Raw genomic sequence first — 72,089 nt, 5'->3', positions numbered from 1 at the left:
CAGTGTGATCTTGAACTCTAGCGAAACATCAATCTGTAGCAAAACTGGCACTTTAGGTAATACAAAATTAAGTGAATAACCCCACAATACACATTCTGCTGTCTGTGAAGGAGACTTAATGCACCCAAAACACATCTCTATAAAATACATCTCTATTTGTCTTTAGCCTGCACAGAATAAAAGGAACATAGAAATGATATATTGTCAAATTATATGCTGCTAAATTTCATAACTATAATGTTGTGTACTGTGTGCAATCTTTCACTCCTATACATTTAGCATCATACAAAGTTATTTATTTCTTTATTATTTCACTGGTGATAATCCTTAGGGTAAGCTATGTCTAACTAATGACATGTACAATGCAGTCTTAAAAGGAGGTGAGAATATGTTGGTATTCTTGAACCATGGTGGGATATATCCTGTGATCAGACTCTTAGGAATATGGTAAGGGAGTTGACCCAATTTAAGAGTCTGTTCAGACTTTGCTATACAATCTTCATTTATTTGCTCAAGCTAGTCTTCCAGTGTACGCTTAAAAGCGCATTATATCTTCTGTTTTTAAATAATTCTCTTGTTGCTTTATAAACATTCTAGTTCTTCATATTTCTGTTTTTCATAGATCGGAATCTAGATTGAATTGTTTTTGAAGTAAGCAAAACTTTCAGAGAAGTTAACATCTTTTGAGGCGCATAATATACTACGGAGAATATGCAAGCCTCTGTTTTGAGGTTTTAGTTTTAGGAGTGGTGGTGCTGGTGAAGAGTTGGTTTACTTTGAACGCTTGCATGTAGGTTTTTGACCACTGCTATAAGTCAAATGTGGTTCTTGCTTGCAAATACTATAAGCCAAAGAGAAGTCAGAAAAGTTCATATGAACTAATAATAAAAGAGTATGTAGGAAACTTCGATTATCTGAGACCTCTGAGAAAATTAAAAAATATCAATGGAAAGCCTACTATTGATTCCATTAGCTATTTATTATTTGGAATAAATAGTTTTTACAAGCATGTTATTTGCTAAACACCTGCTGTTGCAGTTATTTGTATGTCATAATATAATTCTAGGATATTGTGCTAATAATCAATATGCAGTAATTATGTCCTTGGCTTTTGTTTAACACTCGTGATAATTTATATTGTTATTTATTCTCATATTTTTATAGGTTGCTAGCTCCCCTTCAGTAAAACACGCTGTTATGCATTCTGTCTAAATGTTTAGCCAAACAGATGCACATAACAGTGAGAACAAGGAGCTGCATTTTGGGTTTTTCTGACCTTTTGGTTCTATCAAATATAAGCTTGTGTTGATTTTAAATATACGAGGACACTTTATTCATTATAGACCCAGTTTATCCAATGTGTAGGATACATAAATACCTGCACACTGCAATATATTACCTGAAACTTGATGTTGCAGTATACTGTCTATGTATCGTCTTGAAAATATGCCCAAACCTATATGCTATGATTATCATTTACTGATAATATTGCAAGTTTATCTATTTCATTTCAGCTGTAGTTGTAGAAACATCACAAATAATGAGGTAGGGAAATAATTAGTGGGAAAATAAGTATTTTGGACAGAATATGTGAAACTCCATAATGATTTTTGGGCCTAGGGGAGAGATGAGGAGTCCAGGAAAGTACATCAGTGTAAAACGAAAAACTGTTAGGGCATGAAAAGCAATTAGGAACTTGGATACAAATGTTGAAGCCTGGGGAAGAACATTTGTCTTTCATAGTGGATTAAAATGGCTTCAGCCATTCACATACTTCCATGTTGTTTTTGTGAATGTGGGAAATGATTGCATGACACAAACAAAATATACTGTGCTGTTGAACCTAAATACTTAGAGTTGTTAGAAATAATGATGATACAATACAATATAATATAAATGTGATGTTTCTTACAGTTGTTTTTGAGTGCCTTCTAATTTTTTTTTTCTCCTGTATCTAAATTGCATGAGTATACTCTCCTTTGCTACATTTAATCTGTGGGTAAAACAAAACTTTCTTTTATGTTAGAGATTATCGCTAATCAAAATTAAATGTGTATTGTCAGCTTGCTTGGTGGAGTTTTTGAAGGTGATCTTCTGGTCGTTTTTGGTGGTTTTTTTGGGGTTTTTTTTGTGACTATTTGTGAAGCGCTCTATAAATATCAGCATGTGTATTGTGGGCATCTGTGCCTGCCAGTTGGCATGTTTTGTAGAGTTTATTCAACTTCTTAAAACAACTAAAAATTCATTTTTATATGAATTAAATCTGCTTAAAGCTGTATCCTACAGTTAAAAAGAAGGCATAGAATATTAAGAAATAAATATCATTAAGTTTTAATTCCATGCTTTAAGCTTCATTCTTAAATACATCATTTTGCTCTGAGAGGTTGTCTGAACGAACAAAACAGATTTCAAAAGACACTTCCTGATTCACTGGTCAGAGCCCATAACAGTACAGTGGAAAGGATTCAGATAAGGGTTTTACTGTATTTCTCATGACCAAGAGCCTAGAAAAATTTTCAACCAATAAAATATTATAGAATTCTAAACTAATTCGCCGTGCAGTGCTACTAGTCCGCTTCCTGAAAATTTGGTCTGTGTTATTTCAGCTTGAAACACCAAAATCAATAATCAGTTTTAGAAACCAGGATCATGCCTAAAATTAAGAAAAATCCCAGCAGACTTCAAGGTTAACTATACTGTTTGGGTGTAGGCAATTTTTAGTGACTTGTATCTTGATTAATTTTAGTAATGCTTCTGAAAATTGGAATGAGATGTATATTCTAAACCAAAATAGATAAAATGTGCAAAAGTCTATATAAATTCTTAATTTATTACAGTATTTTGAGTGCAGCTGTGTCTAAATGCAGCTGAAGTTATTTACTAGCAATACTACTAGCTGGAAGTTATTTTTAAAAAAAGAATTATTTAATATTTTAGGACCCTAATCAAACTAAAAGTTGAAAGCAGTAACGTGATGGCTTCTCCTTATATTTTGTTGTGTTGTTATAGTTTCTTTCATTAAAGCATGCTAATATATGCTAAATTGAGAAGACTGCGTTTGGTATTTGGTGATCCTTAGCTAAGACACTGAGACTTTTGCTCCAATATTTTGCAATGATTTTATGATCTCAAGTAAAGAAATTGTTATAAATTAGGAAACATTAGCAGTACTGTAGACTGGTAGAGCTGTTGCCAGCACTCCAAGGTCTCCCCAGGTTCTGCACCATCCTGCCCACATGCCCTGAGGTCCAGGGTAAACTGTGTCCAGCCCCAGCATGGGTACAGCTGCCCAGGAGCTGGCATAGCTGGCACAGGACAGCTGGGCACTGGGGAACAGCTGTGCTGTAAGACACAACTGTGAGCTCACACCATGGTCCTTTCCTAAGATGTGTTGTAGGACTCTACCTTGGCCTTTACTTTGCTTTCCAGATCCTAGCATCACCTCACTGACCTGATGTTAGATGTGCCTCATCACTGTGGACTAGTCTAATGATCACAGGGATATGTTTTTTACCCTGACTACTTCCAATTTAGGTTCATGATATACAAATATCTGTTTGATAAATATTTTCTAATTTACAATTCTGTACCTCATTAATGGAAAAGGTTTCTATTAAAATTTAATTTGGCCTTGTGTCTTTACTGTAGAGTGTGATGATGGCCCACTATAACACTTCTTTTTTTTTTTTTTTTAATTTTGTGATGTTAAAAGATTTATGCTGGTGTGGTGGTTTGTGTAAGAAGAAAACAAACCAACGACAACAGCACACACAGAACCCCTGCAAAGCCTGGATGTGCAACATACAAGATCTTTCAGCTTGTTAGTATTTGTCAGGTTCTTAAAGGGGAAAAAAAAATTGTAAAATGCTTTCTGGGTCTTAAGCACTGACATACACTTTCTTTCTGTAGCCATGGACAGTTAGCAACTGCAGATCCTCAATATCCCTTTTCCCTTCAGTGCAGCTGGTCTCTCTCACCCTGCAGGATAAAGGATGGATGTCTTGTGTGGTTATCTTCCCTTATGAGGGCGCTGTATAGCAGGGTGCTTTCTTTTCTCTCTATTGTATATTTAGCTAAGGAAGGAGGAGGCCTGCTCCTGTTAATTAGAGAGAACAGACAATACTTTCTATATACGGTAACTTGAGAACACAGAGTCCATTTCATGTGGATGCCTTTTTTTTTCTTCCTTTTTTTTTTTTTTTTTTTTTGTTAAAGTGTTTCAGCTACTTTCAGCTATGTCAGGGTCTCTGCCAAAGTTGCTATAGAGGAACAAGGCTTTGAAATGCTTTAAGAATTCTGGTACTGCTTTTAATAAATGAAAATAGCTATCAGTAATGCATTAGTGCATTATAGGACTTTCAAATCACTGCACCCAGACTGTGATGAATCACAGTATGAAGTGAGAATAAATGTGCTGAAAAACACAGTGAGAGTCTGTTTGCTCTTGCCATGCTAACTTCAACTGAAAATAGTGTTTTAGAAGCATGGAAGCTCTTACCTTAATTTTCAAGATATGCTATTGAAAAGGGATTGTAAGTCACCTAATCTAAAGCTTCATTGTAATGAGCAACCTGTCCTCTGATACTGTTCATAGATTGATCAAATTTCCTTTATAGCTTTAATCCTGAAACCTTTGTACTATGTACACATGTCTAAAGTATCTTTCCAACTATAGACTGTATGTACTTTGTACCTTTGTGGCCACAAGATAGCAAGGAGAGTACTAGGAGTTAATTCCTTTATGTTGCAATAGGACTACAGAAGAGGATATTTCCTTGTTCATGCTGGTATCCTATTATCTTTCAAGTTCATAGCAAAATCCTTAGAAACAGAACTGTGATATAGTTTCTCCTTCATTGTCAATTGTTCATCAGAAGGAATTTGACAGATGCTGATTTGCACATTCCGAAACAAGTTCTCATATGGACAGGACACTTAATTTTGGACACTCATGGAAACAACTTGCCCGCAGAACACACTGCGTGTTAACCTTTAGACAGAGCTGATTTTTTCTGATATCAGAAAAATCTGGTTGAGTACTTAAAGTAGTGATTTAGTGCCATGATTGATAAATGATCAGTAGCACTGCATAATCTGTTAATAGTGCATACTACAGTACAGAAACATATTCATATTGATTTCACTACATCATGTTAGTGACCAGAACCTAAAAAATATTAATTGTAATATCCACAATAACTAAGTAAAATTTAAAAATCATAGTAGAATGTATTTCCTACATCCTCAAGTATAAACGGTTGTCTTCCTGAACCCCTCATTATTTAACAGAGGAAAACCACTTGCTGAATTTGCCGAAGCAATATATTAAAAGCAGCCAAAATGCCTTTTAGTAGGAATACTGTTTCAATAATAATATGGACAGATCTTACCAGCATCATAACCATGAAACAAAATACTCCATATTAAGTATATACAAATGACTTAGTCTTGTAGCTTAACTTGGACAATTTTTCATTTGGGGACTGATTCTTTCTAAACAAGGAAAATTAATATAATGCAATATTTTCTGGATGACATTAAAAGTGGTTCTGTTGTACTTGGCTTAATCATTATTGGTTGTACAAAAAAAGCCAATGACAAAAAAAAAAATCACCATAGAAATTACTGACCAATCATAAATCAAAAAAAAGGCAGCTGGAATGCAATTAAGTATATGAAACCATTGTAAGGATTATGAAGGTTATAGATTACTCTGGGTTATACCACTCCATAAAACTGATTTTTATCTCTGTATCTGTAAACATTTCAGGGGGAAAAAAAAAACAAAGCCCTTCTGTAAAATCTCCTGAGTAGTTTCTATGTTTTGAAGAATATAAAAGTCCCTCACTGGGTAGTATTGTTTCTCCCAAAACCATACATTCATTGCTTTCCCATCAAAAAAAAGTTAGACAACTGGTGTGCATAATGTTCTTTCCTACTTAACCCCTGCCAACAGCAGTACATACTGTAGAAACTACTTAATGATGTCAAAGGAAAAGCACTCTGATGTAAAGAACATGCTATTTATGATCTCCTTTTTCATTTCGCAAAATCTCCTGCCAACTCTGAAACAAATTTTCCCCCTTTCAATAAGATGTGGTAATACTAAAAGTATGAAATCTCATAGTAACTCATTTTCTGTGTTAATGCAAATCGCATCTCAGGATATTTATGGTGCCTTCTTAGCTCAGCATTGGTCTAACCAAAAGTATGTGGTCTATTTTAGGTGCTGAAAGAGGAACTGAGGGGAGAGAGATTGATTGCAGGTTCAAAGGTAGAAGCCCAGGAAATTACTTCAGAATAGATGAAATACCTATTAAATACAGCCAGTACTCTTGCTTCAAACATCAATTAGAGATTTGAGGTTTTCCCTAGAGACTGAAGTAGTTTTATTTTGGGTGTATTGATCTACGGCAACTATATACAATTAACTAATATGGACGAGTAAACATCAATACAGGTAAAATGTATAATTTCTATCTTCAGCAAGCAAATAGGAAACACAAGTAAACATGACCTGTTAATTTAATGTTTAGATTAGTAAATGTAATATCATCATTAACACAGGGTGCTATTTATGTTTGAATGCTTAATATTTATTTCCATTATTTCAATATTTCCATTATTTTATGATTCAGTCGAGGAGAAATAAATATGCTGGAGCAAAATTAAGTACACCGAAAATGTGGAAGAAGTCATTAAATGGCTTTTGAAAAACTACAGTAAATTTTCCTCATGTTGTAATTTTAAATATTAGAATTGCCATACAATGTTAAGCTTCATTACACAGAACTGTAATTTTTACTGTGTGTGGGTTTTTTGTTTTTCAGCATAGAAATAGAATTCATGCAGATGTCATTGAGCACTTTGAAATCACTAGAAGAATATCTGTCAGCCAGCTGTATCTCTGTGGCCACTTATGACTGCAACTAAGAATTTTCTGTGGCTTAGAATCTGAGATTTGAAGTTGCATTCTTTCACTAAAGTGCTTTGTCACTATTAATTCTGTGTTTTTAATAAATTTCTTTTATATTTAATATAAGTGAAGTTCTCTAATAAAATGCACGTATCAAACGTGTACTCTCTTTTTAACAATTTTTATTTTTTTTTAATATGGAGAAAATTACTGACTTTTTAATTCGGCTTGTTTGTTGCTTGTTGCTAAGAAAAGAACCACTGGCACATATCAATATGTTCAGGTAATTTATCTCAGCTGATATATATTTATATAGAGCTACTGACCATAAACAGGAAATTTTTGTATATAGTTGAGAAAAAATAAGATACAAGAAACATGCCTCACATTTCTGCTAAGTATTTGTGTTTCTTAAATAAATATTAAATAAGAATTTACTTTTATGAAGCACAGACTTTAAAAATACAATGGAAGAATACTATAATTTCATTGAAGTTTATTTTCATTTTAAGGAGTTTCAGGCTGAAAATTGTATCATGCTATGATTATACAGTTTTCTATACAATCATAATCGTCTGTGGATTAATTTACTGTACAAATTTTGATAATCATGCTCTATATTGACAAGAATACTTAGACTTTACTTTTCATGTGGAGTAGTTGATCTATGAAGCTTTTTTCCACTGATCTTCTCAACAATCTATTGGATTTTCACTTACAAGTGAAAGTGGTTTTCTTACACCAATATTTTGAATATTCCTGTTCTGCAGAAATTAATGTGAGTAATGTATTGCTGTCAAAAGGAAGATGAGAATTCAGGGCACTCTACTGTTAAAGAAAATAGTTTATAATAACACTATTTGCCTTGGTACACAAAATGCTTAAAGAACCTTAAAGCAGCTTTCAAAGAAATCTGCTTTATATTTCCTCCAGTGCTCAGCTTTTTAGTATTACCCACCATGGTAGGTTTAGATTGGATTTTAGGTAAACTTTTTTTACTGAAAGGGTGACCAAATATTGAATAGGCTGCCCAGGGAAGTGGTTGAGTTGCCATTCCTGAAGGTATTTAAAAGATGGGTAGATGTGGTGCTTCAGGACATGGCTTAGCAGTGGACCTGGCTAAATATTAGCTTGACAGTTGGACTTGATGATCTATAGGGCCTTTTCAAGCCTAAATGGATCTGTGATTTAACTCCTACGTGAAGTAGAAGATCCCTCATTGTGAGGAAATGACTGTTGAAATCATAGAGCAAATAGACCAATACTGGTGGAAATATTCGCACAATCAAAGAGTAAGCTGAGTTGGAAGGAACCCACAAGGATCATCAAGTCAAACTCCTGGCCCTGCAAACAGCAGCCCCAACAATCACACCATGTGCCCAAGAGTGTTGGCAAACACTTCTGGAACTCTCTCAGGCTTGGTGATGTGACCGTGGAGCTGTAGACTGCAGTGAGGTCTCCCTTCAGTCTCCTCCAGGTTGAAGAGCCACTCCTCATACAACTTTCTCTCAAGGGCCTTCACCATCCTTGTTGCCCTCCTTTGGACACTCTCTAGTAGCTTAATATCTTCCTTATAGTGTGGTGCCCAAAACGGCACACAGGACTAGAGGTGAGGTGAGACCACCTCAGTGGAGAGCAGAGCGGGACAATTCCCTCCCTTGCCTGGCTGGCCGTGCTGTGCCTGATGCACCCTGGGACAGGGTTGGCCCTCCTGGCTGTCAGGACACTGCTGACTCCATCAGCTAGGACCCCCAGGCACCTTTCTGTGGCACTGCCTTCCAGTATCTCATTCTCTAGTCTGCCCATATTTCCAGGGCTGCCCCATCCCAAGTGCAGAATCCACCACTTTTCTTAAACTTCATATGATTGGTGATTACTGAGTCCTCTGATTTATCAAGGTCTCTCTACAGGGCCTCTCTGCCTTTGATGGAGTCAACAGCTCCTCCCAGTTTTGTATCATCTGTGGACTTGCTTAGTATCCTTTCTGGTCCTGCGTCCAAGTCACTTAGGAAGATGCTGAAGAGCACAGGGCAGAGGATGGAATCCTGTGGAGTCCCACTAGTGACAGGTCACCAGTCTGATGTCAGCCCATACGCTGTAACTGTTTACATCTGACCCATGAGCTAAAGCACACTATATATAATATGCATTATACATTAATGTGCTGAGCCTTGGTTCTTGGAGATGTTCTGTGAGATAAGAGATTGAAAGATAAAGTGTGTTCCTTAGCTATTGTACTTGCGCATTTCAGTGAAACATGGAAGTGTGTGTTTGGACAAGAGAAGCCTGCATAGTACCAGGATTTATTTTTTTAAACATTATTTTGCCTTTAGAAGACTATATTTAGCAGAGAGAAATTGTAATTTGACAACCTGAAGTATTAATAAAATTTAATGGTTTTTGAGAAGTAGTAGAAGTAATATTCCAAGAGAGTACTCTGAACTGCTTGGAATCCTGCTTTCTGGGGCATTCATTAAGTGACTATTAGCAGATGGAAATAGGAAATGCACATTTATTAAGGTTTTTTTTTAAGTATAAAGTTCTCATCTTTTTTCAAATCTAAATTTAAATTTTAATGTATATTTATGTAGCTGTTGTGTATGTGTGTTGAAAATATTTTTTTTTTGTGACCCAAATATCAGGAATGGCATCAGAGATGTTTGAGACAATGAATGCAGAGTATCATAGGCTATTCCCTATCCTCCCCTACTCTGTTTTAGGTGATCAAGTGCCAGGCTCCTAAGTACACTTACTTGGCAGAGAAAATACAGCATTACTTCTAGTATTTCAAAACCCCGTTGTAGTAAGACAAAACTCCAATATATTGACTGAAAAAAATCATATGAATAGAAACTCTGAAAGCTATTTCAGGTTCCCAAGCAAAAAAAAAATAAATTTTAGTGGATCACATATATGTGCTGGTAAAACATAGATGGCCTTGCTTATGTTTATGCAGATTAATAGGATGGTTAGACATACTTAAAATTATTAATCTAAAATTTACAGATTTATTTTTTCCTATCATTTACACTATCAAAGAGTATGAAAAGGAAGAACTGAATCTATTTTTGCTGCTTAATAACATGCCTAGAGTGATGTTTGCTTGTGACTAGTGTTAATTGAGAGTTACACCGTACACATTATTTGGATATCTTCTGGGTATTTTTGCTGTATAGTTACCTCAAATCTATCTTTTTTGTGTCAAAACTGGTTATCAGAGCTTCATGTTTGTCTCTTTCAGACTTTTGAGACTGAATCTTTTTATTATCCATGCTAATGTCAAATTCTGTTGTTGAATATTCTTTGCCTCAAGACTACCTGCAAATTCTACAGACTGAATAATTGCGCTTCTAATTTCTCCTCTCTTGACTGTGGTATTTTAGCTGAGGTGATCGATATTGTGTAGCCAGTTCCAGAGAGGATTGTATCCATGATCTCTGAGTGTGCCATGGTGACATTTTCTGAGTAATTTTTCAAGTCATTCTTCATGCATTCTAATATGCTCGTTGCTTTCTTAATCTTACCCAAACACAGGAAAATTAACAAAAAAATCTATATTGCTTCTCAGCTTTCTAGTCAGTTAATTTAGATGCCTTTGAAGTGTGTTAGTAATCTAAACTTTTCCTCTATTAATTTTCAATTGGCAATTATCATGGCCTATGATTTTGACACAAAATATGCTGAACTAACATGATCAATTTTGGGGAAATTTTGAAATACAGCATGTTGGGTTCTCTGACCCTTATGTGCTGTGAAGCTGTCTATCAAATATTTTAAATATTTTTTAAGGAAAACAATATCCCACAAAAAATAAAGGCAAATGGTGAAGAATTTTCTTTTTTTAAAAGAAGTACTCCACGAGTGCTGCCAAATACATGCTTGTTATTCATATGCTATGAGGAAATCCATTTAAATTTTAAACTTTTAGAGTAAATAATAACCATGTTTTAAAAGATTTCCTGTTTTTTGAATGACGAACCTGTTTTGAGATCACTGTTGGCAAAATAAAACTAAATCCTCAGTGTTGCTTTTTATGTAAATTACGTACCTAAAACATAGAGAACTGTTTTGAAATAGTCACAACTATCCAAATTCTTTGGGCCAATATATGAAATGTTTCAAGATGTTAATTCTAGGACATGTGGGATCTATGTTTATAAATAAAATTTTCTACATTTGTAAGTGCTGGAATATTTATTTTTCCTCTGACTTGAAGGTTCCGGTTTTTGGTAACAAGTTTTTTTACCTCCTTAGTACTGAAAGTTACTAGATGGGAATAGTTTTGGCAAACAGTTTCTGCTTAAACATTTCCACAATTGTATGGTTGCAGACTTCTTTTATACAAGCTAATTTATTCTCCGATGTAAAATTAATTGAACCTGGATGCATCTACTTCTTAGGCAGTGAAAACCTAAAAAGGAAAAAAAAGGAATAGAACTCTTGGTTATTTCAGAATTTAATTTGTAGATTAATTCAGTTTTTTGTATTTCTGTTTTCTTTGCAGTATTTATGTACATGTTATTCTTCATCAGATTAATGTGAAGTTGACATATAAATACCATAGGTGTGATCATATGACTTAACAAATGATGAGATTTTAGGCAAGAATGTAATACCTCGAGCAAAGATAAGGAATTTCTCATGGTTTAAACATTAATTGAAAAAATACTTTTAATTTTAGAATGGTTGTGCTTGCTCAATTTTTTTTTTTTTTTTTTTTTTTTTGGTAGCTATTTATAGCCCAGTGTTCATATGTTCCCTGCAGAATCCTGATTAGGCAAGTATATTTTAAGAGCAAAACCTGCCTGTCCTTAAAGAAGACTGTACCTGTCATTGAGACAACCAATTTTGCAGCTAATGTAAAAACTTCATAGGGATAGATTATAAAAGAACAAAGATTCTTGTGATGACAGAGCATTCCACTAATATATCAAATCTGAAACTAATGATTAACTCCATTCTTTATTGGATAATTTTAATGACTTTTAGTATAGCTTCAAGACATAACACATAGAGTCATTTTCAGATTTCTCATTTTTATAGCCATCAGCAGACTATATCTTAATGACATTCTGAAAAAAGAATGATAAAGGAGTTAGAAAGGTGGCTAAAATGTATTTCTTTACCCACAAACTGTGGTATATGTATTTTTTTACCCACAAACTGTGGTATATGTGACTCTGCAGTCTAAGAAGGTAAAAAGCACAAACAAGAGTAAAAGTCAAATGTCCATGATTTAGAAATGCCCTATGTAATGTAAGAACTTGTACAGTAAGATGGAGTGTTACACAGATACATCACCTCAGTTGTATAATGTAATTTACTCTCAAAAGGTCTTATTAGCTTAAACAGATTATTTTGAATACTAAATCATGAGTAAATTTAAACACAAGTATTTTTTCTTCTAGTTGTGAAATTAACAGGTGTGTTCAAACCATTTTCAGATGATACCCACATTCCACTGACTAGCCTTTCTTTAGTTTTCCTCTTCTCACCATAACATCTCCTAATCAAAATAATTTAGATTTTAATCTAGATTTTAGATCTGACCTTTCCTCTTTTCACAATTTCAACTCCCAGCACAATGAATCTGTGGTGGTTGAGGTGTTTAATGTTTGGTTTGGGGCTTTTGGGGGAGGGTTTCTTGTGGGAGGGCTTAATTATTTTGCTCTATTTTATTTTGTTTTGTGTTTCAAACATGTTCAAATACCCTGAGATATTAAGATAAGTGCCTAGAACGAGCAGAAATCTAACCCACTGGTCTGTTTCTCCAAAATTACCTCTGTCACTAATTCATAAGAAAGATTAAACTTGTACTATGTGTATTTGGACTATGTTATTTCTCACTTAGGAACATCAGATATATTCTGTCTCTGCTTCATTCTCCAGATTCAGTTTATAGAAGGGAGATCAAGAAGGTTATGTCAATACTAACACAGCAGTCTATTGGCTGTATTTTAATAAAGCCTTCCTTTTTAATGCCAGTAAAAAGAAGGGATATCAATGGAGAAACATAGCAGGAATTAGAAGAAAATATGTTAGATTATTATTGGTGTATTCTTTGGAGGAGAATGGTCAAATCAGTACCAAACAGTTCACCTAAGTTCATATTGAGAATGATAAGGTGTGATTGAATGAATCAATGCTGTATTTTAAATAGAGTTGGGATAAAGGATTTTATATTCAGGAAGCTAGACCTACCTATTTATATGTTATTCAAGTGGTGGAAAGCTGCTAACTCAATTGCTTCCTGTCTTCCCCTCTAATCTTACTACCCCTTTTAAATTTAAAGAAAATACCTGGATTTCATTCTCCAAAAGCAGAACTTCTCTTCAGCTGTTCTACCTTGTTAGAATGTACTCATCCATAAAATGTCACATATTTGAATTAAGCTCTGTAAAAAATCAGCTGACTTTGACTTGATTTGATTACTTTTAAGTTGTACAATGGGTAGGAAAATCCCCCTTAGCTGTGTGGCTTAAATCCATCCAGGGAATATCTCTCATCAGGTCCTTACAGTCACTCTTAAGGATGGAAAGAAGAGGAGCAGATCTGTCCTTGTACTCCTATTAAAAATGTATGAATTTAAATCTGGTAGGAACTGGAAACTGAACATGGAATCTCTGTTCTCTTTCCAGGTTGAGTTCTACAACAGGTGCAGGGATATGTTAAGAGTTCTACAGAAAGAGGTTATTCTTTTATCCTGTTTTATCCTCTTATCCTGTTCTTGTTCTTAAAAACCCCCAAAACAACAGAATGTTTTCATGAGTTAGATCTAGAAAAGAACCATTGCTGCCAGAAAGACGTTGAGAATAGGCATTTTGCAAGCCTTCCTGAGACTACCTTCTTCAAAAAAAAATGTATAGTTTTCTTCTGAATTCCCAACTTTGTCTGTAGTGCAGAAATGAAATTGCATAAAGGTTTAGGAGAATCTAGAAGAAAACAATAGATATTCTGAATTAGCATGTAATCAATATAATGCACATTGCATTTATTAAAACTAAAAGTAAGTGTAGAAATTGTCATTTACTTGGTAATAAGCTTTAGTTGATACAGAAAGACTGAAAAAGTAATTGCAGAAAGATCAGTAGAGAGATGCTGGAGATAGAGGAGGCAAGTGACCAAGACCTGTGTTGCGTAAAATAGTTTGGGAGAACCTGAATACAGACAGAAACTCTGTGGAAACTTCAAGTTTTTAATGAAAGATTGTTACCTGACAATATTGCAAAATTTGCTTTAGCTTTTCCTGTATGTACATTTGCTCTGCTATGTGATATTTGCTCTTTCATTTGGATTTTTTCCAAATGCAATGTATGAATCCCAATAGTTTTCTCAGAATTAATATTTTGGTTATTTTTGTTCTGAGAAATGGTCTCCAATTTATTGTTTGCCTCTCTTTCTGCTTCCTTAACTAACACAGATCTAGTATCTATTAAAATCCACAAAATAAAAAAATATGTTTTTTTAAATCTTATTAGTATAACTTCTAGGGGATTTTTTAAACTACCTACATATTTTTCTAAACTCATTAGTAGTTCAGCTCTTAAATTGTATTTGTTTTTGTGGAAGGCTTATCCTGTTTTTAAATAGTTTGATCAGAATATGCCAGTAAATGAACAGCAGATGGAAATGTACATTCAGATCTAGGCACACTGTCCAAACTTCAGGCACCTATGTTAAGAGTCTTAGACTTAAATGTCTTTTAAAGGCACTCTCTTTCCATTCCATGATATAGGGAATTCAGATGCTCAATTTACACTCCCTCATTTATTACCAGTGGTGTTAATACATACTATATAATACAAATAATTTCTGCTTCATCTCTGTTTAACCACTTGTTGAGAAGTTTTAGACCTAAATTCAGTTTTTTATGTGCTCCATTTTTGTGGCAGATAAGATTTTTTTTCTTATTTTCTGACTACAGTTATTTCCACTTTGTATGGATGCAGTTCATCAATGAAAAAATTAACCCCATGTTTTTTGCCAACAGTTAGTTTTTGTACTTCCTGGATTTCACTTCTTGTGGCAGCAGTTGCCATTGTTAGACCCTAAACCCTGATTTTGTTTGTAGATGTGTGTATATGTGCATGTGTGTGTGCATACATAGTTTTATCCCCCTGCAAAGGTCACACTCCTGCCATATATGACAAAGTGTTCATTGAAAAAAGGACATGATTTTAAGATATAATCTCTACAAATGCCTTAATTGCCTGTGCATGCCATAACTGCACCCACACTAAAATGCTATTGCTTAGCTTACAATAGCGCTTTCCTAAAAAATATAATTTTTACATAGTTTAAATTTTGGCTAGCCAGACTTCCTAGTTGCAATTAAATCAGTATTATTCTTTTCTAAAGCCCACATGCGTCCTAGTCTTATCACTCAGTTTTACCCGGGGATATGCTTTCACCCATGGTGAGATATCTATGAGGAATAGCTGAGCTGAGTTCAGAGGGAGAGGAGAAACTCCTCCTGTATGTCTTTTCTGATGAACCACTGAGAGCAAGCAGATGTAGAGCTTAAGTTCTTGATAGGGAAGATGTGTGGTAACATCTTTACCAACAGTTCCATGGGTGAAGGAATGAGTGTTAGCATCTTTGAAATGGGTCCTCATGTCTGTGCTAAGGAAAAGAAGCAGGTTTTTTAGAGCCCAGACATCTTGTGCTGAAATGGACAAGTGTGTCTGCACAAGCCTGAACTTCTGAGCTTTGGGGTACAGTTACAGGTTCAAGGGGACACATGTGGTAGGTGGTGTGGGTAGGCTGGACCTTCCCAGTGCCTCAGCCAGGGGGGACAGAGAGAGGGCACCATGAGGCCGAGAGTTTAGGATGAAAGGAGGCTGCGCCCTCTGAAACGTGGAGAGAGGAAACCCCATGGGTGTGTGCCCAGTGGACTGTCTCCCTTCATTGGAATAGAGTTGCAGGACTCCTCTGTCTCCTCTATGGAGTCTGGCTTTTCATAATGTGATTCTCCGTACATTCTTCTCCAAGACTTTTTTGCTTTCAATAGAAAACAATGATTTTTGAAATGTTGGGGGATATTCAGATTAATAAAAGGCTAAATATCTGGTTGTGAAAATGACCCTATTTATAAGGGATTGGTTCCCTTGAGCTCTTAGAGTTTTGCTTCCTTTGAGCAGTGTATCGCCATCATTTGCACTGTTGCGTTCACATATCTGTTCTGTTCACTGAAGGGCAGGTGTTGAGGACTCCACTGGTGCAGGTATTTCGGGCTGCAGGCTGTCTCGGCTGGTGAGAGCAGAGGCCGTGAACCACTGGCCCCTGGCATCCCAAGGCCTGGGGAGCTGTGGCAGTGCCAGCTGGGCACCAGCAGACACGGCAGGCGACAGCCAGACCTTCGAGCCCTTGCGCTGGGAAAGTTTAAAAGCCCAGGGTATCCTCTGTTCAGGGTCCCTCCTCAGAGACACCAGCTCGGGCTGTTCCTGTGCTGCTGCACCATGAGCAAATGGTTTTATAGAATGAGACACCTGAGCCTCTGCCATGGGAAGCCCGGGATGGATCCAGTGAGAAATTGGGTGTGACTGTGAGTGTGGGGTATGTGGGGAGGCGAGCGGGAACCCCTCGGGTCACTGGAGCTACTGCAGAAGTGTCTGGTGTTGGGAATGTAACTGGGAGAGTCTTGTGAGAAACTGGGAAGTTTCCTCAACAGTGAGCAGCATGACTTTCATCCTTGCTGCAAGCTTTACACTTCTTATATTAATGATAGAAACCTTTTTACAGTTTCTGGTATTGTGTTGCATGATAGTTTTAATTGTAAAAATGAAATAAAATACATACATTTAGGCAAAAAGTCTAGTTCTGATAATTTAGATAAAGCAGAGAATCTGTTATACATATCTGATATAGAATCTTTGTGAGTTCTATTTAAACTAAGGTGTTTATATTAAGATTTGAACATTAAGGAAAGTATTAAATCATAGAATTATAGACTGTCACAAGTTGAAAGGGACACGTAAGGATCATTGAGTCCAATTCCCCATCTTGAGCTAACTAATGATCTAAAAATTGTCAATACTGGGTAATCTGCCAGGTAGCAACTGCTACTGTCTCCATCACTGTTCTCATCTCTTCTTGTCTTGGATGCCATCCTCCCCATATTATATGAGGAGTTTATCTGGTCCATGTAATTTTTTTTGTAGTCCCTATTTTTGGTTAGTTATTTATTCTTCAATCTCTTCAACATAATTCTGAATATTTAGAAGCCGAAGCTGGGTCTAACTTGAAAAAAAATTCATACAGCAAACAACAACACACCCTGACATTTTGATTGTTTCTGTTGTCCGATGGGAGACTGTCTGTGGATCTTGTTTGGTAACTTCAAAATGGGTGTATTCATCTGATGGAAAAATGTAATTACTGTCCTTAAGATAATTTATCACCAAACTACATTTGTGACATCAGCCATTATGAGGCCTAATGCATGTAATTGGCAAATGTGTTTGCATCGCATACTTTATTCTAATTGACATCTACCATATTGCTGCTGACAGCCTTTCAGCCCAGATGAATGCTTTTTGCCAAGAGCTAATACTACTTTAGTCATACACGGACACATTGTAGAGAAGATACAGAGTAAAATTCACTATGGTTTTTTACTGCTCAAGTGTCTAGTCACCAGTTCTGAATAGTGAGGCTTTGACATGCATCAAGTAGATTCGTGACAGTTTGACAATGTCACTTCTGAGGGTTTGTAGAATACACCAGAAGAAGACCCTTGAAATAATGAAAGGTTACTGTGTGCTCTGAAGCACTGAATGTAATTCATGCAAGGCAAAACTTTATGCATTAAATCACTGAAGAAAAATATTTTACTTAAGAAACTATTAGATATTTTCTCTCATGTTATAAGATTACGCTTTGTCATCAGCACTCATGCAAGAGGACAAGGAAAGTTAATTTTATGAGTTAGTGAAGGCCATAAGAGACTTTCTAAAGCCATTAAATAGTCAAGATACCTACTACAGTGACATCATGTCAAACCATAAAGAGTAGCCTGTCAGTCTTGGTGAATTAAATCATGATGTACTGTTGCATGTAGGCAAAGGTCTTCAGTAATAAAGATAAAATAACTAGCTGTAGTGAGACCAGGATGTTTATATTTGGTGTCTTGGCTATAATTAATTTACCCTAAAATCTTTAGAGGAAAAGAAAAGTTAGTGAAACACAATATTATTGTGTGTTGAAGTGGTTGTTCAGTTCAGATAAAAGAAGTATGTTGAAAATGTAAATTACATTAAATTGATGGAAAACATTAATATTAAAACATGAAAGCTAAACATTAAACCAGTTTTAATAGAGACTTGGACCTAAAAAAATAAGTCTTCTGTTACCATAATTTCCAGTACTCCTTTTTTCATATATATGAAGGCATATTTTCTCCTTCTTCCTTTTCTGTTCCTTGAAAAAATTCTTGCTCTACATGATAAAAACCGGTCTAAATTATACATTTAGATTAAAGCCAAGTCTTACTTCATAATTTGAAGCTGCTGTTAGTTTCAAGCATATTTTAAATTGCTTTTCACCATGTCCTTCTTTGCAATTTGCAATAATCAGGAACTTAACTTTGAAAAAAACTAAAACTTTGTTTCCTTTTAATACACCTTATAGATTCAGTAGCTAAAAGCCAGCTACTTGAAATATGTTGTCTGTGGTAGATGGGGTATTCTGGATTCATTCAGTCATACCTGGATTTTATTAAAAATTGACAAAATAAAGAAAGGGCTATAAACTTTCCTCCTCTGTTTTTATAAAAAGTTTAATTTAGAGAAAAAAATATTTAGTTTTAATAAGCTCCAAGAGTCTACAAGTAAGGATTGTTAATACTTTTTTTTTCCTGGGTGTTGGGTAGCAAGACTTTTTCACAAGTTCTCTTGTCATACTTACAATAAGGTATTGATTAAATTGCTACTGCTTTAACTCTCTTCCTAGGCAGCATTAACTGCATCACAAAATCATAGAATCATTAAGGCTGGAAAAGAGCTCTAAGGTTATGAACTCTTTTATGGAGTCATTTCAACATACATGTACATGTCCCTTACAACATACATAGTGTTTAAAAGCCCTTCTGTATATTTTTATAGTATCCATATGTGAGGTATATGGACTTCCCGAGATCACATATACCATATGAAGAATTCAGAAAGTGTGATGTTTAGCTGTGCAGCAGTAAAGATGTATGATTAAATTTTTCATAAATAGAACATTTGATATTTTCAAGCATTTAAGGTGAATTTATTTTCACCTTAAGATGACAGTTTTTTCAGGTATATTCTTCCTCACAGCATTTTCTCATCTTTTTGTAAGTGAGCTTCATACTTTTACCATAGTCATTGGCCATAATTTTTCTAGAGATACTATGTCTTTTATAACATACACTGTACAAATAAGCTGTTAGAAAATGGAATAATATCTTTCATATTTTAAAAGGGAAAAATTATAACAACAACGAATAAAATTTTATAAAACTCTGAAAATATGTTACTTTGCAAATGATAAATCTGTAACCAAATGAAATGTGTCTGAAGGTTTTCTTAATTATCTTCATGGAAAACAATTTAAAACATTTTAATAAATCATCAAAGGTATTTCTAATAAATCTAAGCAAATTTAATTTTTTTTGCATTTTGCTAGAAAAAAGCTACTCTTTTCAAATGACGCAGGTTCTCAAATTTGACATCCGCCTATTAAACATAATAACTTGTGTGCTTCCATTTCAGATAGCAATAACAGTTTGCAAAGGAATTTAGCTTTCCATCTGTTTTAAATATATAATAACCATATTACATAGTTTATAGGGCACTGGGGTTGGTCTGGCATGATCTGCTCAGGCAAGAAGAAATGGCTTCTATAAATACCTAGTTATAACTTTTCTGGGGACACAGTTAAGGCTGGCGAGCCTGTAGTTCCTTGGATCTTGCTTTTTACTTGTAAAGAGGAGCATGACAGCAACTGTCTTCAAGTCATCAGAAGCATTTGAAAAGGGACAGGCAGTCTCACAGAGACTCCTGCCAGCTCCATGAACACCTCTGGGATCCCCTGCACCAGGGCCATGAACTTACAGAAGGCTAAGTGTGTTAAGTAGGTGATCCACTCCTCTTTCATCTCCTGCAGGTGCCGCTTTGTGTCTGGAGAACATCTTCAGAAGCTTAGGGACCCTGGAGGCTTGGGGAGAAGCCTTACCAGTGAAGAAAAATCTGTGGAATACCCCTGCTCTTTGCACGTGGCTTGTCTCTAGACCTGCTGTCCCACAGCGCAGTGGCAGTCACCTCCTGGTGCTGCCTCCCTGTCCCTGGTGTGCAGCTGCTCCCACCACTGCTCCCTGTGGCCTCACCCTCCTGTGCCCTCCAAGGGTTCTCGACTGCTCCTGGCAAAACCAGAGCCAGTGCACCTTGTCCTGCCCTGCCCTGCCCTGCCCCGTACCACCCTACCTCCCTGCACCTCCCCTTCTCACTGCAAGGCTTTTAGAAGATTGTAAACTTTTCTAGCCAGGTTGCATTTTGTCATGGAAAAGGAAATAATAGATTTTAAGAGACTCCAGACTTGGAAAAAGTGTGTGTGAGGGTGTATATGGTGCTGGTATTTTTTTAAACCTTTTTTTAGGTTTTATTTATTTATGTGATTTATTTATCTATGAGCTTTGTGAATGATGTTGAGTAGAAGCCAAGGCATGTGCTGCTGGAAGATAAGAAAAATAAGGCAAAAAAGGAGACTGGAATGAACAGATAAAGTTCTGACACATTTGATAGATATTCCTTATCTGGGATGCTATTATCATGGAAGTAGTAGAATTACAGGGCTGAACTGCTTTTCTTAGGGTCATTTTATGTGTTAAGGGTGGGATATTACAGAGCAGAGAAGCCAGAGAAAGTCTTATGAAAAAAATTAATCTAGTACTTAAAATGAGATACAGATGTTAACATAGTCTTCTCACCAGGGATAGCTGATATTTCTCATTGCTTTCATATGCCAAAGGGACAACTATCCCAAGGCTTTGTTTAAGCAGCACATTTGTTTTAGACTTATTGTCCTATTTTAAACTTTTCTTAGATAGTGGACTATATTTTTGTTGATAATCCTCTAAAAGTATAAAATGCCCACTATGACTCGTGGAAAGTTGTAATCCCTAATTTCCATCCTATTATTAAAGAAAGCAGATTAAGCTTATAGATCAAGTATAGGATGAAATGTTGAGAAGAAGGGCGCAACTGAGCTGGAGTAGCAGAGAAGCTAAAAAATATGGGCAACACATGCATATAAAATCATTTGTTGCAGTGAGCATATAATTCATTAATTCATTCTAGAAGAACAGCATCCTCCACCAGTTTCTGTGACAGGGTAAACAACTTGCTATTAAGTTCAGCTTGTTAGGAAAATCAGGTGAGGAATAGGCTATGCCTTCTAGGCCTTCATGTACACATGTACACAAGTGAGATGTACATGTACAACTGAGACCTCCCTGTATTATCTTTCCTGTGAGCTGGCACAGGTGAACCTGGGCAAATGAGACACTTGTTTAGAATGGTCTTAGATTTATCTGGTTTTGTCTTCTGTGTTCTTTCCTCTAATTAAAATATTTCCTGTAATCTAAATGTATATACTTCTCTATTTAAAGAGCTTCACCCAGCAATCTAATATAGATGTCCCAAAGCAGAAATATCCATTTTGAAAATCAATTGTATTTATAAACATAACAGACTGCATTTTCATTTTTAAACGTACTCAGAAATTTGGAAAATCCCTTCTGTGCATGAAAATTAGTTCAAGCTAAACAGCTAAAGATGCTTTGAAAGGAAATCATCTCTGAAGGATCAAAGGAGTTGGTGGGACAAATCAACATGCAATTATATAAAACCTTAAAAATTAGGCATAAACAGTTAATTAACTATCTTGCATTCTGTTATTGTCTTTGTGTGAGGTAAGAAGTGTCTTCTCCAACTTAGATGATTCTGTATAGAAATCAGAAGAAGATGAAGAGGTCAGTATTGGAATATCAGATGGGAGATGTTAAAATCCAGTGCTTTTAGTAAATGTAACAAATCAGTTACACAAAAAGCTATTAATTTCTCATAAAAATAAATACAAAATATCTAACTGTGAGGTTAAGGTCAACTAAAAACAATGAACTGTCTTGTATTTGGGTCCTAGGTGCAAAGATTATTTGATTTATTAAGCCATAAGATATGCATGAAGGAATAAACAAATATTTACGTGATGTGTAGTAACATCATATTTGAGAACTTAAGGATGGTGACATTTCAGAAGCTCAGAAAAGGGCGGACAGTAAGACCTGAAGAAATATCCAAATAATTATGCATAATTTCTTACCTGAATTTCCCTGAGGGACCTGAAATTATCAAACCGTTCTTTCTATGCATCTGCAAGAGATACTGAGATTGAACAGTGTAGATTTCTAGGGAATAAATCAGTCCAATTTTGTCCCTTCAAAAACTGCAGCTAGCCTTAAGGATAAGGAGATATGACTTTAATTTAGTAAACAGCAATTTTGAGAATTACACATGACATTCTTTTAAGCAAGCAGGGGAACTGTGATCTAGATAAGATTAGACTAAAAGTATTGTTCAAGTTTTTTGGATTAAAAAGATGTAATATTTATTTGCAGTCATGCTTTTCCACAGTAACTTGGGGGTGGGGGGATGGGGAAAGAGTGTAATTCTGTAAAATTCTGTAAAATTCTGTACTGGATATGATATTATTCTATGGCATTGATGGTAGTTTTGGAAATAGAGCAGATGCTAATTTTGCTGCTGTCCAAGTCTTAAAATAATCCTGATAAATTGTAGAAATACTAGAAAATAGTAGACATTCAATTTGGTAAGGGTGAGCAGAAGCACTAAGCAGGAATATTTAACAGCACAAATGCAAGATGGGGAATTCCCTCTAATGTTTCAGGGAAGAATATGGGGACAGCATATTTACCATGCCATACTACTGCATGTGTGGCCAGTTCCAGATTTTTTGCGTTCTTACACAAGTGTTTTCCTTCCTTTCAGTAGTAGCAGAGCTCAAGACGTGCTAAAATGCCTGGCAGACATCTTCTGACAAATCTGAAAACACTTCATGCTTCTATCACCCTTTATGAATTTGAGGCATGACAAACATTTCCATATACTGGATTGATAGTCTGTGGCAAAGATTCAAGTGATAGAAACTGCTGAAACAAGATCCACTTGTTCTCTACAGATCTTTAGAAGCATAATGTGTAAGGACCCAGTAAAACAACTTTGAGGCTCCAGCTAAGTTTCTGAAAGGATAAACAAAATTACTTGGTTTCTGATCATTCATTAAATTAAGTAAAATATTAAAGGCATCAAAAGACTGAACCAAGTTTATTCAACCTAAAAAATGGGAAGAATGAGGGTAGGAATATAAAAATATATATATATATATATATATAATTGTTTAGAAAAGAGATCAACATAAACTGATTTAGATATGACAAGTGATTAATTTGTAGCAAAGCCTAGATGTAAAAGATAAAGATAATGGTTATCTCCAGGGGTAGATTTTTTTTTTTTTTTTGGATGGTTCAGATTTGACTTCAGCTACTTAAAGGGAGTAGTACCAAGCCTTGTCCTTGTCAGTAGTGATTTTCATGTGAAGATACATCTGAACCCAGCACCCTTGAAAAAATACCAGAACAGGCCATCTTAATGCCTTATTCCTGGCTTTTTTGCTTTCTGTAGAATTCTGCCAAGTATGTAAATAAGAATCAGAAGGAAGAGAAGCTGCTTCTTCTGTTTCTACTGAAGGACAAAAATTATGAATTAACTCTACTGTTAAATAAACATCACTACTTCATATATTCTATATACTCCAGTTGTTCTACATTCTGAATGGAAACACGACTGTGCTGTTTTGCATGGCTGGACCAGTTCCCTCTGCAGTCATTATGTTTCTCCTCTCAGGCTACCAGATGGCTGTTTAGGTGTAATGATAACATCTGTTTGATTCTACTTGGCAGTCTTGAGATTGAAGAACTCTGGAATCACTTGGGAACTGCAGAATTAAATTAAGACAAAATTTAAACTTTTCTCTTCTAAAATTCCATACTGATGAATAACTGTGTGGACTTTGCCATAAATTATTGTTCAACGTATTCTCATTTTTTAATTTCTGATCATTTGGCTTATGTTATTTTCTGTATTTAGTTGTACTGACATTGTACTGGTTCTTTCCTAGGTGTAGCTACAGAAAGATAGAAAATTCATCACAGGAACAGAACACACTCTGGATTTTCTTCTGAAGTGCAGACTACATTGATTGAAGTATTGAATCCTTTTGCAACACCACCTTCCTGTAAGTAGGTTCAATCAGTGGGAAACATATTATAAAATTTTGTTGTGTTTCTGTGTAATTCAGTACTCTACAAGGAAAATGGCTGATTTAGTATTCTACCAAAGAAACAATTGCAAATATATGCACACATAAGAAAGAACAATGTGAAGGCTTAAAGCTTGTTCTGATATTCCTTCACTGCCTTTTCTGAAATTCAGATTGAGGAAGGAAAATCATGAGTCACAGGAATTATTAGTCAGCTTTTGGGAATGGTAACTCTGTGTACTGTAAGAGATTAAATAATGAATTTGTAAGGCAAGAAAAGCAAGAAATAGAATTGTAACATGAAGGGATTATAGGGGTATCTGTATTTCTTCTTATCAACTTCTCTCTGTGTCACTAAGATAGCAAGTAGTCATAGTATCTTCCAGCTAGAGATACACAATATGAACATTAACAGACAGCATAAACATTGTCCATGGCTGCCCTTGGCTCTGTGCCTCATAGTTATTGTCAAGGGATGCAGAAATAAAGTTCTGAGATGGTCAGAATGACAGTGTAAGGATATGCTGTGATTAGTAAATATTGAATATTTCTTTAATTGGATTTTATCGCTACTACAAGCTGAGATATAAATCTCTATTGCTATGGGAAGGAATGAATATTCTGAGATATTTTGAATTCATTAACTATTCAGGATTATAAATTAAGGCCTTCTAGTGGCAACATGTGTTTGGATTGAAGTACTAGTTTTCTGGATTCAGAGTTATAAGTTCTGCATGCAAAGCAGCAGTTTTTTGGAATCATTGTGATTTATTAATGCAAAGAAAATTTCTAAAAAATGGTATCAGTTTATTTGATGGGCTGCCATTTAATATTGTTGAAATGTGTAGATATGTGTATTTTTCTACATATGATAAAAGCACATGGTCCTGATTATGGAATGATATACCTGTATTCCTATGATATACCAAACTTCTTTAGAAGTTTGACTCTTTGGAATTCAGATGTTGATGTTGACTGGAATATTCAGTGAAAAGGAACTAAAATAGGGGTCCAAAATGATGAAATATAAATTTTTACTGTATTGAGCATTTATCTTGTCCTTGTCAAACATATCAATGTCATTTGTGCACTTTATTTTCTGTCATATTGTAACATATTTGCATCTACTGAAACAGCTCTTGAATATTCAGTAGTACTGTATTGTTCTCTTCCATTTTTCACTTAAAGTTGACTTTTTTGCAGGGATCTAGGGAATGTAGCTTCCATCTGTTGCTTAAATCTCTGTACATCTCTGCTGCGTTGAATGGATAGCCTTTGTAGCCTGGTTTCGTGATTTGGCAATAGGAAGGGATGCTTTGAGATAAGGCAGTGTAAGGTTACTTTAGTGAGCATTTGTATATCTGTGCTCATTACATTTGAGCCCTCTGTGACGAGTGGCATTTGAAAAGAGGGAAAGGTCTCACTGTGGTGTTTCTAAAACTTCTATGCAAAAGAAAGGCTGAGCAGAGGGGAGGAAGTTCAAGCTGACTGACTGTATATAGGGTAAGCTTAAACTGTAGTAGATGAGGGAGTAAAAAATTGCAGTTATCTCTGTTATGGGAGAAACTTCAGTTAGAGCTCAACACTTTCTCACATGCTGAAAACATTCAGCTGTAATTGCAGATATGTTAGAAATAAGGGATCATAAGGTTTCTCATACTTTGTGGAAATTCTTGCTTCTGATGGCGACCACGAGCCGTTTGTAAACCTTCCCAGGTTGGGTATTCAAAACCAGAGGAATGCTGATATATCCATAAACACAGGGAGATGCAGTTGGGAAACTGAAATGCCTGGGTAAAGTCAAATGAACCAAGTGTTTTCCACTTATTCTCAGCTTTCTGTTTGGTGTTTTAAGTATGTTTGTATTACTTCAGTGTGCTTTTAATGGTAGAGTTGTTTTTCAGTGCTAAGTGTTTGTGTATAAAATAATTGAAGTTCATACAATAAACCATAGTTCAATTTACTTGAACATGTAAATTGGCTCATTTATGAGTCACTCTTGCATGACTAGTGCAGCAGTATTCCACATGATAATTAAGGAAGTATACAGTAATTGGCATGTAATAATATTGAAACAGATTGCCCAATACATTTATTTCTTGGACAAAAACTGATCAATTTTAATTCGTCGAGTTCTATACTGCATTCTTATGGAAGTGAAAGTATATTTATTTAAACAGCAATGACTTTGAAGCCTAGTGTGGTAAAATTTGATAATTTATTTTATCAAAGGAGTAAATCATGAGATCAGCTTGAGAGTAATTGTTAAATTTGAAGTGCAAGGTAGCGGGAACACAAGAAAAGCTTTATGATGAGTTTTTGTCAATCTGTATAATTTTTCAGTTAAGCAGTCATAAATCAAGGAATATTGTATTTTTTGAGGCTCATTAAAGAGAAATTATACATTAGAATAGTGAGGCAGTCAGCATAATGAAATGATGAATGCTTATAACTATCTGTATGTAAATGATGTGAGACAGATTTGCTGGTGCTACAGAGGAGAATAGCAATCTATTTGACAGTTCCCTGTAGGTGCTACTTCTGGATACAACTGACAGATGTTAAATGTAAACCTCTTCAACAGCAAGCACTTATTAGCACTCAGTGGGGAAAAAATGGCAATATAGAATAAGACAAATAGCAGATAATGCCATTTAAATAATTTTGTTCTTACAAAGCTTTATTGCCAATATGTTATAGTCTGGTGGGTTGGGTTTTTGTTGTTTTTTATTGACAAAGCCTAGGTAGGCAAGCGAACATTTTGGAATTTAGAAAATTGTAATTTGAAACACTTAAGAAAATTCATTCAGTATTATATCTTGAAGGAAGATATATGTATGTTCCCTTTCATCAACACACTTATTTTGAAATATTTTTTGGTAAATATCTGTTGAATCATTATGTGATAAATGTCCATACTGTATGTGTTTGCTGACTTTATGAAATTAGTTTTTATTGTTGTTTCTTTTCTTTTTCTCCTCCCATGATAAAATAGAAAACTGTAGTCTTTCAGATTTGTCATTTTAATGGAAAAAGACCAGAAGTAGTTAATGAAACCTGGTTAGCAATAGCAAATACTCTTAGGACACCCTATGATTTCATTTCCAGGCTATTTGTCTCAGTCCTAGCCTGAAATGTTACTCCTAGAGCTATAAAATATTAATCTGCATGAGATTCACAATAATACAACTCTTCAACAGAGATCAGCATTAAAGTAGTTCAGGAAACTATCAAAACCACTTGATTTATTTCTAATCCTACTTTGTAATAGATTAGGTTAGGGATTTATATTTCTTTAAAGTATGAATCTAGGCACATGAATTGATTTTTCAAATTGTCAAAGCTTACTCTAAAGCTTTTTATTTTTTGAGATGGCCTGTCCTTAATGAATTTTTTTCTAGCTGCCAGCCAAGCTGCTTCTTGAAAGGCTAGAGATTAAGCCAACACTAAGAGTGATGCAATGTCTACGTGTTTAGATTGCCTTATGTCTTTTAGCATTATGAAATCTCTGACACTGTGTGTGTTTTTTCCTTGTTATCTTTTGTCAACTGTTTAACGCTACCTTGTGTTGCTTGCACTAAATCTTTTGGAATTTAGTGTTTCACTGCACCACTGCAGATTTGTAATCCCCTTTCATGGTTTTAAATTATCAGCCACATATGTACTGTGTCTAACTTAGTGGACATATTTATTGTTCCCAGGCTCCTGTGCTTGCTAATTTGTTTCTTTGTTGCTTTGCCCTGAATTAGGGAATAATCTCCCTCTCTTTCCTGAGTTCTTAAAGGAATAGGTAAAGTTTATTCCCTTGTACTTTTTTTGTTCTTAGTTCTCACTGTTGCAAATTAAATCTAGATTATTTTCTTCATGTAGATAGATACTGGTGTATGTTCATGTAGAGCAGCTCAGTTTCAAGAATGTCAAATGTGAATATCATCTCCGTGGGGAAAGCAGAGTAAATACATTTTATGAGAGAATTGAAGCAATGATCCATGACTGCAACAGACTTCTCATATAGCCAGAATTTGGAAGTAAGGAGGAGTTAATAAGTCTAGGAAATGTATTATGATCCTATTAACCTCTGTTCATTAAATGATGAAGGGCTTAAAACTATTGGTGAATTTTATCTCCTTGTCTTTGCAACCCAGTAGGGTTGCAAACATTCATATTAGAAAGAAGAGCTTTCTATGCATTTCCTGGCTTAAGATTTGCTCCCTTTTCTTTGCTTCTGTTCTCAGCTGTGTAACAATCCCTCATGTCAGATGCCACAAGCATTTTCAAAACTGTCTTGACTTGCTCATTGAGCCAATTTCTGAAATATTTTGAAAAAGGTGAAACCACCTAACATGTACCTTTACATGACAGAAAACAAAATTGGGCTGTCTGCTATATCTTAAAAAAAAAAGAAAACAACAAAAAAAACCCAAAACAAAACAAAACAAAAAAGCAGAAAGACAGCAACATGTTTTCTATAGAAATCTCCTAAAAGTATATCTGTTTGAACATTTTATACCTGAAAATATAAGAACAAAACCAGTCTTTTTTCTTTGACCATTTAGAGCTTCCATGTTGCCAAATAAAGTAACTGAGATCAGAGATTACTGCATCTGAAATTAAATTCTGTCCCTCTGAGGTTAGTTCTATATGGTCCACTATGTTTCTATATGATAGATATAACTCACTAGAAATGAGTCTTTTATAGTGTTTCTGATAATTGCACTTATTTGATGAGAAAAGACTTACAAGTTATTCACTAGTTTTAAGAATAGCCTTAATAGGCATATATGATTGTAGACTTTATATAAATATAGTGCCTAAATATATGCAAAGTATACACAGCATATTTAGTCTTGTAAATATAGATAAAATATGCGACATCTGTAAATTAATTTTTGATACATTTTTACTTTTAAGAAAAAAAACTACATGTTAATAATGTGCTGTATGATGTAATTGTTTCCAGTAGTTGGAAAAAATTGCTTTGCAATGTCTCACCAAACATTTTTAACTACTAGCAAAGCTTACTGAAATGTGTTTCATGGTCTCATTACTTCTGTTTGGACTAAAATAAATAATAAATAATAAATTTAGTACGATGACATCTATGTAAACTACTGAAGAATGATGCATTTTTCATTAAATCTTATGTCATATCACTAAGAAAAATCCATATCACTGAAAACTAATTTGAAAATACATGTATTTGTTATGCTGAGAGTTTTATTGCACTGTCATTGCATTTTAAAATCAATTTGCTTCTCTACTACTTCTACTTCTCTACTTCTATTTCAGTTTTCTTCTAGTACTTCTACGGGAGTACTTCAATAATTTTTGACTAAGTGTAATATGAGATATCATCAGCATTATTTATTCATATATCAGTTAAATCTGAGTGGTAATCTACAAATAGAAGTATAATTTTAAATCTAATTTTTTTCAGTTTTATTTCTCTAAATTTATGACTTTACCAATTGCAAAAGGATTGAAATCGCTTGGATGTTGTTTCTCTTTTACTCAAAGAAGTCTCTTTGCAGAATTTAATGAAGAAGTACTGTGATGCTTGTCCAACTATCTTAGCTATTTCTTTTTTAGAACTGAATAATATGTTTAAATTATATTGAATAACAGTTGTATGAGCTGAGTTTTGCCATATAAGTGTGCTAGGGGAGTACAAAATTAAAATATAAACCCGTGATATAATTATCTTTAATTAATATCTATTTCAAATAACCAAACAATTAGACTTGTGATTAATTCCAGTGGCAGTATTTTAAAACAAATAATATTTTTGGTTAACTGAAGTTCTGTGAACAAGATGCTTGTGTATTTGTGAAACAAAAGTAAAAACAGTCTTATGAGCCCATTACTTGAGGCTTGGTCTCTCCAGCTTTTACAAAATCACTTGGAATTTCACTTGTAAGGGAACATTCTGACTGGACCAAAAAGTCATTCTTCACCACTGGAGTCAAAATAAAGAATGTTACTGCTCATCTGGGAAAAGAAAAAAAAAAAACAGAAAATAGAAGTATGTGTATGGATAAGCTCACACATATTGTCTTTTTTGGGAGCTTAAAATCTAGGCGTTTGGGTTAAACTGAAAAAAAAAAACCACAAATAAAAATTCAGCAGAAGATCCCAGTCATGCCATGCTATCCAGTTGAAGGGAGACCTAAAATTTACACGTGAGAACCACAGAATATTCTGAGTTGGGTGCGTCCCAAAAGGATCATCTAGTCCAACTTTAAGTGAATGGCCCATAGAGGTATCAAACCCACAACCTTGGCGTTATCAGCACATGCTGTAGTTTTCCTTGAATATAAAAAATGAAAACTGTTCTTCAGTCCTTCCAACATAAAAGCATAGTTTCATGGTAACCATGGAAGGAGACTGATAATGATTGGTTGATTCATTGATGCTTTTAAAATTTGATAGCCCAGCAGCAGGAGCCACTGTATGTTATCATTGGCTCACATTTGTCAGTCTGTACTTTGTCTTTTTAACAGCAAGGACAGAGTTTTAGAACTTCATTGCCAAAAGGTGACTGTTAAGGCAAGACTATGGAGAATATGCATATGGAAATGAGTGACAGTTTTGTCTTAAGACTTTTCAATATTTCAGAAATAGAGTGTATCTATAAGCAGTTTCAAAGGAGTCTGTGTTTTTCTGTTTTGCGATGTGGAAGAATTTTTAGCATAAAAATTAAGTAGAAAGACATAAAGATTTATGACTCGTACTGAAAATGGTGTGGACTTAGCAACTGGATTGCTCATATTCTAGGTTTCTTCTTTAGCCATTATAAAATGTTGATATTCATAACTGAGACTGAAGGTGAAGAATTGTGGGGAAGAAAAGAACTGAAATTGTTACTAAATACAAGAAAACAGTAGAAAATAATAAACAATAGGGAGAGTGTGACTTTGGACACCAGAGAAGAGGATAAGATGAAAGGTTGCACAAAACAGAGAAAGATAATGAGAACTTTCTTTCCCATCTTAATTTTAGACACTGCCATAACCTGAGGCAAACTGTTTGACATTGCAAAGCAGAAGCAATTATCTGTTTAACTGAAGTGATTTTCACCTGAAAGGAATGGAAATTAGGAAATAAAAAAATGAAAAAAACTGGAGTAGAAATGCTGTACTAGCAAGTATGTCTTTAATATTTAGTAAATCCAGATAAGATGCATCATTCGGCAGTAGCAAAGCAAATGTAAATACTAGTTGCCGAAAAATTTCTTCAAATATAATTAAGTATATAGATGTATCTATTTTGCATCCTTTCATGGTTTTGTATGCACACATCATTAGTTACTGAGTTTTCTTAGTTACCTTCATTTTCTGGTGAACTTTAATCAAGTTTTTTACTTCACAATTGCATTTTCTCATTATATTTGAGTGATGAGTTTCCCTCAGTCTTCCTCCATTGCAATGGAAGTGCTTACAAATAGCCCAGAATACATTGCATTTTCCCCCTCTTGTCAGCTGCACTAGTCCAAGCTATGTTTAATAAATACATAGTGGTTTAGTTTTTTTGAAATTAATTTGAGAGGTAGACAAGGACAGAAAAGATATCTCAGGTTAAAATAAAAAATGTTACATTTTAATTTCTGAAAGGAATAAATTAGTGTTTTACTTGTTGCAACATGAAAGAGATTGCGTAACCTTTCTAAGGAAAAGCAGTTTTAGATTGACAAGAGTCTGGAGTGGGTGTTTTACCTGAGTTTACTAATAGCCATTTCATTCTTAGTAGATATATTTCTATAGTACCTGACTGAAGAGATCAGGCTCCCCTCTCATTGTGAGAGGATTTGAGTCTGTATTTAATAAAGAGCACCTTTTCCTGCTTTTCCTATTAAGATGTCTTTATCTCCACCCAGCTTTTCTGGCTTTTATCCTCTGATTCCCTCCCCAGTCCTGCTGCTGGGGATGAGTGAGGCTGTATGGCACTTGGTTGCTGGATGGGGTTAAACCACAACAGGAGAGAAAGGCAACTAAAAGGACTAACATCTTCAGAACTGATCTTAAGAGTGAACTTTTCTTGTGGCTGATTGGAAACATTTATTGAGTAAAAGATGCAAGACCATAATAAGGAATAACTTGAAGTTTAAAGAGTTAGCAAACATACAAAAGCTGTTATGACAATGGAATTTTACATATGTTAAAGTGGATAAGGCATTTTCTTTCACACTGTATATAGGCATGTTTGTGTGTCTATATAGCTTTAAAATTAACTTGTCTGCGTTGAGATTTGTTTTGTGAATAGTAAATAACACAATCATACAAGAAAATACTGAGGTAGGGAGTTGCATTACTGTTATCATAACAAATAACCCCAAGAATAGTCAAGCCACACAAGCATCTGTATTTGTTTTGTTTTCCAGAAGATAAAATCAAAAAATTTGAAAGTTAGTTATTCAAATATCTCCCATTAAATAAAAACATATTGGTTGTTTTTTTTTTTTCTGCATAAATGCCTGTCATCTTCATTAAACTTAGCTTCAGTCCCACAAACACATAGAGATGTGAAAACTATGAATATTTTTGATTTTGTTTCAGATCATAGCTGTTTTTTATAAGCTACTTTGATAACCCTGACACTTTCAGTCTTTTCAAGCAAAGTTTTTCAGTTTATAGCAGCAAGATGGAAGCTATCATCTTATGTTAATGCTAAGATTTTTGAATACAGGACCTAAGCAATTGCTTGGCATAGTCCTGTATGTGTCTCTAGAAGGATAATGATCATATTCATGTGACTTTCTGGTGACCTCAGTAAGGATGAACACGTGCACACACATGTATGTATACACACACTGAGATATGATAGTTTGGATTTGAAGACGTGTGCATGTAGACACCATTTCAGTTATGTTTTTAATCGAGAAGGGAAACAACACACAAATGCAAAATTAATATTACATCTCCAGCTGATAATGATATTACTGGTGGAATAATGTTTTTCTTGTATTTTTTTTTTGGTTCTGTTTTATTTTTATTTTCCTGCATTTTTTTTGCCAAATCTAATTAAAATGTAATTCCAATTTCATTAGGACCTGTTCACTTGAAAATGCAATTGCTTTATATATACCCGATTACATAACATTTTCTTAGAATTCAGTAGGACTGTTCTCTTGAACAGCAATCAAATAACAGAGCTATACAACATATATCACACATTAGCTCATTAAGGGAGATACTAATACAACTACTTGCTCCATTTGCCTTAGCACATTCGTAAAACTTTTATAAGTTTTGTTACTCTACAATACTGTGTTTAAAGATTCCAATCTATGTCACTTTCATTGTTTTCCCTTGAGTATAACTGATCTTGAAGTGCCTGCCAAAATTTGCCATTTGTAGAGAATGGTTTCTTAGTTCTTTTTTACTGTGCTCATTGTCCTGCACTTTAAATTTTCGATATTTTCCATCGTTTCTAAGGATTTATTGTTAAAAATTGTTAAAATAAATTGTTAAAATACCTCCAAATGCTACATATTTTAAATTGTAACAGAAAATGTCAAGCAAATGCACAATTTTTCAACAGTTCTCATATTTATTTAAATATAAAAAATTCATTGCAGTTGTACTTCAAAATTCTTTGGCTAGTGATGCCCTAACAGAATGTAGCTTTCTTTTCTGCTTGATGGTTGTCTGGGCAGGAGAATGGACCAAATTAATTACTAGGATTCCCTCTAGGTCTGTTTTTTATGGTTCATTTTTCATGTTCTTTTCAGGCAATAATAAAACCGTTAAGTTTTAGATTTTTGCAACTAAGTGGTACTTTCTGATTATAAAAATGGTTGAATTTAATACAGATGGATCAAGAATTTGCATTTTATTAGGGAATAAATGCTGTTGCAATGAAACTTACTTTATATGATATATATTATTATACAGGAAATATGAATTAATAAAAAATAGCAGGTATTTCAAGGTCCTATTGGACCTCTTAGAAACAGGAGTTTTTGTCTTAATGGTCTGCAAATGTTCTAACCTGGAGAGTATGTTAGTTTTGAATCTCGGTGGTGATGGTTAACCACCACCTGCACGCAAAGCTGTTCACAGCATTACTATTTATAGACTTGCCTATAACTGATGCTTTATTTCTGATGATGTGGTACTTAAAGGTCAGATTCTGTAGCTGTCCGTGATGATTCTCAATACAGCCAATAAGGGAAAACAAAACATTGTGCACTATACTCCCTGAGAAATTCAACAGACCTCCTTAAACCCTGCCCATCCTCTAAAGGGAGCTTCTGTTACCTGATTACTCAGACTCCATTTTTGAGTTGAAATATATCACGTGTCTCCTTGTGTGAATAAGATTAGGTAACTCTCTCTTTAGGGAACTTCTTCCAGCACAATGGAGTCTTGTGATCTTCTCAGTGTGCCTGAGGAGGAAATGAAGGTTTAATGACATACAATTCCATCTTCAGGCTGTTCTTTATTATCTGTCACTTTCTTGTCACTTCGTATTAAATGATGACAGTTTAGGTTCAGTGCTGTTACTCTATTTTTGAACGAGTTTCTTGGAGAGCGTGTTTGATATTTGAATAATCAAAGAAAAATTCTCCAGCACCTTTTTTTCTAAGAGTTTGTGTGACTTTCATGTGAAGTGACCCAGTCTTCGATACTATGTTCGATCAAAAAACATCGTTCTTTTGAACTTCTGAGATGAAAAAAAAGAGATTTTTTTTCTTATTTTGTATTTATCTAATATCTTAAGTAAACATTGGTTATGCTTGTTTGCAGGCTGATAGGCAGAGTAGAGAAATAAAATGTGAGATGTTCATAACTTTTTGTCTATAGTGTTTGGGGTTAATCAAATGAGAGGCAAAAGAGCAGAATTTTAGTACATTAAAATTGGTCTTTTTTTTTTTTCCTGCGTATGCCATTTTAATCAGGCAAAGCACATTATAATTACATATGATTTGTAGGTGCATAGGCAGTTTGTATAATTGGATGTCTGCCTGTTTCCACAGGCAGGATGAGAAATAAGATTTTAAAGTCTAGACACTGCTGCTTGAAAAGCAGAACCACAGTTGACCTCACTGGGTGTAAGTAATTAGGAGATTAGCTACTAAAAGATCTTTCAGATATGCTGGCTGGCCTACATGAATCTTCACTTTACCTCACTTGCTTCATCAGGGGAGTTGAACTCAATCTGGTCTCTGAAGAAATTCTGTTTCTTCTTTTTTGTAAACGGTAAGCTTTAGTATAAATACAGTTTTTCATGTGTATTTTACTGGGACAAGGTGTTTTGTATTTTCTACTGCTATGCATTTGTAATCTTAAAACAAAATATAACTAAGTATAAGTACAGTGTAACCTAATACTGCATCATCCAGCCATTCAGTATTTAATACACCTGGCTCAGGCAGCAACAAGATGTTACTCCACTAGGAATGCACTTGGAATAATAATTCTTGTAATGTGGAGCGTTAAGGAGTGCACAGTAACTTTCCTGTGGTTGACAATCAGAACTCCAGTTCATCTTTTGTAGGGAAAGGGAAGTTTGCTGACAGTTTTCACATTCTGGTTATGCACCTGTCACCAACACTCGTTGTCTCTCGGAACGTGGCAGTTTCCAGTGTTGGCTGTAGAATGACCAAGAGTTACGAGGGCTTAGTAGTAACCACTCCCACTGACCATGGAGCTGGAGATCTTGCCTGCTCGTTCTCAGGAAGAATTTACACTCTCCCTGACGTTTATATGCAGAGTAGGATTTTATATTTCATGGTTTGGCACGTAGAAGTTACTCTTGGAAGTTACCTGAAAGATTCAGACTGCAACTCAGTCCCTTTTTATTAGACAAAGAATGTTTTTCTAATGTACCATTAGTTAGCCCAGGCAGCTATATCCAGAAAATAGCTGGTTTAATTTCAAGAAATTAAATTCAAAAAAGTTTAAAGGTAGCTGAGATATCTCAATACTTCTTTAGGAGTGTATTTATATATATAAATGGTTTTAGGTACCCAAAATAATTATAAAATAGAGGAGTTAAAAATGCCTTTTTATTGTAGTGCTGTGAAAGTTGTTCAGAGATAATACTCTGCAAAATTTAATAAATGCTGTTTGGGACAGAAAACAGTATGGATACACTAAATGTGTGTATAATGTTCTTGGATAGAATAACAATACTTCATGGTGAATATTGTAGGATATTAAACTGATGGTTAGTTGCTTACATATGTGCTTATATATGCATATATATACTCATAAATATATATAATTAGTATTTTGTATTTAGTATTTCCAATAAAAATGAGTTTACTGGTGCACTGAAATGTCTAAATGGTAATCCAAGGAATGTCAAATGCAATCCAAGCATCAAAGGAACAATCATAAATGCCCCCCCAAAAACATGATACATGAAAATGAAGGTCCTGAGTCAGTTAACAGATTAATGAATCTATAATTATCTATGTATACTGCATTATAAAGATGCTGTACTGTTGCAAATAAAGATTATATTATAAAACAACCTACATGATTGCATGCAAATATCCAAAATTTCTGCAATCATCAAGATTTTTACCTTTAATAATTACAATTCAACAATTCAGTAAAGAATTTATTTTGATTTTTTTTCTTTTTTCTTTTTTACCAGAACTACATTTTATTTTGGAATGAATAATGAAGTTCTGGTTTAAGAGTAATTTTTTAAGATAGAAAATTCCTGTACCTTCAAGGATAAACAGCAAATAATTATAATGAGGTAATCCAAATCTTAGCCAGCTAATGACCTGCTGCCATAAATTTGTAAAGTAAGTATCTGTCATCCTCAAGTATTAATGTGAGCTAATCTATTCTAAATATCAGTGGATATTTATATTTGGTCTTCATTTCCTGAAGTTTGGTGTTAACTCACAGTATTTTAATAGTGCTCTAGTGTATTTTTCGTTAGACTGAGTAAAATAAGTAAATCACTATATCTCCTTATGTAATTTTTTGTTTTTCTAGTTCTAGCCAAATACTTGCTGTAGTCACTAAGAAGTATGTTACCTTTAGGTACCATCTTTCTCAGTTTTAGATGCTTGCTGAGGATGGGTTAAGGTTGGAAGGGACTTTTTGAGGTCTCCTGATCCACCACCCCTGTTCAAGCAGAGGCCCCCAGAGCTGGTTGCCCAGGGCTGTGGCCAGATGACTTCTGAGTATCTCCAAGGATGGGGACTGTGGGCAGCCTGTGTCTGTGCTTGATCACCCTCCGAGTGCAGAAATGTTTGCTCTTGTTCCCAGGGATTCCCCTGTGTTTCAGTTTGTGCCCTTTTTCTTTTCTCCTGTCACTGAGCACCACTGAGGAGGGACTGTCCTCTTTGCACCCTCCCTTCAGGCGTTTATATATATTGACTCTTCTGACCTTTCTTTTGCATTATCCAGTGCTGTGTATTCTAGAATATACTATTTTCTGCTCACAAAGAGCATGGGAAAGCTGTGTCTGTCCTTAATGTTGAACTGTTCTCAGCATTGTTAAAGTGCTTTCCTGGCTTAACACGTTTCAGATGATTTCACTTGTGATATTAAAATTGTGGGGTTTGTGCTCAAATAATCAATGACAAGTATTAATTTTCTAAGTATAATTTGTCATATCAGACTTCTAAATCACTCCTATAATGTTCAAAGTCTTACTGTGTCTCACTTGTTTTTAAAAACTTGCTCAAATATATAGGAAACACATTTGAATTTGGAAAAGCCTTGGCTAAAAATTCATTCCCAAATTTAAATTTAAACTGTCTAGGCATTTAAATTTTCTCTTAAAAATACATTTAAATTTAGTACATGAATCAGGTTTCTTTTGTGGTTCTGTTATTTTGGCTTTTCATTATCTCTTTATCACAGTGGCTCAAGAATTTAGATGCTTCAGAGACTACTTAAAATTCTAATCTTGCTGCAGTCCTTTCAGACATTTGTCAAGGTCAAAATTCCACCCAAGCCAAGGTGATTGGTCAGGCCTGCATGCTTAATAAACACCATATGACAATGAAGTAACTGGCATCATAAGGAGTTGTGCTTGATTACCTGGTGCTGATGACCATCCTCAGTTTACAGCTGAGTAGGAAAGCAGCCATCAACAGGAGAGAGGAGATGAGCCTGAGCTCATCAGTTTTGAGTTATAACAAAAAGGTCAAATGGATCTGTTTTTATAACCCTTCAAAAAATATGTAACCCCAGAAATTTTAGCCTAATTTTTAAGGAAGCAGGGTTTAACAAATGTTTTTCCCATTCCATCTAATAATTTTTTAGCCTATTCAAAAATATGTCATAATGAAATAGATGTCTTAAAATTTTTCTAGTCCTGAAGGTTTCAGAAAGTTAATAGCTGAATAGAAGGATGGACCAGACATCTGACCACCTACAGTCCAGTTTTACTTCAGACCAGCTTGGGCTGAATACCTGGTAGCATTTGGAATGTCTTTAGTGCTTTCCTCCAGCACACTTTATCCAGCACAATTTCATCCTAAAAGATTATTTGAATGGACCAAGACTTTTCTGTCAAGGTAAACGAAGTGTAAGAATTAACTATGATAAGGAGACAGACTTAAAAATCCACTGCCAATCAAAACTAAAATGCCAATGTAGATGCATGTTGACTGTTTTAGATTATTGTGCAGCAATTTTATTTGTGTGCATGAGATACTGAAGGTCTGGGGTATAGTGAGATGTGACTCATAAGCAGTAAAAACAGCTTCAGGGGTAGCAAAAAGATACGAAGGACCTTTGAGTACTTTGTGCACCATCTGAAGACAAGGACAGAGTGACAAGGAAAGGATGCTTGGAACACAGGAATTCATAGAGTAAGCTGTACATAGGGCAGTCTCCCAGACCATTTGTGCTGTCTTTGGCCATGTCAGTCTTGCTTACTTCCTGCTATCCCGAGTGGCCATGGGGTTACTTTTTATGTGTGTTCATTCTGTCTGTCAGTGTTTCATCTGTTATGGTCAGAGAGATGCACCAGTCTCCTTGCTACCACAAAGAAGATTACACTTGAATACAGCCTTTCTTTCTAGTTATTGTGAACAGTCCGTGGCAGCTGCACAGTATGGAAGCAGTAATTGCAGAAGTTCTTTCTGGTCTTGACTATAGACAGTGCTTGAAAAACTTGCGCATTTTATTTTGGAAAGTGCTGGTGGAATTGCTTTAGGTATTGTATTGACTCTGCCTGTAACATGCAGTAAATTTAAGTTGTCCTACTTAACATTCTGTAAGAAAGAAAGGAAAAATATGCTTTTAAAAATTAATAGATTTTTTATGATGTTCATTACTTGTGTATGTTCAAATTCCACTAATATTTATATGAAATGTACATTCTTTCAGGCATTCCAAGGCAATGTCAAGCAGCATTAGGAAAGTAGCAAATTCATTCTATTTTCCTATAAATCTGAAAATTGTCATAATGTTATCAAATTATTTCTAAACCTTTTGACCTGTCTGTCCTGCTTTTATTGACTCTAAATGTGCAAATGTGTGGTGGCCTATTTATGCAATTCCCAGCTATGTTCGTTTTTAAATTGAGATACAAATGAGTACATATATTGCCAGCTTTTGTGTAAGAAATAGTTTCTAATATACCCTTTAAGTTTGTCAGATAAAGCCTTTGACTTTTCAAACCTGTAAATTTCTTGTCACTGTGGATTTATTGATTACTGAAGGCATAGCTTTTCTGATTTGTTGGTGGCAGTGACTATTGCTACCAAGTTAAAGAACAGGTTTTAGGATACATGAATAGTAGGCTTTGGTTTTGACCCAATATTGAATTATTGTCAAGAACCTATAATACAGTCATGATCTTTTGCAGCTGTGGTGACTTGTAGATCTCATTCTATCATGTCATATCACTAGGTGGTTTTTTTTTTTTTAAACTGATGTGATTCTTTTTCTTTTTTTCTTTCCCAAAAGAGTTGTGAGTAGTTTTGGAAACACAACACAGATTTTCCTGTTCTTTTATTCATGCAAGTATGTTTCCATGGAGACAATTCTGATTTCTGCTGCAGTTCTAGACAGTCATTTATCTGTAGATCAGCAAGACAAATCAACTTTTCTGCATGTTGTGACAGTCCAAAGGAGATTAGTTCTCAGGCTATATCAAAAGTTTTCTTTCCATGCTTGCATTTTCACATACAGACGTGGTATGCTTCTCCTTGAAGAAAAGCACAAAATCCCATCTTATGGATTTAGACATGATTTAGGTGCAGTTACACTTAGATAACTGTGAAGGGATGTTGGAGTACATCTGGTGAATATTGTCACAGAGACCCGAGGGTGTACCGTTTTCTTTCCCTTTCTTGATCTTTCCCTGACATCACAGCAAAAACAAACCTGCTGCGCTCCCAGCAGGTGCCATGCTTTGGACCAAAGTGGTGACGTTTGCTGCAGACAGAACTTGGCCTGTGGCTCTAAGCACATTGCTTAAGATTTTCATCAGTGACTTAAGATTTTCAGGTGACTCCTGGCCCTCAGGCGAAGTGGGGAAAAAGTGAGCCCTGCTGCTCAATATTTTCAAGAGCATATTGAGCACATCCCATTGCAGTATCGTGCGTTATAGAGTGCTGCTAAAAACATGTATTACTTGATGTAAGTAATACAAATGCACCCTTGTGGAGGGTGTTTGAGGATATAAAGTTTGCAGAAGTAGTAGTGGAGTATGCAGAAAGTAACAAAAGGGGAGCTACTGATCTCTTCAGAAAAATTAGTTGAGAGACACCCTTATATAGCTCAGATTAAGATCATAAGATGATTGTGTGTTCAGTAAAGTTCTATTAATACTACAGAGGGATTTGTATTCCCTGTTTTATCAGTACATGAGAATACAGCTCCAATATTTTGACTAAGTAATTTAATACCTATTTTTATTGACAGTAAAGTACATATAAATTAATAAACTGTGGCTGTAGCTTTAATTGAAATAGAAAAATAAGAGATATCTTAGTAAAATTAAATCTAGACATCAAAAGACTAAATACAGAACTGTAAAGTTTAAAGGAACTTAATCTCTTTGCACTTTCTGTCTTCATTTTTTTTTGAAATTTAATAGAAAGTAAAAAGGGATGTATAGCAAAAGCCAGGGAGATAGCCAGAGCAATCTTACTCTCAAAGTATACTTCTAAGAAGTATCAAGTCAAAAGAAAGACAAAATATTTTTGCTAGACCTAGTTACAAATATTTTGCAAAATGAAGATATTTTTAAAAAACAAATGTAATGGAAATGATGCATCACAAAAAAAAAAGGAATAAAACAATGCTGGATGTGCAGTAATTTCTTACCCATGTATTGTGTTTATCTGCATGCAAGTTTGTGTTCTAGAACAACTCTCTGATTATCAGATTTTAACGAGATTCGTGTATACTGCCCAAGAACAATTAAAGGGTTGTTTTTGTTTTTGGGGTTTTTTTCACTTATGGATTCTCTAACCTTCTCCATGTATGTTTTCAAGCATGTAGTTTCCAAGTACTTTATGAGCATGTTATACTTTGCAGAAAGTAAAAGTAAGTTTTAGGGAAAATACTTTTATTAACTTGCAGTGTTTGAAAATGGAATTTGCACATGTGTAGTAAATAAATAACAAGCTGCAAGGATGAAGTGATACCTTTAAGATAACTTTTTTTTCCTCCCAATTTTCTGAATGGTTAATTGCTTCTATGAATGTTATGCTAAGGCTAACTTGTACCATGAATAAATTACTGTATTTGATTTTTTTAAGCTCCCTCTAGTAAGCTTAGTTTGTAGATTTTATTGGTTTCATCTATTATTTTTAAGGCATTTTCTAACTAAAATGTCTCAGATTATCTTTTTTCCATTTTAAGTGCTTAAAGGAAGCTAGAATGCTTTTGCAATCCATCTGTCTGTGTAATTATATCATGATTTAAATTGCTTGGTAATAATCAAGTATTAGTAGTCTTCATTCCTTGAGGCATGGATGTAAAGCGTAACCTGTCTTACTTATGTAAAATTGACCATATGTCTTCATAACAGATGTCACATTTTCCTTATAGTCTTTGGAAAATTGGTTTGAAGAAAGTAAAGATATTCTTGTTGCTTAGTTTGTAAGATTTTAATGAGTTTTTGGTGTGGAATGCAAGGTATTTCAATCTCAATTTGGATATTTGTTGTTTCTCCTAAAGGGTAATAATTAAATTCCATGCTTTATGGTTACAGTTTTTCACTTTTTTCCTTGCTAATTTCCTCCAGACTGACAATAATCTTTGCACTTGTTGAAACATGACATTAAATATATTTTGGTACAAAAATGAAGGAAGAAAACCTATTATTCATCAATATAATTGAGTTTTGAATTATATTACTAATTTTATTTTTAAAAGTAATTGGACAGTCCTGTGCTATTCATAGAGGTTATTCCTGCCTCACTTTAGCTATGTGATGAAGATGAGAGTCCTGCTGAAATGATGGTCCTTCTGTCATTAAAGCCTTAGAATTTTGAGATTATGATGTTATTCTAGACCACTCTAGATGACAAAAAAAAAGACACAACTTTTTAACACTCAGAGCCCTAAGTAGGAAAAATAGTTGAGCAACACTAAATTGAAAATATATTTGAATCAGGAATTAATAATGATTTGTTTTTCAAACTTAGATGTGTGATTTTAACAGAATTTATAAGAATTTACTGTAAGAGTTCTAAATATTTATACAGCTTAAACTAGGAGGAACTTGCAACCAGTATTTTTTAGCTTCTATTGAAAAAAAGGCAGGTGACAACATAAGGGAAAAGTTTTTAATATTTCCAAATATATGTAAAAAGTACTTGGGAAATTTTAAAACTACACTGAAGGCTGTATGTCCAATGGATTCTAATTTTTCAGAATCTAAATGTGGACATTCGTAAATTAAGTTTTGTGGGGAAAGGTAATGATATAACAGATATATTGTATATTTGGATGGATCAAATCAGTCAAAATAATGAGTCCGAGTTAATGAGATAAATGATAAATGGTTAATACTTGCAATAATTTTCTATCTTGATGTGCTTTTTCATGAGGTTTATAATGAAACTAAACAATTAAGTACTTTTTCATATTCATGGGTTAGCCTACAGGACAACTAATGTCTTAAAAGAAAATACATCAGGATAGAGCCATGGGCTGGTATATGAGGTTAAGGCAGCTGAAGTATTGTAGATGCTGTGATGAGTGACTAGGAGAAGGGCATAGTGGCCATCCCCAAGCCATACAGAGATTCTCCTCATTATTGATGACATCTTTACCATTTTATTTTATTTTTATTTTGTTTTGTTTTGTTTTGTTGGTTTTTTTTAAACAGCCCTCAAAACACAGGTTTTTTTTAATGATGAAATATTTTTATCAACAGTACAATGTGAGGAATGTACTGCAAGACTAGAAGAGATTGAACTCCTTGTACTCCTTTGGAATATTGAAACTGGGTAGAAAATCAAATGCATCTCCAAGAGCATCGTTACAATTCTTAAACATATGTCGATTTAGTCTGGTCATTTGGAATGGGTGGATGTTGAAGTTTTCTAAAAAGTTCCCTGCAGGGAGGTTCCATGGATGTGCTGTTGCTACTGGGCAAAGTGAGATGAAATTCCAGTTTGCTGGAAGTGTGTAATTTTTCTCAGCACAAAGCCAAACCCAATTTATGAAGACAATGCCTGGTGACAGTTCACCTTGGTATTTCTTGCAGATATCAAAGAAGTGGAAACTAGCTTTCTGAGGGAGAGAAAAATCAGTGATAAAGCTTTTTTATAACTGAGATACTATGGTATCAGAGTAGATGTCGCACCTGTGGTAACAAAGTGAATATTATATGCTCACATGTCATTGAAAAAAAATACTGATTCACATTGAAAGTCACCTACTGGCTTTAATTGTCTTTATAAATTTTGGAAATTAATATGTATCACGCAGGCATATATTATATCAAAATTTTAAAAAGGGCAAAATGGGGTTTGGTGATTTTTTTTTTTGAAAAAGAATTAATGTAGGATTTTGGAAAATTAGAGTAGGTAATAAGACTTTTAAGACTTTTACATTGGGCTTCCGGCAGGCAGACTTTGGCCTATTAAGGAGCCTTATTCAGAGAATTCCTTGGGAAGCTGCCCTTAAAATCAAAGGAGTTCAGGAAAGGTGGACGTGCTTCAAAACAGAGATCTTGAGAGCACAGGAGCAGATCGTCCCTGTGTGCCGAAAGGCGAGTCAACAAGGCAAGCATCCCGCTGGATGGGCAAGGAGGTTTTGATGGAAATTAAGACTAAAAAGAGGATGTATCATCTTTGGAAAGAGGGTCAGGTCTCTCAAGAAGCATTTAAGGGGGCTGCGAGAGCATGTAGGAAAAAAATTAGGGAGGCCAAAGCTCTGTTCAAACTAAAAATGGCGACTTCTGTAAAAGATAATAAAAAGTGGCTTTACAAATATATAAATGGTAGAAGGAAGGGTAAATCCAGCCTTTGTTCTCTAGTGGATGAGGGAGGGAAATTAGTAACTGCAGATGAGGGGAAGGCGGAAGTGCTTGACACCTTCTTTGCCTTGGTCTTTAGTGGGAAGACGGCTTGTCCTCAGGACTACTGTCCTCCTGGGATGGCAGATGGTGTCGGGGAGAAGAATGGTCACCCTGTTATCAAGGAGGAGGCAGCCAGAGAACTGCTGAGCTGCTGGGATGTTCATAAAGCTATGGGACCAGATGGGATCCATCCTAGGGTGATGAGGGAGCTGGCAGATGAGCTTGCAAAGCTGCTCTCCATCATTTACCAGCAATCCTGGCTCACTGGTGAAGTTCCAGATGACTGGAAGCTGGTCAATGTGACACCCATTCATAAAAAGGATGGGAAGGAGGATCCTGGTAATTATAGGCCAGTTAGCCCGATCTCAGTACCCGTAAGTTCATGGAACAGTTTATACTGAGTGCCATCAGACAGCCCTTACAGGATGGCCAGGGGATCAGACCCAGCCAGTATGGGTTTAGAGGGGGCAGGTCGCGTTTGAGCAACCTGATCCCATTTTATGACCAGGTGACCTGCCTGGTGGATGCAGGAAGGGCTGTGGATGTTGTCTATTTGGACTTTGGCAAGGCCTTTGACGCCGTCTCCCCCAGCAAACTCCTGGAAAAGCTGCAGCCCCTGGCTTGGACAGGAGCACTCTGTGCTGGGTTAAGAACTGGCTGGATGGCCGGGAACAGAGAGTGGTGGTGAATGGTGCTGCATCCAGCTGGGGATCAGTCACCAGTGGAGTCCCCCAGGGGTCTGTGCTGGGGCCAGTTCTGTTCAATATTTTTATTGATGACGTGGATGAAGGTATTGAGTCTTCCATTAGTAAATTTGCAGATGACACTAAACTGGGAATGTGTGTTAATCTGTTGGAAGGTGGGAGGGGGCTGCAGAGAGACCTGGAATGGTTGGATGGATGGGCAGAGTCCAGTGGGATGAAGTTTAACAAGTCCAAGTGTTGACTCCTGCATTTTGGCCACAATAACTCCTTGCAGTGGGACTGGGGATGGTGTGGCTGGACAGTGCCCAGGCAGAAAGGGACCTGGGGGTGCTGGTGAACAGCTGACTGAACATGAGCCAGCACTGTGCCCTGGTGGCCAAGAAGGCCAATGGCATCCTGGCCTGGATCAGGAATGGTGTGGCCAGCAGGAGCAGGGAGGTCATTCTTCCCCTGCACTCAGCACTGGTGAGGTCACACCTTGAGTGCTGTGTCCAGTTCTGGGCCCCTCAGTTTAGGAAGGACATTGAGACACTTGAGCATGTCCAGAGGAGGTAACAAGGCTGGTGAGGGCCTTGGGACACAAACCCTGTGAGGAACGGCTGAGGGAGCTGGGGTTGTTCAGCCTGGAGAAAAGGAGACTCAGGGGTGACTTTATCACTCTCTACAACTCCCTGAAAGGTGTCTGGAATCAGGTGGGGGTTGGTCTCTTTCTCCAGGCAGCAGCTGGCAGAACAAGAGGACACAGTCTCAAGCTGTACCAAGGGAGATATCAGTTGGACATTAGGAAGAAGTTTTCCATGGAAAGAATAATAAAGTATTGGAATGCTTTGCCTGGGGAGGGGGTGGAGTCACCATCCCTGGATGTGTTTAAAAAAAGACTGGATGTGGCACTCGGTACAGTGGTCTAGTTGAGATGTTAGGGCACGGGTTTGACTCGATGATCTTGAAGGTCTCTTACAACCTGGTGATTCTGTGATTATGATTCTGTGGTATTGTTTTGAGACTGGGGTCAAGCTGTTCAGTTTTCCAACAGAGGTGGTATACTATGAAGTGGCATAATTCCTGAGAACTGCTACCTGTTTTTGTGGTTATCATGAATCTGTAGGATGGCAGCTAATTTGGCAATAGCCAGGGCCTTGACAATAACAGAAAGGAATGGATTTTCTGTATCACTCATATTGTTGGTCAGCAGTATGGAAAAACAGTCATTGTTTAGCACTGGGCTCTATGGGGAGTTCCCTACACAAGGAGAATTGCTGACTGGGAAGACAAGTCACAGCCTTAGAATCTCCTTGCAAAGTTGGAATGTTTTAAAAACACCTGAAGCATAGGTTTAACTGTGCATTTTTTTTTCTGCATGTCTAAGCCACAAATTAGTAGGGCTACATTGTTAGTCATGGCCATGCATTTGTTGCTGATGAGAGTGTATGAAATGGAATCTCAACTGGCTGACCCAGCAAAGGGTTCATATCAGAATTTTGTTGCAGGCTGTAGCATACTGAAAAAAAGTGGTTGCTCCAACCACCAGTTTGAATCAGATAGTTCCCTATCTGTATCAGAAAATGTGTCGATGGAAAGGGTACTAATTCTATTCTCTTTGATTGTGAAAAGGAAGACAAATTATCCAATTACTAAGTGCACACTTCCAGGAGATACAAAGTAATATCCTCATTGATCTGCACAGGGAGAAATACTTTTTTCTCTGTTTATTTTGAGAAATCTCATGCAGATAAACATTGAAGAGAGCTTAATGAGTTAGAAAGTATAAGCTGAATACTGGGTGTGTGGAGAAGATTATTTTTTTACTAGAGAAAGTTCCAAATTTATTGAATAAGATTCCTAAAAATTTTTCCTTTAGTTATATTTCCCTGTGATTATATTTCTTCTGTTTGTTAATCTGTAATTCCGTACTCAGATCCTCTCAGCCAAAGCCATGTGTATCAGTATTCCTTTGATCAATGTTCCCCAGTAAGACCACAAATTTAGACACCATTTTCATGCCACTTCTGTAATTAAATGTTTGAGGATCTTGTGGGTGTTCTGGGAGGTTACCAAATTCAAGCCTAAACCACAGTTTTCTTAAGCTAGCAATAAAATAATAGTGAAAAGAAAGTTACCTCCTGTGAGTTCAACTAGATAACATATGTTCATATGTTATAATATGTTTTAATACAGTATTAAAAAGAATGCATCTCTTAAAATCCAGTATTTTTTAAGCAGTTTTCTTCCCATGTGTCTTGAGTACACTTTTTAAAGTCATCATTGTGAATATAGCTTTTCATAAACAGAAGGAAAAGAAATATGTCAATACCTATCAATAAAAGCAAATTTTGAAATTTCAGGACCACTCTGTATTCTTTTTGAAAGTTCATGCTGACTGTTCCCAGTGAGTAGAAAAAGGCAAATGTCACACCTGTCCTCCTGAAGGGCAGGACAAGTATTGGAGGGCCACAGGCTGGTCAGCCTCACCTTGATTTCCAAGATCATGAATAATTCCCAGGATTGTCACAAATTCTCTTGGAAGAAATCTCTGGAAATATCAAAGGCAGGAAGATGACTGGAAGCAGCTTGCAAAGATTCAGCAAGGGCAAAGATTGCACCTTTTTGAAATTTTGTGATTAGATGATTAAGTGAATGAAGAGGGACCAATGGATGTAATTGTTCTTGATTTAACTAGGGCCCTTGACATGATATCCCATAGCTGTGATAACCTTTTAGGCAAATGGAAAAGAAATGGAATGGTTGTGCCAAGGTGTTGGTGCAAGGTTTTCTAGTGGCATTCCTCAGAACTCTCTGCTGCAACTATTGTTATTTAACACCTTTATCAACAATGAGAAAGATGAGATGGACTACAACCAGAGCAGTGTGATAGATGACACCAAATTGTGGGGAATTGCCATTCAAAGTAATCTCATTAAACTGGAGAAATGAGCTGCTAGAGACATTGTGGAGTGTCATAAGGACAAATCGGAAATCAGTTACATAGAATTAACTAACCTTATGCAGCAGCACAACCTGGGGTTGGACTGACACGTGTGCAGAAATCCTGGAGGACAACAAGTGTAAGTCAGCAGTCCACCTTTTTGGTTAGAACCATACCAGTCTGCTTTGGGAGACTGTAACCGAAAGGTGGAGGGAAGGGACTTTTTTCATTGATTCTGCACTTGTGAGGCTGCATCTGCAGCAGTATGTCCATGTTGGTCTCCCAAATGCCAAAAGGCAGGTCCTAATGCACTCAGACCAACCAGTAGGAAATATATGGCACAGCTTATTTAATTATTAAAACATCTAATGATTAAATGGTATAGTGTCAAAAGGTAACAGGTATATTGTTTACACAACATATTAAATAGAAACTCTTTCATTTTATTACCTTTTTGATACATCTGTGACTCATAATCAGAATGCAGAAAGATGGAAATAGCTTTTTAATCACATGGTTTTTCTGTAAATCTTGTGATAGATTCTATTAGAAAATTATGTTAGAATACAATTCAATATATGTTTTTATAAATGTAAAACCCTTGAAAGTTCATTTTAGAATGCATTAGCATTCCTTTTTCATGAAAATTCAGTGTATCGTATTTCTCTTACTTAGGAGAAATTCTTATTTCTAAATGTGTAGGTTTCAGGATTTGCAAGTTCAAATACCCTAAAAAAGAACACCCTCTAGATGGTACACTCTGAAGATATATTAGAAAATCTACAGAAAGTATAGCAAAGAGAAAAACTACTCATGCAAAATATTACTTGTCATAGTAATGGTTACCTTGTTAGTTATAATTTTAAGAATGCTGTTTCAATCAAGGTTGCAATAATGATGACCTTTGGAAGAGTTTGATAAAGGAGCAGCATTTTTTAGTATGTTTATATGCACTTGGATACGTCACAGGAACATTAAATTCATACTACCTGAGATAGTTAATCTGAGGATATTGTCTTTCTCTACTATTCTTAGTGAGCTTTCATGTTGCCACTTAGTTATCATTTCACTTTGTTCCTGATCTCAGTCACTGAGAGTTGGCCTCTTTCCTTATGTAGCATCAGCACATCCTTTATATGACCTTTGGAAAAAGGTTGTGCAGCTCAGCTAGCTAAACTAATGTGAGCTGCAAAGAGGAAATAATATTACATCACTCCTTAAGCATATAATTTTTACTATACTTCCTTTAGCTTGCTCCCTTGGATGTAGTTACCAACAAATTCAAGAAGAAAGGAATTTTGCAAATTAGCTACAAGTGTTTTCAAGTGCACACTATATAATTCTAAGTATTGACTCTTTTGTGATAACATACCATAAATATTTTACAGTTTTGTTAGTCACCAGAAAAAAAAAAAGTATTTTTATACATGACTATTAAAATTTATATTTACAAAACAGAATTTTTTATGAAAATCATGTGAATGCCACTATTTTTACATCTTGTACATTAGATGTATTTACCTCCCCGTATGGAAAGTAAAAATGTAATAATTATGCAAAGCACAAAATTGCAGTGGAAGAGGATGGTGCCCTGGTTATCTAGGAAAATTACCTTTCTAAGCTTAAACCCAGTTGAGAGATCTGGCTCCACATAAAGAAGTGTATGCATAACAGTTTTCTGTCACAAGCCTATCATTGTTTCAGTGAATAATTCCTATCATATTCTGATTACTGTTATCTTAGATTTTTGTTTGTAATTTTGAATTTGTACAAAAGTATGTGCTCCATTTCACTTGAAAAGAAAAAATATCTAAGCTGGTATTTTTGTAGCATGAAAATTTTAGAAATTTTTTCTTAACTAGAATTTTTTTTGAGATTTTTCCTTGCTTGAGTTTTGAACTGCTAGAGCAAAATAAATAGTGGAAATTACTGAAGAAAGGGATAGAGATCAAACCACAAGTCTGTGACAATGTCAACACCAAATTTGCTAGAGGACATGGCTTCAAGTACCTGGCTTGCACTGTTAAACCTTTTCCTGCTCTTGGTTCTTCAGAGGCCTTTTGAGCAATGGCGCTCAGCACTGCACGGTGAATGTGCACAAGGCAATAGTTACTCATCCTTCTGGGGAGTTTTATATTGAAAAGAATCAGGAAAAGGCATACCTGTGTCTTCTTCAGTAACAGGCACTGAAATAAATACTGCTCAAGAGAGGATAAATGATCCTGTGACACCTTTAATACTGAAAGTAATTTAAAGAGTACAAAATACACAGGAGCCTTAATTGTTTAGAGAAAATTATTGCTACTTAGCAAAGAAAAGAAAAAAACCCACACCCTGTAATGAATGATAATGGCCTCGGTTGGGTGCAAACAGTGGTGTGCTAAAGTCTGTCACTTTCATCAATCTATGAGGCAATTTATTTCCAAGAGCATTAACTGTAGTATGTGTAAAACATAACAAGTATTGTAAACTTTTCCAATGTGTTATGCATAAAATTCATTTTGCTCCAACGTAACTGGGCCTTGAATAAGACAGCAGTCACTCAAGTGTCATTAGATAACTCATACGAAAGAGAAAAGTCAATGTGGAAGGCTTTTGCTGTAAACTATTTCTTATTTTTTTTTTTTTTTTGTTTAAAAATGAGAGTTATTTTACGGAACATTTATTAAAATTGTAGGTTTGCTCCATGTTCCCTAAATAATCTCATTGAGATTCGTTATTTTTAAATAAACTGAATGAGTGTGCAGGGTCCACACTGTGAAAGAAGACCAAAAGAACGATATTCTGGCTGTGTACTGTCAGTTGAAATTAGCTTTCCATAATAGTACATTTCAAGCCAGAATGTTTTTAACTGTCTTCATTCAAAAAAATATTTAATTTATTTATTATAGGAAAAATCCTAATGTACTAAAAATATGAATTTTATAAGTACAGTTCTGAAAAACTGAAATGTTTCCTACTGGTTAGTATTTTTTACTTGGTAAATATGTAGGTATACAATTTTAACACATATGGACAATCATATGCTTTTGAAATTATATTTGCTATTCTTACCAGTTCATATATGTAAATATTTGCAATTTGGTACTTGAGGAAGCTGAAAGTGTTTGTAGTTGTTTGGAATTGGACACAGCAGGACTTTTTGCTCCCTGCTGTAGCAACCCATTAGGAGAAGGTTCTGAGAACAACTTGAAACATTTTTTTCCTTTTTTACATTGTTTCCAAGAATTCTTAGCTTAATAGTAATATAAAAATTGGCAAACACAATGCATTGAAGAAATTAAGTATTTTGCACAGCAAAAATGTTGTTCCCTATGGTCATATATGATCCATATGTTTTTAGTTCATGTTGCATTTCATTCCACCACAATCCAGAACGGTATGCATGTTCCAAACCCCAAATAGGGTCACTTTAGGATTTCCCCTGATGTTGGGTAGGCCTGACATAGTCAGCCTGTTGAAGTCATCTGTAGTTCTTGAAGATTTAGAAAGGTTATACAGCTAGGCAAGACAAACAAGCTGTAGAAGCAACAGTGAAGATCCACAGCACAAACCCACAAAATGTCCTAGCCCTGGGTGGTGTCTGACAAAGAGCTAAATCCGGAGTAGAAGATTGTATTTTATCTGGCCATCACAGTTATGGATCTGCATAAATAGTTTTGTGCACACTTGTACTTCATAAATTGATGCAAATCTTCAGTTATATTTTGAGAATCCGTGTAAGTACAAATTATGGGGATTTTTAAAAATTCATCTTCTAAGGCATTGGGTTTGGACTTAATTTTTTAAAATTAAGTAACATAAAATAATGTAGCTATTTTATATTGAAATTGAATAAGAAAAAAGCGTACTGAAATTGCAAATTCCCCTATTATTTAAAGTCATAGTTTACTTTCATAATTTAAATAGAATTCTACTTGTATATTCTCGTATTTATACTAAGAAATTTGGTCAAGAAAAGTTAGGCTAAAATAAGTATGCAATAGATAATCATCTTGGAATAGAGAAGAGTTTTTAAAGTGGGAATAGAAGAAAACTCAGTTGTGATTTTGATGGCCTTTAATTACAATTTCCTTTTAGCATTTTTGTGCTTAGTGCCTAGGTTTATCACAGACATTACATCTCAGAGACTGAGAATTCAACGCCAAGTTTGCATTTTACCCTCCCAGTGGAGTTGACCTTCACTAAGTGTTTGTATTGCACTTGCATGGTTCATATCATACTGTCAGCAGAATCCTTTCACTGAAATACAAAACTTAATTTGATTGAGGTCAGCTATAATCTCATATACTCATTTTACTATATTTACCATATACTGTCCAGGTTAAATCAATATTAATTGCTAAAAAAAACCCAAATCAAAATCCAACTATATAACACATATGTTTATATGTAGAATATTAAAATTCTCAAAAATTACTTTAGTCTCAAGATATGGTGGGGTTTTTCCACCATAAACACAAATTCAATTTTTTTTTTCTTAAATATCAGTAGTGTTTCACACTCAAGTCTTTGCATACCCAAACTCTATGAAGAACTTGCTTTGCTTATTTAGGGCTTAATCCAAATTGCTTTGTGGTACCATGATTCCTTGACAGCAGAGTTGGTTGAGAAATTTATAGCTAAATTAGACAAATAGCGTATGTGAGTATTTTTCCGCATGGAAAGTATACTTTCAGAAAATGTCAAAATCGTAAAAGCTGGTATCATCTGATAGCTCAAAATGTTTAGCAGTATTTGCAGCTTCAGTCAGTTCAGCATCCTTAGCCAATGAGATGGGGATTCAAATTACACTCTACAGCCCTGCAATGTGCATATTAAGGTAGCTAAATGAAAGCAAGCAAAGAAACTAAAAAACCCAGCCAAACCCAGGTTAAATTATTTTTACACATATGTTGCTATAAATTAGATCTTTGTACATAAGTTAAAGGTATAAGGGGAAGCTGAGGTGGTTGGTCTATCACACTTTCAGTTTTTGGTGCATGACATAATTGTTTAAGGAACAAAGTCATCTGTAAATGTCTGGTTAAGTTGAATACTGGAGGAAAAATTTTTACTTTGTAATAGATGTAAAATCAGATATTAACTGTTATTTTACTGTAGATTTTACTATAGTGATAGTAATAAATGTAAAATCCACATTATCTCCAAGTGCAAAATAGATAGCAAGTTGAAGATACACAATACAATTGCATGTATTTTTTTGCTTCCTTTTGTAAGTTTTTTAGGAAAAATATTTATCCATGGGGTTTTTATTTAGTTAATGCACTCTCTGCTGTTGAACTAAAAAGGTATTTTAAAAGTACTATCAATTTAATATCCCTAAGATACTTTCTTTAATTAAAAATGTGCCTATGTGTTTTAAATTTAAGCTACTTACTTATTTAAGTGACTTATTTAAATTACAGAGGACATCATGCAGCTCTTTTTATCATATATGTTTTGTATATGCATTTTTTGCATCAACAAAGTGAAAGCTCCAGACTGACCTTGCCAGATGTGGAAGTTCAGGGTTCTCCCCCTACTTTTTAAATTTAGTTTTCATTCCAGATTCTGTTTCAGTGATTTCCTTTTGCAGTTTTCCTAGAAAATGTATCTTGGGGCTGAAAGCTTGTATTCAATTAGCTTTAGAACTATTTTTCTCACGGGCATAGTTGAATATATAATTAGCTATTTTTTTCTGATAAAGTAACTTCTGCTATTATTATGTGGTATTAAAACACTGCTCAAAATTACAGGAATATTGGATTTTAGGCTGCAAAGCATATCTGGTGATTTAACTACAAATCTGTTCTACAGAGTTGTGTTTTTATTTCTCCTATGGGAAAAGCTGCACAGTACGTATTGAGTTCTAGATGATGAGCAATTTAGCCTTGCTCTGCAATCTCTGCTAGAAGCTGACCAGTGTGCAATGACGATTCCTGTTTGGTTTTTTTTTTTTTTTTTTAATAAGTAGTTGCAGAACATGATAGTGCTTTATGTTGCTTTCAAAGGACATATAATCCAATGGAATAATTCACATGTAAATGCAAAGGATGTGTGAAATCTTGTATGACTGTTGGAGCATGCATATATGAGTCTACAACCTTGAAAACTAAATTTGCTTAATCTGTCAGTGCTCAAATTTTAGGAAGCCACAAATCTACTAAATTGCATGATTTTTGTTCACATGGTTCCCATTAGGGGTTTTTTATTTATTTATTTATTTTATTTTGTTTTTCTCTTTTCTTTTACCCATGTATTGTCAACTTCTGAATTTTAGGGAGAAACTATAGTACCTGAAAATGCTGTGGTTTTTCATCTTTGACTTTTTTACTGTTAATGGCTTATTTCATCTTGAAGAGTAAAAACTTAAGACTATTCTACAATCAACAGCGAGGTACTGCTTCTATGTATTGCTATGCATCTGATTCCTTAGTTGTTCCTCTCAGTTCCTTGGGTGATGAATGAAAATGTAACTTTGGGTTTGTTTTCTTGGACTGGAGTACTCTTTGATACAAGATCTTGGTATCAGAAGGAATTTGAAATTTACCATTTTCTGTGCCGTTTGCCCCCTCCCTGATGATATTGGTGTGTTAACTTGGTCTTTCAGTTTTCAAATATTTGTAGTAAAGCTGAAATTACATTAAACTTTTTATAGTTTATATCTCTTGGGACTCATTTAAAGTGTTTCCTATACAAAAAGCATTCCAGGCAAAAAAAAAAAAAAAAGTATAATAATAAAAAGAGAGTTTTTTCACTAAGCAGCAATTAAAGCTGTTTTCATATATATATCAATAGGTTAAGGGTAGCTACTCTAAAGAGAAAATGTTCCTCTGGCTTTGTGGCTAAGCAGCTTGTCATGAACAGCAAAACTGCTGCTAATTTTGTGTTGAAGGAACAAACTGATTTTGGACAAAAACTTTTCTTGGCGTAGATCTCATAGTACAGAGAATTTTTATGTCACAAAGCATAGGATGTCCTTAGGAAAAGTGTGCTTTTGGGACACTTGCTCAGTGTATGCACTACAGTATGCTTTTATTCCTATATCTTATTATTACTATGTAACACTTTAAAAAAAAGCCTTTCATTGAGTTTTATTTTAAAAATTAACCAGAACCAATATAGAAAGCAGAATTTTAAAATTGTTAGGTTCCATGCATTTTTAAAATTTAATTATGAGAAATAAAAGTAGCAAATAGATTCATATTCAATACTGCAGACAGGGCATGTGCTTTGCTTCTATCACCCAAATGCAGACACATAAGACTTCTGTATTAAAGATTATGCTACAGAGCTGTACAGAATTTGCTGACTTGAAAGCTGGCATGGAAGGAAGAACAGTAATTAAATCTGTTATCCTCTGGAGAAAGTTAAGAGGTAAAATGTATGTAATCCTTCTATTGTATATGGAATGGAGAAACATGGGCTTAAAGGAGATTAGAAAGTGAATGATGGGCAAATGGAATAACTAAAAGCAACAAGTACTATAAGATAACTGATAGATTGTATGCAAAAATTCTCATACATTTGCATTTTGAATTTCAATTTGAAATTTTTACTTACAAGAACATTGGACTTTTAAGCATCTAGGTAGGTGAAACTTTTAAAATTACCTATTTATACTGCTACTATTTAGAAAGGATTATTTTCATATTTCAAATTTTTGCCATATTTATATACCTACTTATTTCATCATGGTATTGGTAGCTTTCATATCTTTATGATGAAAATTAAAATAGAAATATTAACATTCAACGTTCAGCACTTCATTTTTTCCCTTCATTGAACAGATGTCCTCCTTATCCTAATTTTTGGTGCAAATAAAGTAGATGTTATTATACTGCAGAAGTATTGCAGTCAAAATACTGCTTGTCTAAACTTTTCTCCTTGGAGATGATCTCCAATTGCAGGTCCAAATGCACAAGAAGTTATATGATTTAATATTTACCTTTATAACATAATTTCCTCAAGTGTTTTCCTTATTGAATGTCATACAGATATTTTCCATGCTTCAGCTGATATTAATTTTCAGTATTACAACTGCTTTGTGTAGCACAGTTATTCAAAGAAGTTTTGTCTCTGGGGAAAACAAACAAGAAACAACTAACAGAACAAAACAAACCCAAATCCCAAACTGCAAGCAGAAAACCTCTCCTATTTTTTCATGTCAGATTTTTCTCTTCCAACACGCTTATTGCTAATATTCTTCAGAAAAGCAAGCTTGATTCCAAACTGAAGATTATGTACATCACTCAGCTTAATCTAATTTGTTGCTCTTTTCACGACTGACTCTACCGGCATTGTATTTCTTATATTCTTTGCCCAGACACTGCATAGTTCATTTATTCTGCTTGATAGTACTTTAGAGTTGATTTCAGTTGTTCATGGGAACAGGGATCCATGTAAAACACAGACAGTTAACCCGGTTTAGGTATTCAGACATCTAAAATGCACTTCATTCTGAGTAGTCTGGCTCAGCACACGTGCCTGAATATACGCTGACAAAGCAACAAAGAAATACGTGCTCTTGTAATGCACCCAGTATCTCTATGTTGGAAAGACAGAGAACAAATTATCTAGCTGCACCATTTAGTGTAATGCAAAGCCTGACAATGAACACAAGTAACAGAATAACTGTGACTGTAAAGAATATTTCTGTAGAAGAGGACAAAGTATTTTTTCCCTTGAGCAACTGATGATCTTAGACAATGGTTGCAAAAAATGGCATTAGATCATGAAGTTGATGTGTGAGATAAGAGTGAGAGCATTTGGAAGGCATTGAAGGACAATAAAAAACAGCTTTGTAATGCAAGGGTGTTAGTAAGGGTGGGAATCAGAGGTAGGAATGTAGCAGAGACCAGGCAGAAATATGACTGAAGTAAATAAACTCTCAGATCTTACAGGAGTCAGGCAATGCAATGAATATTTTCTACCCATAACTTCAGGTCATTTTGGTGTAATCTAAAACCTGCTCTTTTTGAGAACAGAAATAGTCTTACTTAATGATAAAAATTTGTATGCTAATGAATATTTTTAACCTTACTTGAAGAACTGGAGGTAGAGATATGTGGGTTTTACTCAGACCAAAACTGAATTAAATCAATTTTAGGGTTACACTGAAAAATAATTCTGAAATGCTCATTTTATTTGCACTAGACTTGCTAACTGGCATTTAAGTTGCAGTTGGTCAACCTTAAAGTTTAATAGGTATCCACACATTGATTTTTCAGTTTTCTGATGATAGCTACTTAATTCATGTTAGCCTATTGAAAAAGAATTTTAAAGTGTTTTGAGCTGATCAAATGTAGAAGATTTTTCATTTTAATTTTGAAATACCATATATATTTTGATATGTGTGCAGTTTACCTTTCCTATGATATTTTAAGGATGTAATGAGATTAGAATCCCAAATTTGGAGATAAAAACATGTAAGGGAATAATATTTTATTCCTTTTGATCCTAGATTTTTTATTAGTTTCTTGTATCTAATTCATTAAATAGTTTTGTACTTAGGTCAGTATATGTTTCTGTATACAAAAATGTATAATTTCATGAGTCTTAATAAACTTAGTGGATGTGAAAAATCAAGATTTCTGCAAAAATACTGCTGCAAAAATATAATCCAATATAAAAGTATTTTAAATGTTGTAACTCTCCTTGCTATAGGCATCTAGGAATGTAGCTGAATTACATTTCAGTTGAAATAAAATCTGAATTCTACTGGGAAACCAAAATCATATGTTTAACAATTTTTCGTATAAAAACTTGACACTGTCAAAATATATAGTGTATGTGAACAAATAAAGATTTAAAAGAAACAATAGTAAATAGAACTTTCTATAAAAAAGAGAATTGCATATTTTCTGCTATAGAGTTTGTTTAATTTAAATATTCATGAGGCACAATAGTTTCACAACAACTCAAATATAATTAAATGATGCATTTTCACCACTTACAAAAGGTTTATTAAAGGTTTATTTGCTCATGCAAATTAAAGTTTTAGAGTAAAAATCCACATGAAACTTGGCACTAACAATTAAAAAAATTATTGGAAGATTTCTCGCCTCAATACAGCATTTTGCCGTGTTGAAACTGCTCAGCTTGTCTTTTAGACTCTTTAATGAAACCAGGGAGGAGGCTATTTATTTGCATAATAGGACATAATTTGCTGTGGTGAGGTTTTAATTATTTATAGGCCGTCTAAAATATTTAAAATGGCATCACTAAGGAGCATGAAATTCTGGCTAATGCCTTCATTTCAGGTTTCCTGCCGATTCCTTTATGGGTCAAGCATTTTATTTGTATTTAGAATATTAGCATAGTAGCTTCAGAAACACAAGGAAAACAAATTTGTTCCAGTATGTTTGCAACTTGAGTAATTCAAAACTGGCAAAGGTCATTGGGAGCAATCAAGGGTACAAAACATGCCAGAGGGGGCAGCCAAATTGATCAGGTGTGTGATTTAGTTCTACTCAAGTACGTCTGTATCAGTACATGTTTACTGCTCCATCTCTCTATGTAATTTTATACATTATTTGCCTTTATTTTCTCTTGGAAAAATAAACTTCCTTGCTTGGATACATTGTATTATGTAATGTGTATATAAAATTATTATTTTTCAAAATAGCAAGTTCTGTATTTTCACTATATATTTAAAATAATTCCAAATTTTTGATGTGTTTTGAGGGATTTCACTCACATAATACAGAAAACTATGTGCCTTTGGTGTCTTCATTATAAATTGTCGAAAGCAAGGACACGAGGGAGGAGCAGGACTTCTTGCTTCCAGGGGAATAAAATTATAGAGTTGATTTTCCTTGTGGTTTGAACATTCATGCAAGTATACTATCAGGTGAAATAAAATACATTTTAAAAAGTTAACTGGGCCCATTTCTACATAAGGGATGTATGCAGAGGCACATGAAGCCAGACTATGGAGAAAAAACTAGTGGCTCAGAAATTTTCACGGGATCCTTGATTCATAGTAGACCCTTCCTTCCAGGCTGGTTAGAGCCCTCTGGGTGGTTGCTTTTCCCTCAAGCACAGTGATTGCCCCCCAGTTTGGTGTTACCTGAAAGCTTTTTGCACAGGTCCTCGGTTGCCACCTCCAATGAGAAAGGTGTGAGGCACAGCAGGTCCTGCCAAGGCACCTGCACCTGGAGGCCATTCCTTGCTGGCTTCTGAGCAGACCTTGACTCGTGAATCACCCTTTGGGTCTCAGTATCCGGTGTTGTCACCACGTGGCTCTCCGCAGATCTAGACTTGGATGTTGTGACTTGGGTACAAGAATTAACGTAATCCTCTCTAATTCAACATGTAGGGAATCGGGCAACCCTGACTACAATGAAAACACTAATAATAGTTGTAAAAACATAAACTCTTTCCTCAGAGAACTACTTAAGAAAAAGCTTCTCAGTACTTCCAATATACTTGACAGCAATATAAGATATGAATGCTCATTCGAAACTCATTTTCTGAAAGTACTCAGTGAAAGACATAATCCAAGAATAAAATTCAAATTTTTGGAAGCATCCTAAAAATCATTTAATTAGAGAAAATGTATTATCAGAACATTTATTTTCAAGAAAATTAGCTTTTTTTCCTCCACCCCTCTAGTCTCAAAGCATCTCCAAATCAAAAACTCTAAAACAAACTGCTAAGGTTTCTGGCTTTATCTTGGAAGCCTTGTAGTGTGGCTTCCTAAATATTATATTTGATCTTTTCTTGTTTCACCTGGAATCTATTTTTTGCTTGTTCTCATTGCTTTTTCCAGTTCCTTAATGACTTAAATATTTAGATCAATGCAATATTCAGTAATTGAATCTTTTAATTGTTAACATCAAGTAAAAGTATTAAAACATTGTTTATTTTTTTTTACCTACTGTACAGGCCTGTCCAGTTATCAGCTGCCATCATCAAGCCATTTTCTCTTATTTAATTTATCAAAATAGAATCTGAAAAACATCCTTGATGTGTCAGTTAGAATTAATTTTATGTGATGCTTTTTCAAGTTGCAGTTAAATTTGTTGCATATTTAACAAATGCCTATCAATTTGAGTAAGAGCTTCTGGGCTTCCTTGAATTACAGACTTGTCCACAAAATTGCAGTTGTTTTATAGCTTAAGGTAGCTAAACTTTCAATATCAGATTGCTCTGATCCTATCTCTCTGTCCTACCCTCTTGAAAAACTTCAGGTTATTTTCCTGTCTTTTGTTTTCATACCCTTTGCCTCTTAAAAGTAGCACTAGTGTCCAGGTAACTTCCTCAGTGTCCATTTTCACCATTTTTGAGAGAATGACACCTGCTGGAAGAAGATTAATTACTTCTGTACTTTCAAGGAAATTTTGTTGTTTTTATTCAGCCACGAATTCCTTCTGAGAGAAGTACTGGATGTCCCATCCCTGAAGTGTTCAGGTTGGATGGGGCTTTGAGCATCCTGATCTAGAGAAAGATGTCCCTGCATATGGCAGGGGGATCAGACTTAATGATCTTGGAAGATCCCTTCCAACTCCAACCACTCAATGAATCTGATTCTATGGCTCTTCTCTCTGTCATGTTGCTAAGAAAAACATGTAATTCTGTTAGTTTTCATCATAAAGCTATAGAATATCACCTTTATTTTAAGCGTTTTAAGGGAATTTTGAGCCTTTAATTTTCTTTTTAATACACTCTTCCTTCAAAGCCAGAGTTTAGAATCACGGTGATCACAGATGTACACCAGAAGTTAAATTTGGCAGTGCTGATTTCATGGGGTTTTTTTTCCATATAGAGTAATAAATTTTGCCCTGGAAAGGTATATGACAACAATAATTTCTGTATTTTTTATATAGAAATAAATTCCTTAATTACTCACTAGTTCTTTATTGTTAGTTTTTATTATTATTAGTGAGCCAAGAGATGTATGTCAGTTTTCACAAATCATGGATAAAATACTTGGAAGAGAAAATCAGCTATTTTACAGGAGACAAAGGAGCCAATTTGTTGTAGCCAGGCAACTGACCTCAGTTTCCTAACTCCAGATGCTCCTCAGCAGTCAAGGATTATTTCAGAGTCAGTTTCTTTCTTAGCTTAAGAGCACCAATAGTTTTGGCCGATGAGCTACACCAATTTAAGAGAAGAAAATGCACATCAGGCAATTGAGTTTATTGCTATGCAATAAACTTTCTTCTCTTTAGGGTCTGTGTAAAGATACATACCCCAAGTGATGTCAGTGACTTTTTTGTTTCCTAGTCATAATAAAGTTATGATTATCCTGTTAAAAACCCAGAATTTTATATTTTAACTCTGAAAACTTTTTTCTAATAATTACTCCTTTACAATGAATGTGATTATTCCACCAGACTTCTATCAAAACTCTTGTTGTGTTTCCTGGCAGAGAAACTTCTGTGCTGATTGTCTCTCTTCTTAGTATGTTCTGTGGCTTAGAAATCTATCTTTTTTCCACTGTAGAAACCAGAATATATCTCAGGCAGATTTAGCATAACTGAATTTAAAAAAAAACAAACCAACAACAACAAAAAAAAATAACAGAAAAAAAATATAACATACTGGACATTTTAAAAAAGTTTTTTGGGGAAAAAAAGATACTTTTTAAGGAAAAAATTCACACACAATTGCATTGCTATATGTTTACTAAAATTTTCTATTGCTTTGTTTATCTGCAGCCACTATAAAAAAATATAGACAGTACTGAATAGAATTTGAATTTTTACTTTTTTATTGAAGCTGCTCTTCATCTTAAAAACCGTTGTTTGTTACTTTCTGCATGATTTTTCTTTCTTTTGCATTGATTTCCTTAGGACTGTCCCTTTTTCTTAAATTTTTCATTCCCAGTCTATCTTGGAAATTGCCCATATTGGATTATGGAATCTGAAATATTAATATATAAATTTGTCCTCCTCTTTCCCTTTTTCTTGCTTGTCCAGTGAGGATGTAAACCTATTTATACCACATATGGTAGGGAACAAAAAGGATTCTTTTGAAATGATAATCTCAGTGAACAACTGGATTTGCCTGGGTACTTTTGGAAACAGATGCCTTGTCATAGTAGTAATTCCCTAGGCTTTTACAAATTTGTTCATCAATAAAAGCATGTCTAAATTTTTTCTTTTTGCTTCTTTAGTTTGTCAAGGGGTGAGGTTTATGTGTCATGAAGGATGTTATTCTTGTGCATTTTTTTTCAGCTAGTACTCAAAAATATTGAGTTGAATAGACCAGCAGTAATCTTGAATTTTTGTATTGGGAAATGTGTTGAATAACTTAGACCACACAGGAATAACAGAGCTGTGTGCAATTTATTTTGCATTGCAGAAGTTGAAAGTTGTTCTGTATTTTAAAATGAGTATTCTATCCCACACAGTTTAACTGTGTTGACACAATGATAAAAACTTGGAGAAAAATTTATCAGAATGAATACTTAAAAATATAAAAAAATTCTAAGTTGAGTTCCAAAATTAGTTGACCTCACTTGACCAAAGGTTCCCTGTCAAGTTAATGAGAAATGGAGCAAGAATTTGAAATGTGCTATCATGCTATTTGCTTAACATTTAGGAAATCACACAGTCAGGATGCTAAATTGATATTCATTAGAATATTCAATGTGAACGGAGCAAACGTTCGCCTGGCCAGATTATTGTGCCAGCATTTCTCATTTATATTCTTGATTTATCTGATTTCTGTTTGTTCTTTACAGATTTACAGATCTATTATTACATAGTAAAGTGCCACCATCATTAATATATGATTAGGTGAATGTAAATCAGACCCCTATGGCAATTAGAGTTATCCTAACTCTTGGAGTGGATGACAAAACCAGTGTCATAATGACATAAACCAATACTATGCCTGTTTAGAAAAGTTTTAAAACACCAGAACTGGTACCTATAAAGTTATAATTAAAATAAATGTTAGTGGCTTTTACTGTTTAATGAAATGGATGACATGATGAAGCTTTTAACTTCATGGACTGATGTTCACAGGATTTTAAATCCAGTTCATTTTTTTTAAAGCTACATTGTTCATTTCTTATTCCAAAAATCCACTCCCATTTCCATTCTATTATCACTTTGATTGTTCAAATGCACTATATGGCTTTAAATGTGAGCTTTTGCAGTTAGCTTCATTGTATTCTTTTTGAGGTAGATTTATTTCTTGCTTAGGAGAAGCAATTACTTCCCCTAGGTAAGTGAAAAAATGACATTGAATTCCTTTAAGTTTACAGTTTATTCCGAGAGATAAATTACTGAACTTCCTTAAACCTTCATCTGAAAAAATGCTTCATTGAAAACACGCTTAGAGTTTTATGCAAGCTTCAAAATTCTTGTATTAAAACTGTGTTTGTTATGATCACATTGTAAGGTTGAAAAGCTTTGGCAAGTGTTGGATTTTTTGTTTTATCTGAGAAAAACCTTTAAAAAAATCTGTTCTGCATGAAAGTCCAGAAACAGGGGTGAACTACAGCCTGAATTGTTTTATTTAGATGAATCATAATTTGCAACATATGAGAGGATTATAGAGGCTTTCTCTGTCCACATTTATTTCTGTCACTTGGTGTGGAAACAACATATAGAAGCATAAAAATAAGATGTTATTATTTTCGTTCGTATCCTGACTGAACATTGCACAGGGGCATAAAAATGTCGAAGATGAATTAATTTTGATTGTAAGCACGGTACATATTGAATTATGTATGTACCAAATTGAAGAGTTTTTAGTAGCTGTGTCCCTTTGCTGTCTTCACTATTAATATCAGTCATATGTAATCTGGGAATTATTGGAGTTTTACTAAATTTTAAGTTGTTAAATTTATGCAAATTCAAAATAGTTTCTTCCCCTTCGAGGAAGAAAAGCAGATAATAACTGTCACAGAAGATTCACTAACCTCCACTGATCCCACAGCATAGCACTTGATTGATTACAGAAAATATTTTATTAGAATACAGGGGTAGAAATTCATCAGGGCACCATTTTTCCTCACAGGAAATACAATCTGTTGTCAAGATAACACACTTGTAAAGTTTCTTTCTTTTTGGCTGGGCTAGAGTTAATTTTCTTCACAGTGGTTAGTATGGGGCTGTGTTTTGGATTTGTGCTGAAAACAGTGTTAATAATAAATGTTTTTCTTATTACTGAGCAACACTTGCACAATATCAAGACCTTTTCTGCTTCTCACCTCATCCCAGTAGTGAGGAGGCTGGAAGTACACAAGGACTTGGGAGGAGACGCAGCCAAGGCAACTGACCCAAGGAATATTCCATACCATAAGGTGTCGTGCACGGTATATAAAGCTGGGAGAAGGAGGAAGACAAGAGGGACTGTTTGGATGGATGGCATTTGTATTCCCAAGGAACTGTTACATGTGATGGAGCCCAGCTTTCTTGGAGATGGCTGAACATCTGCCTGCCTGTATGAAGTGGCAAATGAATTCCTTTTTCTGCTTTGCTTGTGAGCGGCTCTTGCTTTCCCTATTAAACCGCCTTTATCTCAAGCCACAAGCATTCTCACTTTCACCCTTACAGTTCTCTCCCCTGTTGCACCAGCAAGGAATGAGCAAGCTGCATGTGGTTGCCAGCAGGGGTTAAACCACCACAGCCCTTGCACCAAAAGGTCTTGTGATTTAACCCCAGTGGGCAGTGAACTAACACTCAGACTAGAGCTCACTCCCCCTTTCACGCCTGTCCCAGTGTGATGGCCAGGAGAATCAGGAAGGAAAAGAACATAAAACTTGGTTGAAATAAGAACAGTTTAACAGTTTTAAAAGAAAAAAAAAGTTACAAACTAACAATAACAGTAAAAAAAGAACAGGAAGAGAGGAAACTAAAACCCAAGAAAAACAATGAAACAGAGCAAATGCTCCCCACCAATTGACCAGTATCTACTGTGTCCCTGAACTGCAGTCAGCCTTGTCCTGTAACTCTTCATGTTTATAAACTGAGACATTCTCTGGTATGGAATATCCCTTTGTGCAGTTTAGATTGGATGTCCTAGTTATGCTGCTCCCAGTTTCTTGTGTGCCTCCTCACTGGCAGAGCATGGGACACTGAAAAATCTTTAATTTAAGGTAAGAACTGCTTAGTAACAACCAAAACCAGTGTATTACCAACATTATGTTCATACTGAATTGAAAGCACAACTCTCCACCAAGATTACTTCTATCCCAGTCAAACCAGGACATAAAGCCAGCTATACCTTTCTCACACTACAATCACAGTGTCACTATAATTGTCCAAGTGCTGGCAGCTATTTTGTTGCCAGCAACATAATTGTCTAAACAGCTGTCAAGTAATGTTCTTTCCCTATGTAATTTAAAACAAGTTTCAGTAAAGAGTTCTTTCAAAAAAAAAAAAAAAAACCTATGATTTTTCTATTCTCTAATGATCATGTTTTTTATAAAGGACTAAAACTTACATGTGATGATATTATTACTATTTTGTATTATCATGGTTCCCCACATCCTGAAATTTGTTTATCTCATACTGAGTTTATTTGACTGAGTTTATTTCTTTTTTCGAAGATTATTGTATCTCTGCTCTTCTGTGTTTAAAGACCTTACATCAGTAGCCACTGTTCCTCTAAAAACACCAAATAGTATTCCTCTGTGTCTTCATGTTTAGGCATATTTCCTGCAGCAATACTTAGCATCTGTAGTTTTTTAAATATTGAAAGGTTATAACAGCAGTGAGGAATACCATCATGAAAAGATACATAACAGATACTCTTGGCAGAGTTACTGTTGGTAAGCTCTTTTGAAAGAAGGATGATACCTAAAATAACTGTACTTCCTGAATATATCCTAGAAATTAGATCAAGATAACACTAAGAAAAATAAAGTGTTGCTAGTGTGAAACATTCAGAAATCATGACTCCACTCTAAAATTATTTTAATCTTGAAATTCAGTGTGTTATGTACAGGTATGTGCGTGTATACTATATACAAATATATTTGTATTTGTGTGTCTGAGTGGTACAGAGTATCTTTAGCTTATGGAAATTTTAATTTGCCTTCTGCTATTGAGAAGAAGAGGTACTTGAAACATGCTAGCAAGTATTTTTAAAGAAAAGCTAATTTTGGTAATATTACGGCTTCAAGGGTCTGGTCTTAGCACAAATACCACTATGTCTACCAATAGTGCTAACATTGCTATATGAATGAGCTCAGGGAAGATTAGAGTTCATTTACATGTTCTCCAGAAAAATCTGCATTGTGTATCATTATCCTAAAGTTGTGAGTGGGGGATAAGACCTTACCAATTTGTAAACTTATTTCTGTGAGATGAATTCATATACCTCTGCTCTAGTGGCGTATTGAAATACTAATTTAATTTTCCTGCAACAGGAAGGTTTTATGCATCTTAGAGAACCTTTTGTTTAGGGAAGTTGGCTTTTGGAATTAGAGAAAGATGTGAATTTTTTTCAGCCAGAGGCTAAAGAGGTACTCCTGGCTGTAGAGTGTGCAGAGTGGATATAATCATTGACATATCTTGAAGCTGTCTTGTCACGTTCTCCTAGCAGCTGGTGTGTTCTCCTCTGCATCAGATAAGCCTCTGTGGGCTATTTATAGAAATTGTGTAGGATCTTTCTGTTGTTATGTCTTTCACATGCCCTCCTAATTCTGGTAAGCTGCATCATGGGTGCAGACTGCGAATGGTGAGCAAATAAGGTAGATGAGTGGGCTGTTCATCTCCAGTGGGACAGGCACGGCACACTTTCCCTGTAGTTTTGTGGGGCCCCTGCTGTTAATTCTTTCCACTGCTGAAGCCGGACGTTCCTTTAATGCACCTTTGCAGTAAGTTGTGCTTAGCCATTCCTCAGTGTACACCTGTACGTGCTGTTGCCCACTGGTGAGGTGCAAACTGCTAACTTACCCACTTGGGAGATGTGATTCTGCAACCACAGTGTCAGAGTCTGTTTAAATCTCTCTAATTTACAGGACAACGTACTCTGTGATTTAGGCTTTATTTTGTGAGCTCATTAAGAAATATTACAAGAGCAAGCAATGGCTCAATTCCTGTTGCACAGATTAGTCTCCCCCATGAATTCACTTACCACTTAATTCATGAGGTTTCATAACTTATAACCCATAACTCTTAATTCATGCACGTATGAGGAAAAATTAGTTACCTAGCCAACAGTGAGAGTGCTGATTCATACTCCTTTGTCATGATGCAGGCACCTCCTCACACTGAAAGGTTGGAAATATTCAGCAGTCCAGCTGCTCTTTGATCTGATTCTTAAACAAAACTTTTTTGAGTAAGTTGATATTTTATACCTTTCAGCTTTGAATTCAGTCTATACAATTTCTGTAAATTACTAGATTCTGTGGAAACTGCCAGACAATAAATATGCAAAAAATGATGGCTGCAGGTGACAGCAGTGTGCAGGTGACAGCAGTGTGCAGGTGATAATGGCTGCATTATGGTTTTTTAGCTCTTTCGGGCCACCTGTCCTGCCTACATGGTACTCACAGTTTGACCTAAGGTCACTGCTTCCAGCTCATGTCAGCAGCAGCTGCGTAGCCAAATCTGAGCAGCGGCTCAGTGAAGTCACTGGGCCATAGTTCCTTTCTTACTGATGCCAATGAAACAAAGAAATCCAGTGTCTTCAGCTCTTTGAAGTTAGGTGTCTACTGTCAATTCTGACACTCTGCAACAGCAAAATATCCACTTATGGGTATGAGAGGTGACACAATTTAATGTGAATTAATTTTCTGTAATTGTCATTGCAAAATGGTTTACAGTACAATTTTGGTTAGTTTTAGTTCCTTCCTTCTTAAAAAAGTGCTTTTAATTTTTCTCTACCCTTTATCTCAGTGACTAAAACACTTAAATAGGAGCTTATCTTTAAGCATTCAGTTAGGTATTACAGAAAATTAAAACATATTTCAGAAACACTGCTAGATTTTGTTCCTAACGGTAGGAATAAAAAAAAACAGTAGAGGGAGAATTTGATATGTGATTTTGTTATTACTCAATCTCTCCCCAAATCCCTCCATCTGTTTTTGGGTATCTGAACTTTACTCCTGTGTATTAAATTATGTGCCCTGTACTTAAGACATGTGACTGTAGAGCTTATATACTCATATGGTACATATCATAAAACTAAGATACATAGCTGTTGAATTATCTAGATTTCTTTACGTGTGCTTTAAAACTATGATTCTGTTTTTCATATTTGATAGTTTCATTTCATTGCAAATGAAAATATTTTATTAAAGTGTTAGTATACTGCATCTTTTCAGCTAGTTTGATATGAAGTTTAAAATATTTTTGCGACCAATATGGGATTTGATTTCATTTTTAATCTCATAAGATTGCATTAAGGCAAAATATCTCACACATAGATAATAGACAAGAATAAATAATTAAATATAAATACCTTTATTATTAGAAGCACAGTTGAAATGATGCCATAAAAGTACAATTATGATTCGCATAATCTTTGGAAAGTTTACTAAATGTTAGAACTACTGAAGGAATACAGTTTAATGTAAAAGCAGGAAGTGCAAATACATATGCATATGTGTTTATAGAAAATAATTGTTGGGATCAATGAAATAAAAAAAACCAGTGAATAAAATGTTTGGATTTTTATTCTATGCAATTTTGCATAATTAGGTTAATAAAAGCTTTATCTTTAAAAGTGTAAGGAGGTGTGGATGACAATATTATGAGAAAGATCAAATTATCATATGTATAAGGGATGGAGGACTTTTTATTTCACAGCTATTCAATTTGCATAATTCTATAGCTTTTAAAATGTTCTTTGTTCTCAGCATTAGTTTATAATGTTTTTGTACTATGGTTAGGAGATAATAATTAAGGAAATTTATTCAGAGTTCACTGACTCTCTTGTTAGAGAATTGTGGTTTATGTTCTGTTCTATTAGAGAGGTTTGGGAGCGCTTAGCTAAACAAATCATAAGTAACTCATGGCACTTGCTTGAAATTACCTTACCCTTACCTTACCTTACCTTACCTTACCTTACCTTACCTTACCTTACCTTACCTTACCTTACCTTACCTTACCTTACCTTACCTTACCTTACCACTGTAACTAGAATATGTAGGATGTGTAGGATCATAGTGTGATCTTGGCTAAGAGAAAATAAAGAAAATGGGTGTTTGAACAGTAATTAGAAGAAAAGGAAGACTTCTATTTTTTATTACTTATTCATTGGAATGTAGTTAAATACCAGCTTGATTTTGCTCTGTATGTCCTTTTATAATTAAACCTCTTGTTGTTTGTTAGCGGGGGTAATAAGGGTATAGTTAATTTACATGGAGTCCTGAGAAAATAATATTTTCCATTAAAACCTTATCCTGATTTTCACTGTGAAACTAATAGTTAGTCCTTTTCCAGTTGTAATTTTTAAAAATTATTTAAGGATGAAATGCCAGATATTCTTCATTTGTGGGAAATTGCTGTGTTAGGATACATAGACACAGATCTATAGATACAGATATCTTATACCACACATAGATAGATTGCATGTGTTGGTATTGAGTAAGGATCTACTTTTTTTCAATTACATCTTCTTTTTAAGCAGTGTTACTTACATGCTTACAGAACCCAGTCAGTACATCCATATTGGTTGGACTGAATATTCATCCCGTCATGGCATTAGTAGTTCAGTCCCACAGGATCAGCACACACAGGATGAAGAATCTCAGGAAAGGGGATTCTGAAACAAACCCACTAGGTAGACCTTAGCATAGAATACTCAGTGTTTCATCCCCATTTTCGACCTTGAGTGGATCAGTGTCCTTAATTACTATGACAGATCTCAACAATCAAATTCCTCTTGTTACTCAAGGCCAAGTTTTGGTCCATTCATGTTTTTTTTCCACAAAGATAGTTTTGACTATCATGCTAGAATTTATAAAACCACAATGTTGAAAGACCACTGACAGCAATAAGATACAGTATGAGAAACAACAAAAAGGCAACATTATAATTAATGAGCTAAGAAAATTTGGGTTTCTGCTTTTTCTGCTGTAGGATTCCACATTTCTAGACCACTTATCTGGAGAATACCACAGCTGTACAAGAGAGAGATCTGTCTCCATTCCAAAAGTCAGAAATTGTTTTCCTTTAGGCCTTGAAGGAGACCACTTCCCCTACAAACTTTTGAAAATTTATTTTCTCTGATTAATAATTGATATTTTTAGTAACACTCATACTGCTCCTTTTAATGATTAATGTGAAGAAAAATCAGTATTTATTGATGATTGCCATGATGTGATATGTTAGATATTTTCTTCTCTTTAAATATTGTAAGAAATTATTGGAGTTACTAAGTGACAGCTGTGATTATATGATTCACACAGAGATTTCTAAAGACATTCTTTCCTTATGTGTGCAATATTTTACAGCTGAGTAACATGAAGCTTTGTTAATTTTAGCATAATCTGAAAACAGTTTCTGCCAAGGTTTACCACTGCTTGTTCTGACAGTTAGAATGTGCTGCCTGCTTATCAAAGACGCCTTCAGAAATATTACTATCCTCTATATAAACAGCTTTATTAAAATAAATTTAACCAGGCTGAGAAATTGCTAGAATTAAATTTATGAATACCTTTATTTCAGTTCCCCTGGGGAGCGTGTGTGCATTAGAGCACTTCTTAAATACAGTCCCTTTTTTATTTTTTTTTAACAGTGCTACTTATGTATGAAATTGCAATGATTACTTCAGGAAAAAGTATTCACTTCTGCTTTCCTTCACTGCTTGCACTGTGTCAACATGTCATATTTATTGTTTATTATGTCAAGAATGCTCTGAATACAAAATGGTTAATTCCTTAATAGGAGAAGTGGGGCTGTTGTCATGCAAGTTCTGGAGTACTTCATGAACATTAATAACTGAAATAAACATAAACATTAATAAACTCAGTACTTATGGGGCTAAGGGATGGTCTATTTCACAAGTAAAGAACAGAGTAACAGGGAAATTAAATGTGAAACCATACTCCAGATTTAGTTAACAAAATTAAACTGTATAGTATTTGGTTTTTTACATTACCTAACTTTATACATGGCTTTATTTTTTCACAGTGAACCTTCTGTTGACACTAGTTGCTCTCATGTTTCATTGCAGTTTCTCAGAAATTAAAACTCCAGCTACCAAATGCACTCTATATGCCCTGAACATAGGAAGTAATAAAAGAAATAATAGTACTTAATAAATCTTTACTACTGCAAACTGTTTCAATGAGGAGATGGCTGTAGAGCTCAGTAGTAATAATTTTTCCCCTCATGGGCACCTGCTGATAAAACTCATAACATATCACTGATCATTCTTTTGTTCAGGTAGCTAATGCTGTGGAAGGGTTGAAATGATTTTTATAAAAGATTTGGAAATGTTCCCTACTGGGCAGGCACCAGGACTTCATTATGTTACTTTTCTTCAACACATTGTCTTGCGCATGATTTGGGCTAACATTAAGTTGTTCTAGCATCACATGTAGATAATCCAGTTCTCAAAAGCCAGTAGTTCAGTGCTGATAGTTGAGGATTCTCTAAATTGAAAACAGTTGACAGTTATGACTGTGTGCAATGGAGTTTCTGCTTTCTCCTGGAAAACACAGAAATTTGTTCAGGAGCCTTGGGACAATTTGAGCAGCTCAGGTTTGACCTTGCCAGTCTTTTGAAGCTGTTTGGGAAATTATCTTAGAAATCTTCTGTAAATAGGGTATTATTTTTTTTCCTGTACCTTATGTTGCATTGTATTTACCAGAAAGTAA

The sequence above is a fragment of the Cinclus cinclus genome, chromosome 5 (assembly GCF_963662255.1).
Source record: "Cinclus cinclus chromosome 5, bCinCin1.1, whole genome shotgun sequence".
NCBI classification, from domain to species: Eukaryota; Metazoa; Chordata; class Aves; order Passeriformes; family Cinclidae; genus Cinclus; species Cinclus cinclus.
This window is presented reverse-complemented; position numbering follows the sequence as displayed.